Consider the following 72,089-nt stretch of genomic DNA (forward strand, 5'->3'; position numbering starts at 1 on the left):
TGGTCTCCTGACCAGTGACGACGGTGCTGGCGGTGGCGTCCCGACCGCTGGAAAGGATGCCGCCCTTCTACGCCGTGCTGCTCACACAGGGCTGTGCAGACTTCCTCTGGCCCTTCCCCACCTTTGGAGGAGTCACAGCTGACTCTGCCATCCACCTGGAACCCCTGTGAGTTGTTTTGCCACCAGGAGTCTTCACAGGGTCCCGTCGGCCACTTTCCAATTTCAGAGCCTTTACAGGGGCGGGCTGCCTGTGCCTTGGCTCCGGGTCACACTGCCAGTCCTGGTGGCCGGTGCACTCCACACACCTTGAACAGGCACCACTGGTATTGGAGGCTTTTTGGCTGAGGCGCTACAACGGGACTGATGAAGTGGAGGGGGGGGACAAAAAGGTCAACTTTACACAGGGACAGTTTCTGACGAACACTGGGTTGGGTAGTTGGAGGGGGTCTGGGAGTGGAGGAAGAGGAGGTGGTTGTAGGAGGTGTCACTTTAGGTGTTTTGGGTGCAGGTGCAGGTACTGGAGGCTGTCGTGAGGTGGGTGTATGTTGGGTGTGTGGGTGCCCGCGTTTGTGTTCTTTGGGAGGGGGCGTCACAGACACACTGGGAGAGGACACAGGGGACGTGTAAATGGGAGTGGAGGTGGTGAGTGCAGGTGAGCGGGGTGTGGTGCTGGGTGTTCTGGTGCAAGTCCTGGTGCCTGTAGATGTAGTGCATGTATGTGTGAGTGTAGACGAGACTGGGAGCGAGGAGGGAGACGACGAGGATGGGGACACAGTGGAGGCAGTGGATGTTGCTGTGTCTGCACGTGGGTGATGCTTGCATGTGTGCCTGTGGGTTGTGTGGTGCCTATGTTTGCCTGAGCTACTTATGGGTGTAGAGGTGTGTGCATGCTGGACTGATGGTGTGTTTGGGATAGGCTGGGGTACAGGGGATTGGGTCTGGGTGGAGGAGGTTGGAGGGGGCAGGCTAGACACAGGGACAATGGCTGCCATCAGTGCTGAGGCCAGAGATTGCAGGGTTCGCTGAAGGGCAGCCTGACCAGAATGAATGCCCTCCAGGAATGCATTACCATGTTGCAACTCCCTTTCTACACCCTGGATGGCATTCACAATGGTAGACTACCCAACAGTGAGTGACTTGAGGAGGTCAATGGCCTCCTCACTGAGGGCAGCAGGGGTGACTGGGGCAGGGCCTGAGGTGCCTGGGGCGAAGGTGATGCCCACCCTCATGGGTGAGCGGGCACAGGGCGAACGCTGAGGGGCTGCTGGGAGGGCGGTGCTGGTAGGGGAGGTGGCGGCTGTACCTGTAGAAGTGGGGCGACAGATGGTGCCGCCACCACAAGGGAGCTCCCATCGTTGGACGAGTCCGTGTCGCTGGTTGGTGATCCGGTGCCCGAAGTGAAGCTCCCCTCGCCCTCCGTCCCACTGGTGCATTCAGAGTCCATGGTGTGGCCCTCCAAGGCCATGTGGGATGCAGCTCCCTCGTGCTCCGGTGCCACTGTACCTCCACCTGATGATGCTGATGCACATAAGAACATGGAGAGCACAAAAAGGGGGGGGGAAGACAGAAGAAAGACAGGTTGAGTGCATGGCATACCGCGACCGTTGGCAGACAATACAGACACAGCAGCCCCCTGCACCACGCCATGCTCCTGGCCTCTACAGATGCAATTCCTGGGATCTGGCCTACATGGTTATGATGGACCTCTGCACACATGGATGCCACAGGGGCATCTATACCTGTACTTGGCACTCTACTGCGGCGGGGTAGGGAGCCACATGGCCTGCATTACGGAGGGGCCTAGTCTACCTATGTCTGCCTGGCCTAGGTACACCCACAGGACTCCTCCCCAACCCAGACCCCTCCACTGCGCGCAAAGTCCCCAGAATGATGTTGTACTCACGCCCTTGTGTCTGCTGTGATGCCCTCAAGCGCCCATCCAACTCAGGGTAGGCCACCGCCAGGATCCGGAACATCAGGGGGGTCATGGGGCGACGGGCACCCCTCCCACGTTGGGAGGCCATCCCCAGCTGAGCCTCCGCCGTCTTCTTGCTCCAGCGGCGAATGTCCTCCCATCGTTTACGGCAGTGGGTGCCCCGTCTCTGGTGGACCCCAAGGGTCCCGACGTCCTTGGCGATGGCACGCCAGATGTCATTTTTCTGGTGGGCGCTGACCTACATGACATGAATAGGAGAAGAAGAGAAGTCATTAACAACCGCAACGTCAATGTGCGTGGCCCCCCTCCCTACCCTAGCCATGTGGCACATTTATTCACATGCATTAATGTTCCCTGAACTCTGCCCCCTTCCCTCTTCCAACCAGCCCTCTCCACCGAGGCCTAGCCCATACAACGTGCTCCCAGTGTACTTACCTGTTGGTCTGAGGACCGTAGAGTAGCGTGTACTGGGGGAGGACCCCGTCTACCAGTTTCTCCAACTCCTGAGCAGTGAAGGCAGGGGCCCTTTCCCCAGACGCAGTAGCCATTGTCGCTTCCAGATCGAGGTCACAGCAGCACTTGCAGTGTAGGTCCTCTCCTGTCGAAGATCAGGTATCTAGTGATAGAACAGATAGGAAATGGCTGTGACGTCCGCGGTGGTGACGTCCGCGGCGGTGCGTATCATCACCGCTGGCGCACTTCCTCATTGGCTCCTGGGACCCATAGGGTCCGATGTAAACCAATGCAGCATTGCGCTGCGGTCTACGACCGCCTACCGCGACGGTGTGAAACGCCAATGCAGTTACCCCACAATCCCATTGTCCCAGTTTATAGGTCAGGCATCCGCCATTTCAGGGGCCCACATGGCTCCATTTACTTCTGCGTCACACATAGCTAGGCCTACACTCAACACACATACAGGAAGGGTTTTGTGTTTGGTGTCGTGTTCTGTGTAACTGTGGGTACATACCTGGAAAAAAAAGAGTTATCATTCGATGAATGTACAGAAGGTCTGTTTGGCAGACCAGTACATCTCGCAGGTAAATGCAATGTTCCCTGGCTCAGTGCATGACGCATACATCCTGCGGAATAGCAGCATCCCTGATGTGATGGGTCAACTCCAGAGGCACCGTGTGTGGCTATTAGGGGACTCTGGTTACCCCAACCTTTCCTGGCTATTGACCCCAGTGAGGAATCCCAGGACCAGGGCAGAGGAACGCTACAATGAGGCCCATGGGCAGGCTAGGAGGGTGATCGAACGCACCTTCGGCCTCCTGAAGGCCAGGTTCAGGTGCCTCCATATGACAGGTGGTTCCCTATTCTACTCACCGAAGAAGGTGTGCCAGATCATCATCGCCTGCTGGATGCTTCACAATCTTGCTTTGCGACGCCAGGTGCCTTTTCTGCAGGAGGATGGTCCAGATGACGGTGTTGTGCCAGCTGTGGAGCCTGTGGACAGTGATGAGGAGGAAGCTGAGGAAGAAGACAACGACAACAGGGAGTCAGTCATACAGCAATATTTCCAGTGACACACAGGTGAGAACATTTTCTTTTTTAACATGACATTCACTGTCACACGTCTTACTCTATCCAGTGTGTAATTGAATGGGATTATTTGGTAACTGAGTTGTTCCTTTCCATTACGGTTTCACAGGTGTGGTTACCAACGTGTGTCATCTGAATGCATCCTTCAAGGACTTGTGATGTGTGACATTGGTATGTTGCCTTAACAATAGAAAAAGCATTTTGACACTGTCATTGATCATACATTTTACAAAATCATAGACTGACTCCAGAATGTTTTGTGGTTCAAGGGTGTTTATTTAAGTGCTCAAAAATGGAGGGGGGTTGTAAAATGGTGATGGGTGATGGTGGAGGAATGTCCATGGCAGAGTCCAGTCTATTAGTCTCACAGGCGCACTGCCCATTTGGGAATAGGAAGTGGAGCTGGGGCAGTTAAAGTATGGACAGGCTAACAAAGTGGGACGGTGGGGGGACAATCAGGGTGGTGTCATTTCCTGGCGGGGTCTTGCCATCTTGCTCTGTCCTGTTCCTGGATCTCGGGACCGCTTGCGTGGTGGATGTCCGTCTGCAGGGGGTGGGGTGCTGGTGTGGTGGTCCTGTGGCGGTGCCTCCTGTCCACTAGCGCTGGCGGAGGTGTTGGGCAGTTCATCGTCCATGCTAGTGTCAGGGGCCCCTTGGAGTGCCACGGTGTCCCTCAAGGTCTGCTGTATGTCCTTCAGCACCCCTACGATGGTGCCCAAGGCGGAGCCGATGGTCCTGCGCTCCTCCCTGAAGCCCAAATACTGTTCCTCCTACAGGCGCTGGGTCTCCTGAAACTTGACCAGGACCGTCGCCATCGTCTCCTGGGAGTGGTGGTATGCTCCCATGATGGAGGATAGGGCCTCGTGGAGAGTGGGTTCCCTTGGCCTGTCCGCCCCCTGTCGCACAGCAGCCCTCCCAGTTCCCCTGTGTTCCTGAGCCTCCGTCCCCTGGACCGTGTGCCCAATACCACTGCCCCTAGGTCCCTGTTGTTTTTGGGGTGGTAGGTTATCCTGGGTTCCCTGTAGTGGTGGACACACAGCTGATTGACCTGTCCTGGTTACGGAGGTTTGGGCCCGCTGGGTGGGTGCTGTGCTGGTGTTACCAGAGGGTGGAAGGTCAGTGTTGGGCTGTGCCTGTGCAAGGGGAACCGACTGTCCCGAGGCCCACGATGGTCCGGGCTGGTCACCAGGCTCCAGTAGGGCAGAGCTGCTATCATCACTGTGGGCCTCTTCTGTGGGTGGAGTGGAGATGTCTGGACCCTCCGGTGTGGTGACGGTCCTTCGTGATCCTGCAGGGGCATAAGAGCATGATTATTGCATGTGTGTGTGTCATGGTGTGCAATGGGTGGGTGGGCGTGTACCCCAGTGCTAGCATTCCTGTGTGGGGGCTTGTGTGATGATGGTTAGGGGGTTGTTCTGGGTATGTGCAGTGAGCATGCTTTGGTGAGGGGTGACCATGCTTAGTTGTGTCATGCAGGGCTTGTTGTTGGGATGTGTGGTTTGTGTTCTTAGTACATTAGTGTGTAGTTGGAGTGATAGGGGAGGGTGTGAGGGTGGGGGGGGTGTGATAGCATGCAGGTAGGGTGGGGGATCTGATAGTTAAGATTTGACTTACCAGTGTCCATTCCTCCACCAACTCCTCCGAGGCCCTCTGGATGCATGATGGTCAAGACTTGCTCCTCCCATGTTGTTAGTTGTGGGGGAGGAGGTGGGGGTCCGCCACCAGTCCGCTGTACTGCGATGTTGTGCCTGGAGACCGCTGAACACACCTTCCCCTGTAGGTCGTTCCACCTCTTCCTGATATCCTCCCGATTTCTTGGGTGTTGTCCCACTGCATTGACCCTGTCGACTATTCTTCGCCATAGCTCCATCTTCCTGGCTATGGAGGTGTGCTGCACCTGTGATCCAAATAGCTGTGGCTCTACCCGTAGGATTTCCTCCACCATGACCCTGAGCTCCTCCTCGGAAAATCGGGGGTGTCTTTGGCGTGCCATGGGGTGGTGTGTGTGATGTGTGAGGTGGTGTATGTGGTGATGAGTGTAGTGATGTGTAGTGGTGTGTAGTGTTTTGTGCATGGATGTTGTGTGGGTGATGGTGTTGTGTGCCTCTGTGTGGTGGTATTGTCTATTCTGTGCTCTCTCTCTGGCCTTCTTCCTGCATTTTTGGTCGTAGGGGTTTGTGGGTGATGTGGGTGTGTGTTTTATATTGTATTGGGTGTGTGGGAGGGATGTGTGTACGTGTATCAGGTGTGTGTATTTCGAAATGTCCAATGTGGCGGTGTATTGGAGATGTGTGTGTATTTTGAGCGCGGCGGTGTGTACCGCCAATGGAATACCGCGGTTGAAAGCCCGCCGCGTGGATTCGCGTGTTGCAATAGCATGGGCGTGTTTCTGTTGGCGTGGAGGTGGAGGTTTTGTTTTCGCCAGTTTAACACTGACCTTTGGTGTGGCGGACTTGTGTGGGTGTCTGAGTTTCGGCGGATTCCGAGATGTGGGTCATAATCTCTTTGGCGGAATTCCGCGGCCGCGGCGGTCTATTGGCAGGCTTCTGCACGGCGGTAAGCGGCTTTTGCCGCCAATGTTGTAATGACCACCTAAATGTATATTGCACAGAAAACTCAGTTAAGGGGGGATGGTAAACAAATTAATTGCCCCACCTTCTTCATCTGAGGCACTTACTTATGACCAGAAATGTCTGGGACGAACAAAATCTATCTGTAATCCAGTCACTTCACTCTCCGCTGGTATCTCCTCTAATCATGTCATGACTGATACGCTTTGATGTGTTACAATGCACTGCAAATATTTCCATACCACTCACTCTACTTCCTGTATCACCAGCCGGAAGTCACGGGGCTTCATACCGTGTGCTAGTCTGCTTTGTTCTAGAAGCCATTCGACCGCTGCCATCTTCTGTTGTATATTCTAAATGGGGCATTAGTTTCCAAATGGCTTATCTATGGGCAGTCCCTGTACACCAGTAGATCAGCTCATTGTCTAGATTAGAAATGGGTACAGAGCTACATCTGAGACGTAGTCCATATATGCATTTTGCATCATTGTCAACGTGTGTTTTTGACTCATGACAGGTCCCGTATTCACACAGCTGTTTTCACCTTCACTTAAGTCATATTTGTCCTGTACAGGCTCATTGCACTAACAACAGTCCCACAGTGCAGACTGTTTGTTGATTCCTGGGAGGCCCTGATATGTGAGTCAGTAGCTTGGTCGTATAGCAACAATTGTACAATGCATACCTTTGTGGGTTGGATGCCTTCGTTATAGGCTAGACACATATGATCAAAGGAGTGTTCTGTGGTACAGGTACCACCCCCTGAAGTAGCATGAGTTTGCATTTGTTAGGGCACATGTCCACACATGCACAAGGAGTACACTTTCTGCAACCACCATGACAGCCACTTCACTGTCACTCAAGTGTAATGGCGAAGTCTGTATCAAATCAAATCATTAACATTTATAAAGCGCGCTACTCATCCGTGCGGGTCTCAAGGCGCTAGGGGAAAGGGTGGGGTTACTGCTGCTCGAAAAGTACTATGGAAGTTGCCTGTAGGGACTCTATGCAATGAGTCAATCTTGCAGAGTGTGATTCTGTCAGTCCATTTAGGCATAAGGAGTTTACCCTTTAGAAGCAAAATTGGTATGAAGTGTTTCATTATGATCACATCAAAGTACATGTTGTTGGAGCATGGGCTACTTGATGTGAGTAGGCTTGCTTAGTCATTGTAGGCCCCGAGCAGGGTAATGGGTAGTCTGCAGGTGGATACAAATGCCTGTAGTCATGTCACTGTACTTACTGGCTTGTGTGCTTTACAGTTGTGGTGAGTTGACAAACTGAAAATTTCTAGCATGGTGTTTCTGACAAGTGTGTGACTCAACCATTTGTGCCAAAACTTGTAATTGTAATCTTTTGATTTGTCTCTTGCATCCATGCAGTGAAACACCCATCAGAAGAACGAGATATGGAGAGCCATTGCTCTGAAGTTGTGGAGCCTGAGGGTTGAGAGCCGGCGGAGCACCCACTGTTGCAAGAGGTGGGAGGACATGAGACACTGGGCTCGGAAGATCGCAGAGGTCCAGCTGGGGCTCTCCTCGCAAACGTGGGCGAGGCACACGTCCGACCATGACCACCCTTATGTCCTGCATCCTGGCGGTGGCATACCCAGACCTTGACTGGCGTTGGAGGGGAGCACAGCAGCCACAGGGGGGTGAGTACAGAGTATTTTCCTGCATATCACATTGTCAAGTTAATGTGTTATGTTCTGACATCTCCCCTTGACGATTAGTTATGAGCCATGTGTGACACAGGAGAGGAATGACTGCTTGTGTAGATATGTCATGCAGTGCATACTGATGTGCCTTGCCTATTGGCCCAGGGACTTAGGAAACAACTGGGTATAGTCCACAAACAATTTGCCCTCGAAGGACAACACATGGCTGTGTGCATTGATCAATCAAGTAATGTTTGTTGTTGAAATGGGTGTAAATTCTATGCAAAAGACCCCTACTCCTCAGTGTTACAGGCCAAGGGAAAAGAAGGGATGAATCACTGTCCTCAGCCATGTGTCTGGTCAAATGAGTATATTGGTATCTGCCACCCAAGGCTACTTGTCTTCAGTGTGTGATGGGTGCTGTTGCATCACTACTGTATGTAATGTGAAAATGGCCATCATGCATGTGTCAGAGCATACATTGTTCTTAGGGTGCAGATACAGATCAATACTTTTCCTTGGAAAGTAGGGAATGTCCATTGACATGATTTGTGTACCATCACTGTTGCCAACATTTCTTGTGCCTAGATGTTAGCATGTGTCTCTTTCATTTTTGACAAACTGTGTACACTCCTATTTCTTACATTCCTGTATTCTCTCACGTGTATATGCATTTCAGCCTGCGTGTGGAATAAGGCATTTGGAATGGGAGTACATTTCATGTGGTGTCACAGACAGGAGTGTGTCATCATTGATTACTGGCTGACGCATACCCTCAAACAGCATTGCATGTCATTTGGCATGTACAACTTCAATAGCAATTAGGGACAAGACATGCATGACTAGATTTTTTTAGCCACAATGTGCATTTCTATGCCATTGATGTGGCATCATGTAGCAAGGTGCACTGCACATGTTTAATGTGAAAGGTTTTTAACCTGAATGTTGGCATGCATCATGGAGTGACTTGCAGTTATGTTGGAATTCACATGTGGTTGGGTACAACCATTCATCCACAACCATCTGTGTTTGCAGGAACAAAATGGAGACAGTGATGTAGCTTCCCATTGGGCAACATGTTGAGGTCCTTCTACAAGTACTTGTAAATCTCTGGGCCTCTCCAACATACAAAGGACTAATGGTGTCTACTGGTGCAATCAGAATATATCATAGTAAGGGGTGCCAGACCTTAGTGACAAATTCTCTGGGACTTGCTGATTCATTGTATTGTGGATTTTTGGGACATATCTCCCTGTCAATTTACACATTATGGGGGGTCATTCTGACCCTGGCGGTCAGTGACCGCCAGGGCCAACGACCACGGAAGCACCGCCAACAGGCTGGCGGTGCTTCCTGGCCAATTCTGACCACGGCGGTAAAGCTGCGGTCAGAAAAGGGAAACCGGCGGTTTCCCGCCGGTTTTCCCCTGGCCAAAGGAATCCTCCATGGCGGCGCTGCAAGCAGCGCCGCCATGGGGATTCCAACCCCCTTCCCACCAGCCTGTTCCTGACGGTTTACACCGCCAGGAAGAGGCTGGCGGGAACGGGTGTCGTGGGGCCCCTGCACTGCCCATGCCACTGGCATCTGCCACTGCACCCGTCGCACCCCAGCAACTCCGCCGGGTCCATTCGGAGCCGGCTTCATCGTTGCTGGGTCTTTCCCGCTGGGCCGGCGGGCGGCCTTTTGGCGGTCGCCCGCCGGGCCAGCGGGATAATCAGAATGACCGCCGCGGTCATTTGACCGCGGTGTGGTCTTCTGGCGCCCGCCGCCCGCCGGGGTCGGAATGACCCCCTATGTCTACAGTGTACATTTCCATGACAAATATGTGGCATCTCTGAGCAACAATAGTACTACCTCCATGATTTCATTTTGACAAATTGAACTTGAAGTGTATATTGTTGATATGTTTCCAGTGTGACATGAGTAATTCCATGTCACCTTCTCCAGGCTACCTTACTGTTGTCAGCAACATGGCGTGTTCTGGGAGCATCATTTCTTATTGTTGTTTTATTGTGTATGTGCCAAATAAATGCCTGCATGACCTTGTGTGGGATCTGTGCGAATGAAGTTGCCATTGGCCTACTATTGTATGACAACAGGTATATGAGGATTGCATCATGAGGCAAAGCATTGAAGGTGATGTGGTCTCCTACTGGTTCAAAAGTTACTGTGATTGCACAACTTCAGGCAAGTTGTCTGAGATCTTGACTTCAATGTGGGCAAATGTTCACAGTTCAGATGGCATGCATGCATTTGATATTGTACAATTAGTTTGTTGCTGGGGTCTACTCATCATCATGGTAATGTTTCCTAATCAGAGCTGTTGTACAAGTGTGATCAGTAACATGTGGTAATCCTTTTCCTCTTTATATTTGCAACATCAGCCCAGGCAAGCAAAAGAGAAAGGGCACAACCAAGTGAAAAAGGAGCTGGCCATGGTACCTCCGGTCAAGACACTACAGATGCAGAGGGACCCAGGGGCCCGAAGGTGAGGAGAGTGACAGGGAGGAGACTGGATCTACATCCTCATCATCAGACTCAACCTCTAGTGGCCACTCTCTAGTGGTGGCAGACTACTCCTGTACCATATTTGTCCACCACCCCCAGTTCCATTGCCACCCTTCCCGCTGCTCCCCACCCAGTTGGCCGTGCCCACTCACCCAAGAGGGTGGGCATCTCCTTTGCCACAGACAACTCCTCCACAGCCCCTGTTATTCCTGCTGACCTCAGTGAGGAGGCTATTGCCCACTCACCCAAGAGGGTGGGCATCTCCTTTGCCACAGACAACTCCTCCACAGCCCCCTGTTATTCCTGCTGACCTCAGTGAGGAGGCTATTGACCTCTTGAGGAACATCTCTGTGGGTCAAATTGTCATTATGAATGCCATCCAAGGATTGGTCGGCGAACTTCGGCAGACCAGTGCTTTCCCGGAAAGCATTCATAGTGCCATGTCTGGACTACAGAGATCTTTTCAGGTGCTGGCCTCCTCACTGACGGCAGCCAGTCACTGCCCCATTCCAACCCCCTCTACTTCCCTCTTCCCAATTCAAATCCCCCATTCCCTTACTTATCCCAAGTACACAAACACATCTTTAGGCACCCACCTCAACATACACAAGCAGCAGACATAAACACAAACACCGCAAGACAAACCGGCATGCAGGCACTCAACATACACCCTCAAACACAACATCAGCCACCACTTCCCCAGACACCTCCACTGACTTACACACCACATCCAGCACACCTACAGGCACCATCACAACTGCCAGACACACCCACCACACCCACCATACCTCCGATACCACTAGAACAAACACAAATATCCATCACATCCACCATACCCACGGATACTACCCCAACAGACACACAAACTTGCACCACTCCCACATCACCCAGCACCTCCACCTCTCAGCCTCCTAAGCCACGCAAATCCCACACTCACACACGCACCAGACTCCACCTAAACAGAAGCATTCTTCACACATGTACACACCCAAGACATCTATACCCACACACTAGACAACTACTCTCTCAACATCCAAATCCCCAGCCCCTTCTGATAACCAACCCATGTTCCTAAGAAGAGTTTCATTTTCAACCTTGCCCATTGTCCTGTTACCTCCAAACCCCCTCCCAAACCCAAGAGGCCCCCACCGACATCCCAATCTGTCCCTTCCACATTTAAGTCCTCCCCATCACACCTGCCTCCCCTGCAAGCAACCATACCTTTCCACCCTAGAAAAGAAGCCCACCCCTCCAAAGAAACAGTCTACTCCTCCCAAACCCAAACTGACCTATCCCAAATTCGACCAATCCTCATAGGATGTTCCCTGAGGTGCCTGTCTGCCCACTTTATGCCCCTTCCTGTGGAGGTTCCCTTGCAGTGATTGGAGTGTGAGCACAACCAGGTGCATGGACATTACTTGGACTGTCCAAGGGCCTTTGTTCATCTGCATTTTGTATCAAATAAACCCAAGTAGTTGTTTTTTGGGGTACACATTTGTCCTGCAATTCATTTTCTACCTTTGTGTCATTCCTGGGTAATTTGTGTTGTCTGCCTTCAGTTGTGTGTGTTTCAGTCTGCTTGCTGATCCATTTGCTGATGTTTGCAACATCTGACTTTGTAGGCAGTGCTAGTGTCACCCAGTACAAGGGTAGATGTTAGCTATATGGATATGCATTTTTGGTGTCACTGGATTGTGTCATGTTTGGTCTGGTACATATTTCATCTTGTTTGGTCCAATGTTAGCATGCATGGTGCTAGACTTGGCCCCTATGTGGATTATAGATTCATCTCATGTGCAGCAACTTGAGTTTCCTTTGTGCAGACATGGAAGGTGTTCAATTGTGCTAGCTTCCTTTGCATTTGACTGTGTATGTGTCAATTTTACTGCCTGTACCTTGCAGCTACTTCATCAAGGTGTATGTCCCATGCTGTTGCAGTTGTATTTGCTTTCTTGACTTGCACTTCCACATTCTGCAGATATGCATGTCACTTGGCTCTAGTATTGTTTGTCCCTGAGATACATGTAGGGCCAGTTCCTGTGCAAATGTTGTTTGACGGGTGTGTGCAAAGCGTACTGTGTCCCAGGACAGCATCCTTCCGTGAGTGCTCCTGATGCCCCCATCCCTATTGTGCAGGTATTGTTTGCATTGTGAGTTTTGGATGTTTGTCTCTCTGTCTACTGTGTATCCTGTTGTCCTTCCCTGGTGTTGCAATGTGGGTGATGTGTGGATCCATTACAGGGAATTTTAACGGGAAGGGTGTTTGTGTTCCATAACACAACCATGCATAAGTGAGTTGAAAATGATGACAGTCCATGGCATGTGTGCAATGTGAGGGTGTTAGTTGTATTGTAGATATTATGTTGCTGTGGTGTTGCTGTTGTGTGACACAATGGTGTGTACACTTCACTGTACCTGTGCCTAAGATGTGCAGACATGTGGTTTTGTGTAGTGTGGCAGTGCAGTGTGTGTGACCAGCGCAAAGGGGGCGTTTAACGGCTGTGAATGTGTCCTTCTTTGTGAATGACTCCAACTGTATACATAATGACATGTGTGCTTGGTGTCCGTACCGTGTCCTCATCTCATGTGGATGACGGTGTGCCGATCTGTTGTTGAGTATAATGACACAAGATGGTGTGTGTACTTACCATAGGTTGTGCCCTTGGCAGCGTTGATTTTGGGTTTGATCAATGAGCAGCAGCAGGACGTGTGTGATGGGCTCTATGGGGGCACAGGACTTGTAACATTGTCTGCAGGTGGGTTGCTCAGTTTATACTCTCCATTTCCGTCTGCTGGGACGTGGTGATTGGACCACCACGGAAACACCGGCTCCATCAGCCTATCCTACCTCATCACTACGGAGGTCTGCGCTGCCTGGCATTGCACGCAGAACCGCAGCGGTCTTTGCTCCATATGCCAGCAAGGCTCGTAGTACAGTGGTCTGACTGCCACGCCGATGGCGATTGGACCGACACTGCCACCATGCCGGAGTGTGGACCACCAAACTCTTAATAAGGTCCATAGTCAATAATTGAGACAGATTGGTGAAGCAAACAACTGCCCACATCCTCCTTGGGAAACAAAATGGCTGATGGACTAATCTTAACCACAAAGGTGTTGTTGATAGGGTTAAGTGGAGAAGCATATAAAATCATTTTCTTAAAGAAAAACTTTCTGTGCATTGCATCTTCAATTTCCTTTCCAATACTGATAGCCTCTACTCATTTGAAAGCGATGCCCAAAAGAAGCATTTTGGGCCTGATTTGGAGTTTGTCGGATGGGGTTACGGTTAACCCATCTGCTGTGTTACGATTACAATATTTCCTATAGAAATCTTAATACGGCAGATGGGGTATCCATCCGCCAAACTATAAATCAGTCCCTCAGTCTTTTGAGTTAGAACGAAATATCTGGGCTCCAGATCTCCTCGGAAAAATGCATAAATTGTTTTAACATTTTTCATTTGTTTTCTTATTGACATATATTCTTCATTACCAATTTCAAGACGTTTGGTCTTATGAGGTTTTGCAGCTCTTCAGAAGAGTAAAGCTCACCTTATTTTAATCAGTGATTTACAGGTAAGCCTTTACTCATAAAAAATGCAATAAATAAATCCAAAATATTTTACCTCCTGTTTGCAGCTCTATGAAGTTCTTATGACATCACTCAAAGTTCCAGGAAAACCATCAAAGTAAAGGTTTTCTCACAGCGTTGTACTGAACACGTATCCCATTGGAATTAAGAAAATTAAATTTATTTGGTGCAGTCTTCCACGTTGGAGCACCCCATCCAGTTTCAGGAGACAATGTTAACTTTGAATTTCCAAAAGCTGCCACTAATTAATCACCACCATGGCCTAGTGTGTTGCTGCTAAGGGGGACAGGCATTATAGTAACTTTGATTAGTATGATTTTAACACTTAGGGGGATAGTTACAAGCCACTAGCGCCACTGGAGTGTCACTTTTTGTGACGCTCCCGTTGCACTGTGCACTTTACCACATTTACAAGGTGGCGTTAAGCCACTTTTTGTGGCTTAGTGCCACCTTGTAAATATGGGACCTTCTGACCCAGTTTTCTTTGGCAGTGGGGCGTGCAATGGGTGTTGCTGTGGGCGTTACACCACAACACCCATTGCTTTAGACACTGCCCCAGATTTACAAGGGAACCTAAATCTGAGGCAGCGCCAAAAACCAACGTCACCCCAGGGGTGGCGTTAGCATGGCGCAACAAGGAGAAATACTTAAACTTCTAATTTTTGCTTTGCATTGCTTGTGCAGCTTCTGCAGCACACATAGAAAGAGCAAAATTCCATGAATAATTGTTTATGTGTAGGAAGGTGTCCCTTCCTGCACATAAACAATCATTGAATAATGACGATTTGCTACTTCTATGTGTGCAGCATTCTTCAACACACATAGAAATAATGAATAGCCATTATTGATCATTCCCACCAACACAGACACCCTTGCACTATGGTGCAAGGGTGCCTGTGTTGGCGCTAGGCAGCTGACTTTAGCACCAGCGCTAGAGAAAACACAGGGATGCGCCATATTTTTGTAAATATGGCGCATCCCTGCATTTCAGAAGTGACACAGCGTGGCGCTGTCAATTTTAGCGCAGTGTAGTGCTGCCCCACTTCCTTCTAAATATGCCCCTTACTATGAATTTAGTCCTATTCTGACAATATCCCAATGCATTTTTGTACTTATCCCCTTATTTTCTGATGTTAGAAATATTTGAAATCCTGGAAATACAGTCATATTTCTTGTAGCAAATGACACAATTTTTAAGTAGATCCCAATGACTCCATCTGTTCTACGACCAGCCACATCCCACGAAAGAAGCCTCATTTGCACAATTCAATGCATATTTAGGGTACTGAAAGGATATCATTCCATAATTTGATCAAGTTTAATGCATGCATAAAATGTACTTGCTACAGTACGTAAAGTGTTCTCCATCGCTCCAAGAAGGTCAGAACTTAGGGCCTCATTACAAGTCTGATAGTCTTGAGACCGCCAGCCTCACAGTGGCTGTCAGGGCCGAAGCTGATTTGGTGGTCTGACCGCAAAATGAAGACTGTGGCAGTCAGACCGCCAGGGTTCCGCTGTCTCCGCCAGGATCGGTCATCCTGACAGGTTGATTGCGGGTGGAGGTTGCACGCAGTGCCACCCTTCTAACTAGCCCCTCGTTCTCCACCAGCCTTTTCATGGTGGTTTTACCACCATGAAAAGGCTGGTAGAGAACAGGTGCAGGGAGCCACAGGAGGGACCCTGCACTGCCCATGCACTTGGCATGGACAGTGCAGGGGTTCCCCTGCCCAGCACCATTGCAATAATTACTGTCTGCTGGGAAGACAGTGAACATTGCGAAGGTGCTGGTGCACCCTGCAGGTGACAGCCTTGCTGCCTGCTCAATTTCGAGCCAAAGACAATACTGCTGTCAGTTTCCCGCTAGGCTGATAGACGAAAACCTTGGTTTCCACCCCTCAGCCTAGCATGGAAACTCATAATAGGTCCGGCAGAGTGCCCACCTCTATGGCAGCAGGCCACCTTTCGGAAGTTTGAAGGACGGGTGTTCCCATCCGCCAAACTCATAATTAGGCCCTAATGTTACTACTTCTCTCGTAGTCAGATCCATTAATAAGCCATGGTCTGAGGATTGATTTTCTCAAGGTTAGGGAAGATTTTGAGAATATGCTTCTCTGCCTCTTTTGCAAAGAACAATTTTGAACATTTTAAAATGAGATTCTGCTTCCAAGTCACACAATCCTTCATGTAGTGACACAGCTTAAACTCATTCTCTTCAAAGAATTCCAGAAGTTGCTCTAAAATAAAGCTCTCCTACCCAGAGGTCAAGCAGGCAAGTTATGATTTTATGACTATACTGACTACAGAAAGATCTAAAAAGGTGAGCATGATCTAAGCCACTAATAGAGATATCTTCAGTCTCTTGTTCTGATAACTCTACAAATGTGCCTTTTATAATTAATTTACCATGAACCAAGCCTTTAAGAGAAAGAAGTGTCTTTTCTTTTGTAACCTCTAGTCATTAAGGGTCTATTCACTTTGATTCAGTTTTGGCCTTGATATCAAATCATTTACTCTTGCCATAAGCAAAAGGACTCTGGGGGTTATTACAACTTTGGAGAAGGTGTTAATCCGTCCCAAATGTGACGGAGATACCACCAGCCGTATTACGAGTTCCATAGGATATAATGGACTCGTAATACGGCTGGTGGTATATCCGTCACTTTACCGTCACTTTTGGGACGGATTAACACCTCCTCCAAAGTTGTAATAACCCCCTCTGTCTTCTTTGAAATTCAGGACAGTAGCTTGACATTTTTATTGTTGCCTGAAAATTGCTGAAGGTGAGGAACCCTGCAGTAGGGAGTTTTAAAACTATTATATACTTGCAAACACGGTGCTCCCTCCCAAAGTAAGCAATGGTTGCGGTGGCACCGGTTGCACTACCCTGGAGCCGACCCTGATCAGGGTTCACAGAGACCCACACAGACATGGATGTGCTGCACCATTCATAGCTGCGCCTGTGGTTTTTACCAAATTCAAAACAATTTCTAAACATTTTCAGTCAATTCCATAGTGCTACCACTTATTTGCAATAAATGACAATTATTTCAGTATTTCCTGCTTATGATCAGAACTAAGACAGATGCCACTATTACCACTTTCCTGACTATTAATGTGCATTATTTTCAGGCTGAGATTAAGTCAACCCGTCATTCGTTCTGTGAGCAATCATCCCAGTCAGTAACATGGCAGTCTAGGTTAGTTTAGATTACCATCACCTTTTCATGCTTCTGACATAACAAGCCATGTCAGGGGGTCATATGTCTAATATATCTGCACTATGGCTTTTTGCACTTTTGGTACTATTAGGCACCGCCTATACTGACAAAGATTCATTTGTAAAGTTCAATGTGGTTTACAAATTAAGATGAACTTTCCCGGTTGGGTTGTGTGTCAAAATACTGAGGTCAATAATAGCTATCTGCACATGTACTGACTCCACAATATTGATGACTGACGTATCATCGTCATAAACTTATAAAAGGAAATATAAGTGTACTATTCTTAATTACTCATCTTTTCACTTTGATGATATGTTGCTAGTCGATATTGCGGAGTCGATGTGCCAGGCCATTTTAAAACGATACACAGGGCCTGATTTAGGGATTCATTATGAGGATGATGGGCCAACCGTCGGCCCGCCAGCTCTGTGGAGGGGAGACCGCCATGAGCTGCAGCATATGCCATTGCACAGAGGGTGCTCCCCACACCCTTGACATACACACTGTCTGCCGTAGCAGGCAGTGTGCATTCCAAGAGTGCCCAGCAGGGAGGCCCCTGCACTGCCCACGGCACCAGACTTTTCATGGCAGGGTCCACATCATGAAAAGACTGGTGGAAAATAGACTTGTGATCAGCATGGTGGTACTGACCTCAGCTCTAACCTCAGCCACCCCATCGGGAACCTTGTTCCTGGTGGTGACAGCGGTCTCCTGGCGGTCCAACCACCAGAGTCGTAATGTGGTGGCCAGACAGCATGAAGTGAGGCGGTCTGACAGCCACCTTGAGGCTGGCGGTCTCAAGACCGCCAGCCTTGTAATGAGGCCCTTAGTCCTTGGTGGAGGGACTACCCCATCACAAATGTGACGGACAACCCATCCGCCTTATTACAATCTCCATAGGATATCATGGGATCATAATAAGGCAGACAGAACATACACCACATTTGTGATGGAGTATTCCTTCGCCAGGCCCATAGTTCTTATAATACATAGTTTAATACACTATTTCTTGGGAACCAGATGGCTCCGGCTCCAAAAATTCTTTAGGTTTCTTTAGCAGCTCATCTTCTCCCATTAAGTAGGTAGGGTGGAGAACTGTGTTGGTGTTGCTGGGGAACATTTTTATTTTTGGTTTTAGCACCACTCCTGGAATGTAGATAAACATGCTGTCTTTTTTAATATACTCTGAGCATGACAGCTCTGCTGCAAGGCATACAAACATTGCGGTGCCTACTGGGTGGTTTTATGATTGTTCTCATTGTACCTAGCAAATGTTGAGTCGATTTCCAGAATGGAAGTTTATAGAAGGTTTTTTGTTGACTATAGATTCCAAAGAATTAAACTACACTAGACTGAAACAATGTTTTTTTTGTTCCAAAACCCTACTCACAAGTCCTTTACCGATTATGCTGGTTGGGTCCCCCCTCGGTTATCTTAAAGTGGTGCTAATACGCTTTTGATTAATTTGTCTGTGATGCGCACTGCTGATATTGCCAGAGTTTACTCCTCGGTAGAGTATCCACATTTCCAATAGGGATGTATGAAGTTGTGAAGACCTTTAATTCACAAATTTGTGGAGTTTAAACTGTACAATATTTTAGTGCTTTGCCAAAGTTACTGGCCCTCATTATGGTGTTGGAGGTCAGTGGGCTGCTGTGGTGGGGATGGCAGTCACACCGCCGTGGGCCCGGTGGCGAAGACTACCATATTACGAGTACTGGGAAGGCACCTGCAGAACACAGCCAAGTTTCAGTTCTATCCACCACAGTTGACGGACAGCTGCGGAAGGCATCTCCAGGCCGGCAGCCAGGCTGTTTCCTACGACTGTATTACGAGGATGCACACTGCCAGGATTTCTGGGGAGGTCTCACAGCCACGAAAAGCCTGGCAGAAATGAACAGCATAAAAGGGAAAACTCACCTTCAGGAACACAGGCACGTCCGTAGGCGCCATGGCACGCAAATTGCAATTCATCCCAACGCTCCTACTGGCCATTAACCTCCAGGACTAACGACGCCGACCAAGACACCAATCGTAAGTACACCAGCATAGCACACACTGGAGGGAAGGATATTAGTGCACAAACAACACACACACAAAATCGCACATCCACCACACATATATGTAGAAGGAAAGCCAGGAGATGGTTGTCATAATTGCCACCAATTTTGCCGTGGTGTAGATGTAATTGCAGAACAAGTATAAAAAACCAAACTATGTACAATATGCCAAAGGGTCAGTCCAAATGTCCCACAGTGCCACGAGAACACCAGGCACAGAATGATGGCCCAACTTGACTCCTGACTGCAATGTGCTGACCTCCACAGGGCTGGGGCATTAATGGGGCATGGAGGCTCCTCAGGGATGAAAGAGGGTGGGGGGCGGTTTGGGCTTGGAGGGGGGTTCCTTTGCCCTGGACTCAGAATGGGGGTCCTTGATGGTGGATTTGGTGGGGGCCTCCTTTGACTTGCCGTTGGAAGGCACAGGTTTAGCCGGGAGGGAGGTGGGCCTTCGTATAGCCTTTGAGGTGGAGGAAGTGTGTTTTGGCTTGAGTTTGGGAGGGGCAACTGCAGACAGGTAGTGGAGGGGCCCTTGTGAGAACCGGAGGAGGACTTTGAGGTGGAAGGCAGGGGTCTGGGAAGGGTAGCAGGGGCTGAGCCAGTGGGGGGGAACAGGGAAAACTCTTGAAGGAAATGTTTCTTAGGGGCACAAGGTAGGCCATAGGAAAGGCGTTTGGGAGTGGAGGAAGAAGGAATGGTTGAGAGGTGTGTACATGGAGCTGCCTTGGGTGCAGGTGCCTGGGAGGATGACGTGTGTGCTGGGTGACTGTTGGGTGTGTGAGTGTGGGCATTGTGGTGTACTGGGAGGAGGTGCAGGTAGATGCAGGGGGGATGTGTGAGTGAATGTTGGGGAGGTGTCTGCAGATAGGGTGGATGTGGCTGTGTTGACAGTTATGGTGTGTGCGTATGTGGTGTATAGGGTGCATGTGTGGTGGAGTGATATTGTGGTGACAGTGGCAGTGAGAGCACATGTGGCAGGATCTGGGACTGATGAGGTGGTGACTGCAGGTGAGAGTGGTGATGTGACTGTGAGGGGGGAGGTGGTGGGGGAGTCCATGTAGGGAGTGGATGTTGTTGTGTCTGCATGTGTCTGTAGGATGTGTGCATGGCGGTGATGACTCCTATGGTGCTTGTGTTTGTCCTTGCGGTCTGGGTCTGTTGATGTGGATGCATGGTGGTATGTAGGTGTGCCTTGGATGAGTGATGGGAGAGGGATATGGGAGTGGGTGGGGGAACGGAAGGAGAAGGAACACTGGCGGAGTCCAGAGCCTGAAACAATCTCTGAAGGGCAGACAGGGCAGTGTGAATGCCTTCCAGGAAGGCATTTGACTGCTTCATTTGGGATGCCAGTCCTTTGATGGCATTCACGATGGTTGTCTGCCCCACAGAGATGGATCTCAGTAGGTCAATAGCATCCTTATTGAGGGCAGCAGGGCTGACTGGGGCAGGGGCAGAGGTGCCTGCGGTGAAGGAGATGCCCACCCTCCAGGGTGAGAGGGTACGGGCAACTGAGTGGGGAGCAACAGGGAAGGTGGTGCTGGTAAGGGGGGGTGGTGGACATGGATGATGCAGGCATGGGCCCAGATGGGTCCGCCACCGCCAGGGGGCCACCATCAGAGGAGAAATCCAAAGATGTTGTGTTCAATCCCATCTACCCAGTGGCACTCCCCTCACCCTCCATCCCACTGGTCTACTCAGCTCCATTGGATTCAGCCTCCTGGGTCCCGCGAGCTGCCGCTTCCTCACTCGCCGGTGCCCCTTCTGCTTCATCAGATGATGCTGATGCACACAAAGACAGAGGAGGAGAGGAGGAGAGAGAGGGAGGGAGGGTGGTAGAGAGAGAGAGAGACAGGGTGCAAGTGGTCAATGCCAGCACAACTGTCACACACTGTAACTACAGCATCCTCTAATGCCATGCCATGACATGCCATGCCCTCATTTACACATGCTACAACAATGGAACACCATGGGGCCAACCACTGCACTGCTGATGGTGACACAGATGCAATCGTGTACAGGATAGTAGGCATACCCGCCACAACTGCACAGTACCTGGCCACTTCCCATACCCTCTGAGACACACAATTCCTGGATGACCGAACCAACTGAATCCTGCATGAGTAGTTGGTATGCCAACTAAGCCATACACAAATTACACTGTGACATGTTGGACAACCTCACTACACATACACTACCTGCTTGCACATTGAGGACTCTGCATTCACCCCTGGCACAGCGGTTGGCAAGAACAAATTACACTGGCCTGACATCCCATATGCAATGACTCTGTTACCTTGAGCTGACAAGCTCAGCTAGGTAGTGGGTGACAACACAGATACCACATTGAGGATAAGTGACCCTCAACTCACTGACTGCATGGCATGGTCACACATCTATGATAAATACCATTCCCGCTGTCTGACATCCATAGTGGACATGTACCTAGCACACAGGTTACAGCCTTCCAATAGGGCACATCCTGAGCCACTAAAGCAACACATAAGGCTAGTGAGAGTGTGTACTCAACTCCTTGTGTGTGCTGTGCTGCCCTCAAGTGCCCATCCACCTCAGGGTATGGCACCACCAAAATGCGGGACATAAGGGGGTTCAGGGTCTGACGGGCCCCCGTCCCTCATTGGGAGGACGTCCTCAGCTGGGCCTCTGTGGTCTTCTGGGCCTAGCGTCTCAAGTCCTCCCACTGCATTTTGAAGTGGGAGCTCCACCGGGCATTGACCCCCAGGGTCTGCACTTGCTTGGTGATGGCTTGCCATATCCCATTCTTCTGATGGGCACTGACCTACATGGGTGAATAAGACAGGAGGACAAAATCATGTAGCATCGCAACACAGGGACAGCAGTGGACAGCACTCATCTCACTTCCTACACGCAAGTTACATCAATCCACGTATCCTCTGACACCTCACCCATGTCCATTCTCCAGTCACACTGCCTTGTCCCAGGGCCCCGTCCCCAAACGCACCACTCACAGACAGGACAATGACATTGCACTCACCTGTTGCTCTGGTGACCCATACAACTATCCATACAGGGGTAGGACCCCATCCACGAGCTTCTCCAATTCCTCCTGGGTGAAGGCTGGGGCAAGCTGAGTCAGGACACAGCTCACACCGTGCATGTTTTCTGTGCTCGAATGTCAGGAGTCAAGTGAGTCTGCGCACATGAAATGACGGTCGTGTCCGCAGCGGACATCACCATCACCACCGGCCAAGATCAGCATTCTCTCCTGTCTCCTATAGGCAACACTGTTAACCAATGAGGAGTTGCACGGCGGTTGAGACCGCCTACTGCCATGACGTGGTATGCCAGTGGGATGGGCTAACTTCCGTCTGTCCTGTGCATGCAGGACAGGCAGCTGCCATTTTACATGTGCAATGTGAATTGAGAGTGCATTCTAGGTGTGTCATTGGTTAAAATTTGTGAGCTGTGCACAGCACAGCTATGTCCACACAGTCAATAGTGCACATCATGATTTCTACTCCCTCCTATTCCCAGGTACGGTGGAAGGGTGAGGATAAGAAATCCTCTGGTGTACAGGCCCCGAGTCGACCTTGCCACCCTGGAAGAGCGACCCTTCATTCAGACCTTTCGTCTGAACCGTCAGACCATCATGGAGCTGGTGCGCCAGTTGGAACAGGGTATGTTGGCTACCAATCATCATCCCAATGCCATCACTCCCACAGTACAGGTGTTGTTAGTCCTCCACTTCCTTGCCTCAGGGTCGTTCCAGATTACAGTGGCCTTGGCAGCAGGGATGTTACAGCCCATGTTCAGCAACATCCTGAGAGACGTCCTATGTGTCCTGCTAAGACATCTACCCAGCTACATCAGGTTCCCCCAACTTGCTGATTTGCCCAATGTCACAGCTGCATTTTACGAATTGCATATGTACCTCATGTGATAGGGCCATTGATGACACTCACATTGCATTGGTGCCACCCAGGAGGAGTGAACAAGTGTATAGGAACCGTAAGAACTTCCATTCCACCAATGTACAGGTGGTGTGTCTCGATTACCAATATATCACACAAGTGACTGCAAAGTTCCCTGGTTCTGTCCATGACTGATACATTTTCTGGAACAGCACCGTCCTACATATGATGACATCATAACAGAGAGAGTGGCCCTGCCTCATCAGCATGTTCCCTTTCAAATGTGTGCCTCTCTGCTCGCAAAACCCTTCACGACCTGCCCTATCACCCTCCCAGAATTGACAGGGCTCTTACCTTATTGCAGACAGGTGACTCTGGTTATCCCAGCCTTCCCTGGCTACTGACATCTGTGAGGCATCCGACTACAGCTGCTGAAAATAGTTTCAGTGAGGTCCATGGTAGGACAAAACGGGTCATTGAAAGGACTTTTGGCCTGCTAAAGACCAGATTTCGGTGTCTGCACATCTCAGGAGATGCCCTACTCCACAGACCACAGAAGGTGTGCTAGATCATTGTTGCCTGCTGCATGCTACACAATCTGGCCGTCAGACGTCACATCACATTGCTGGATGCAGAGTATGTGGCACCTGTACTAGTGGCTGATGAAGGGGACATGGGAAGTGATGAGGAGCAAGATAATGAGGATGCATCTAACTCCAGAGCAGAGCTGATACAACAATACTTGAACTGAGATACAGGTGTGTGTCAATTGTCTTGGATGTTGTGAGAAAGTAGCCTCTTTCTAGCATGGTTACCCCCATTTTTGGCCTGTTTGTCAGTGTGTTTTTATTGTGTCAAGGGGAATCCTGCTAGTGAGGACCCCAGTGCTCATAGGTTGTGGCCTACTTGTCAGTCTGTTTCACTGTTTTTGTCAATATGCTAAACTGTGTCACTGAAGTTCTGCTAACCAGAACTCCAGTGCTTATGCTCTCTCTGATTCCAAATTTGTACTTACAGACTGGTAACCCAGTATTCCACTCCAAATTGGTATACTGGACCCCCCTCATAAGTCCCTAGTATATGGTACATAGGTTCCCAGAGCATTGGGGTTCCAGGGGATCCATATGGATTGAAACATTTCTTTTGCCACACATAGAGAGCCCATACAAACACTTCTTCAGGACTGCCAGTGCAGCCTGAGTGAAATAGTGTAGGCACTATTTCACAGCCATTTTCACTGCACCAGGTCACTTATAAGTCACCTATATGTCTGACCTTCAGACCCTGAAGGCTAGGTGCATAGTGCCTGTGTGTGAGGGCACTCCTGCACTCGCAGAGGTGCCCCCACGTAGTCCAGGCCCATTTTCCCAGACTTTGTGAGTGGGGGATGCCATTATAAGTGTTCACTACATATAGGTCAATACATATATGTAGATTCACAATGATAACCCCTGAATATGGCCATGTGAGGTGTCTAACTGGGAATTGTTCCCCAATACTGATTCCAGTATTGGTTGCACAATTCCATGCATTCTGGGTGCTCCACAGAGGAACCCCAGAACTGCCATCCCAGCCTTCTGGGGGTTTCACTGCAGCCCCTGCTGCTGCCACCTCACAGACAGGCTTCTGGCCCCCTGGGTCTTGAGCAGCTCAATCCCAGGAAAGCAGAACAATGCATTTCCTTTAGGAGAGGGGTGTTACAGGCATGGGAGGGGTATCCTCCGTGATCCTCTGAAAATGTTTTGAAGGGCACAGATGGTGCCCTCCGTGCATAATCCAGTCTACACTGGTTCAAGGACCCCCAGTCCCTGCTCTGGAGCGAAACTGGACAAAGGAAAGGGGAGAGACCACTCCCTTGTTCAACACCACCCCAGGGGCAGTGCCCAGAGCTCCTCCAGAGTGTCCATGGGTTCTGCCATCTCGTTTTCAGGATGGTCAGAGAACTCTGGGAGCATCTGAGTGGCCAGTGCCAGCAGGTGACATCAGATACCCCTCCTGATAGTTGCTTACCTGGTTAGGTGACCAATCCCCCTCTCATGGCTATTTAGGGTCTGTCCCCTGGTTGTTTCTTCAGATTTGTATTGCAAGACTCCAGTAGGATTCCTCTGCATCCTTTACTTCATCTTCTACCGACAGATCAATCGCTGAATGCTCCAGGAACTCTACAAAACTTCAACAAAGAAGCAAAGGCAACTTCTGCAACCTTGTAACTTCAGCTCCTGCCAGCAACTGCAACAGTTTCCAGGTCGTGCATCCTCTGAGGATTGCCTGTCTTCAGACTGCACCAGAAGAACCAAAAGAATCTCCAGTGGAGTGACGGACTCACTTCCATGCTTCAGCAGGCACCTCTCTGCAGTGACGACTGGTGGCTTGGACCCCCTCTCCAGATGACAGGCGTGGATCCAGCAACACAGGTGATGGACTAAAGTGACTCGGCTGTCCCACTGCCCAGCTTCCCAACCTTGGTGGAGGTAAGAGCTTGCCTCCCCAAGCAAGACAGTACCCCTGTGCACTGCGTGACTTGCAGTTGCTAAGGCTTGTGTGCGACCTTCCAAGAAGTTCTTCATGTACGGCACAGCTTAGGACCCTAGCACTCCATCCTGCGACGCTCAGCTTCCTGAGTGGTTCTCCGGAGGCGTGAGAATTCTCTGTGTGTGTTGTTGCGTGGGCCCCCATTTGCACCTCCTTTGTTGCTGTGCTGTGGGACTCCTGTGCATGCTGCCTGGTCTTCTGAGGGCTCCCCCTCCCTGGTAGAGAACACCAGCCCCCCCCTGGTCCCAGGCAATGCCATTTTCTGCTAACCGTAAGCTTTGCGTTTACCAAAGCTTGTTGGCAGAATCCAGCGATGAAAACCAGACTGCATTAATCCATCCAGCGTGGGACATCTTCTGCACCCACCAGGAACCCACATCTGTCTTATTTTGTGCAATACTGACTTTGTCTTCTCACCAGTGGTTCCACTTTTGCACCTTCATCCGGGTTAGCAGGGGCTCCTGTTCTCCCTGGACTCTTCAGTGCCTCTTGGACTTGGTCCCCTTCTTCCACAGGTCTTCAGGTCCAGGAATCCATTGTTGGTGTCTTGCAGTCTCTTCTGGTTCTTGCATTATCTTCTATCACGACTTCTAGTGTGTTTTAGGAAACTTGCTGTGTTTTAATCCTGCTTTCCTGGGCTCTGGGGTGGGGACATTACTTACCTTTGGTGTTTTCTTACACTCCCAGTGCCTCTCTACACACTACACTTGCCTAGGTGAGAAACCAACTTTTGGATTCCACTATTTTAGTATACGGTTTATGTTCCCCCTAGGCCCATTGCAACCTATGGTGATTTTCACTATTTGCACTGTTTTCCTACTGTGTACTTACCTGTTTCTAGTTACTAGTGTATATGTTGTGTGATTTACTTACCTCCGAAGGGAGTATAGCCTACAGAGTATTTTTGGCATTGTGTGACAAAAATAAAAGACCTTTATTTTTGTAACACTGAGTATTGTCTTTCATGTGTGTAAGTACTGTGTGATTACAGTGATATTGCAAGAGATTTGCATGTCTCCTAGTTCAGCCTTGGCTGCTCTGCCTGCAGCTGCCTCTTGACAGACTGACTACATTTCACTAATAAGGGATAACTGGACCTGGTATAATGTGTAAGTACCTTTGGTACCCACTACAAACCTGGCCAGCTTCCTACAGATGTGACCTGTGCAACTGTGTGCCTTGTGCCATGCTGCCACCTGGTGTCTGTAATCACTGTATGTATTGGGTACAGCTCTGACTCTGGGTGGCTTGGGGGTGGGTTACATGTGTCCTTGAGTTGGTTCCATTGTTGCATGGACTAGCAGATCCAGTGCTCCATGTTTGCTGACTAGGTGGATTCCTCTGTATAACATCTTCTCCTGGGAATCTGTGGAACATCACTGTGCATGCCAGTGGGAACTGCCTTACGTTTGGATCTGTTTGGTGTGGGGGAGGGACCATTGGGGAGGTATGTTTTTGGTATGTGGATTTGTGATGAGCATATGTTTGGGGACTTGTGTTGCCCACTCAGCCTTGGCTTTCTGTAGTTACAGTGCATGTATGACGACTAGACATATGTGATGACTAGACTTATGTGACTCCTTTAGTGAGTGGTGTCCCTGTCTTCTTCCAGTTACAGGGCATTGTTGTGGTGCACTCCCTTGACATAGGTCTCCAGCCACTGGCCGGCCCTCTGTCTTCGTTGCTGCATGTTGTTCCCCCTTCTGTCACTCTCACATATGTTGGCATCACAATGGGTTGCCAGTTGCACATGTAATGCTGTATAGTTCATACTCATTACAAATACAGATGAAGACAGTAACTGTGTTCAATGATGTTTATTTGGGAGATACAAGTGCAAGATGGGAAGAGTGGGGTCATGGCGGGTGGGTTCATCAGAGTATATAGGCCAGGAGTGGGTAGTTGCAGTCCAGTATGGTGGCCTTGGGAGAACTGAGATATGACAGTGGACAGTCAACAGGGTGTCTCAATGACACACAGGGGAGAATGTTCAGGAGAGGGTCACTTCCTGGTGGTGGTTTTGTTCTTGGCATCAGTTCCGATTGGATATCTGGTTGGACGTCCTCCCTTGCGTGTGGGCTCCTCAGCTACAGGGGAAGGGGTGCTAATGTTCTGCGGGTCCTGGGGCAGGGCCTCCAAGCCACTAACTCTCACTGATGTGGAGGGCTCAGATGGGTTGTGGCTATAGGAAGGGGCCTACTGGTGGGAGGTGGACTGACGTTGGATGGTGGTGAGTTCCTTCAGCACCCCTGCTATGGAGGCCATGGTGGCATTGTGGGTCTGCCACTGCTGCATTGCCTCCTGATGGTGTGCAGTCTGCAGCCTCTGTGTTTTTCCTGTACGGTAGTGAGGATCTGGGCCATGGTGTTCTGGGTTTGGTGGTATGCACCCAGGACTTGGGTGAAGGTGTCCTAGACAGTCTGGTGTTGTGGCTGGCCTGTCCCTTGGGTCACTGTACCCCTCCGACTACCCTTAGCCCCCTGTGCCCCTATCACAGTGTGCCCACTCCCAGTGGCCCCAGGCCCTTCATTGTCTGGGTTGTGTGCCCTAGACACTGGCCCCTCTACTGTGGTGCACCCTCCCGACTGGGAGGTCCCTGGGGCACAGGTTTGTGGAGGAGGGGATGACTGAGGTCTTGTAGGCACATGGGAGGGGCTGTCCGGTATGTCCATGGTTGGGCTGCTTGGAGTGGTCTGACCAGTCCCCCCAGATGGTCCAGGGAAGTCGACCCCATCCAGACATCCCCTTGGGCCTTCATCCTGGTGAGGGCTGTCTGACCCTGGCCTCACCTGTGGATGGAAAGGTGGAGAGCTTGTATGTAGATGTGTAGTAGTCATTTCCATGGTGTGGTGCATGCAGCGGCCTGACTTGCTTCACAGTGATGGCATTGACAGCAGCAGCACTGTAGGCATTGATTTGGGTATGGGGATTGTGCCATGGTTACCTGTGCCATGGTGGGTTGTGGATGCTGGGTGGCACTGCTGTCATTGCCATATGTTGGGACACTGCTGTGGCAACTAGTAGGAGTGGGCTGTGGTATGGTTGCCCATGCAGCTATTCCACTATGAAGTAGGACTGTGATATTTTTTGCTGTGTGAGGATTTATGCATTGTGGGAGTTGTGCTTCTACACTTTGTGATTGTCATCCATGCATGGGGGTGTATTGTGTAGGGATGGTTGGAGAGGGGTGGTTTAGCATGCATGTGAGAGGCGTGGGGTGATTGGGAGGGGTGCAGTGGTGTGTGATGGGTTGGATTGGGCAGGGGTGGGGAGGCATGCTGTACAGGATTGTTTTGGGTCTTGGGGAGGAATTGAATGACTTACCAGAGTCGAGACCGTTGATGATACCAGTCCGGCCCTCCAGATGCATGATGCCCAAGACCTTCTCCTCCCAGGATGTTAACTCAAGGGGAAGAGGTGGGGGCCCACCGCCAGTCTTGTTCAGGGCGATCTGGTGCCTGGCTGCCATGGAACGGACCTTCACCCTAAAGTCGTTCCACCTCTTCCTGATATCCTCCCTTGTGCGTGGATAGGTGCAGAATGAGTTGACCCTGTAGATAATCCTCTGCACACACAGGAGGAGTCCCATAGCCAGGTGGAGTCCCATAGCCAGAGTGCATCTGATAGCCTAAACCCTGTAGACGTATTAGTAGTTAAAACTACCCCGCCACCTTTACCTGGGCACCCAAACCCCTGTGTAGGTCAAGATACGCAGGCATTGAACACAATAGAAAAAATACCTGAGTTAGGGCCTGATTAGGAGTTGGGCGATTGAACCACCATAACTCGAATACGGCAGTGGTGAGGCAGCCACCAAGCCGGCGGCCTCACCATCATGGTATTATGATATTTCTACCAGGCTGACCGGCGGAAACCATTGTATTATGTATTGCATAGCAGACAGTGTGCATTCTAAGGGTGCTGACCAACGGGCCCTGCGCTGCCTTTCTGCCAACCTTTTCATGGCGAGGACCTCAACATGAAAATGCTGACAGAAAGGGAAGTCATCATCAGCATGGTAGAGGTGAATTCTGCACCGCCATGGGTGACTACGACTTCAACCTGTTGGGATCCCTGATCCTGGGGGAGGCAGCCGCCTCCTGGCAGTCTGATCGCCAGGATCATAATCTGGCAGTTGGACTGCCATAAGTGTGGCAGTCTGGCCACTACTGTTAATTTGGCAGTCTCAAGAACGCCAAACTCGTAATTAGGCCCTTGGATAGCCCTCCCGCTAAAAGGAGTAGACATGAGGGGGAAATGCAAGTTCTTCCAATTTGGTCCACCTGAAATCTGACTACTATTCTAACCCTAAACCTGTACAGAAATGAGGAACTGGTGGGCAAGAGACAAACTAAAAAGGCCCTTGCTTTTGAGTCTGACGTCAACAATTGTGTATACAACTGCTTAGCAAGATTGGACCAACTGGGCATTTATTTTAAGCATATAGCCCAAACCTGCTCTTTAGTTGTGTCAATGTTAGCTCTAATAAAGGGTAAGCTTGATACTATTCAATCAGACCAGGAGAGCCTGGTAAACAAAATGTTTTCTTGGGAGAAACAGAAAGCTACAGATTCCTTAAATATGGACTTGCCTACCCTTATTGAACCAAACCACCTAGAAGAACAAGGAAAGCAACTTATGAGTCCCCCTGGGCTTGGCCTGAGAAAGTAGCATCCCCCAATCGGCAACCCCAAAGAAAATGGATATCTCCAGACCCACAGGAGGCCCATGACAAGGGCTTTAGGTCCCCAAATAAGGGATTGCAGAATGAGATAAACAATGTTTAACCTTATATCCCCCCTTACATTATTGTCCTGGAAAATTCCCCTAAATGGAGCTCCAACATCATGAGTCCCACACCTACCTGTGGAACAAATTTCTACATTGGCTGCTGAAGTATTCTGGCTGGTCTAGTGACCTATCAATAGAAATCATGTCCACAAGAAGGGTCTCCTGGGTAGGTCCAGTGCCCAAGAGTTGATAAGGAGACTGTGTTATTGCCAATTTCAGAAGACCAAGCTTAGTTCAGGCACTGTTATACTCCCTTTGTCAAGTTGACTTTCCCCCAAAGGGCATTAGAGCCCGTCCACTGGGTTGCTTCTATTAAGCAAATATCCCTCAGTCATTCAGACCTGACAATAAGAACCTGCAGTCACCCCACCTCCCACCCCCACCCCGACTCCCTCCCCTACACCCCCCGACCCCCAACATCACATAACTCACACACACCCGACACGCATGCAGGCACCACCAACACACACACGCACACACCCCGACATACATGCCAACATCCACACACACACTCAGACACGCACACCCACATTCAAACATACACGCACACATCCATACAGACATACCCACTGACATACACGCACTCATTCCCAAACATGCATCACCCCCACAAGCATACACGCACTCACACACCCCCTCTACACACTCAGACGCACACCCCCATACACGCACACAACACACAACACCCCCCCACTCCCCTCCCCTAACGGACGATCGACTTACCTGTTCCGTCGATCCTCCGGGAGGGGACGGGAGCCATGGGGGCAGCTCCGCCGACACCACACCGCCAACAGAACACCGCCACGGCGAATCACAGGATGTGATTCGCTGGGCGGTGTTCTGTTGGCGTGGCGGAGGAGGTGGAGCAACCTCCACTTCCCCGCCTCCCGCCAGTATGGCTGTTGGCGGCTCTCCGTCCGACAAAGGACGGAGAGCTGCCAACGGTCATAATAGGCCGAGCGGCAAACCGCCTGCACTGACGGTCTTCCGCACGGCGGTCCCTCAGCGGTCTTTAAAAAAGACCGCTGAGGTCAAAATGACCCCCTATGTCCCTTAGGGCCTTGCACCAGTCCCCATTTACGTGGTCTCTGGCTCAAATTCCATCAATGACCATATATTAATCTCTAATGAATTGTTAACAGTATTTATTGGCAGCAAAGTTTTGGTTAGCTGCATACGCAACCACAATCTCTTATTACTGGAGCTTAATTTAGATTTGACGGGGAAAATCCGTAAAACCCCACAACATAGTTTGGAAATTAGCAAATATAAGGGTATCAGTGTGAAGTGGGAGAAAATCAACTAGGAAACCTTCTCTAGAGATCTCTTTGTGCATAACCACATTAAAATTTAAAAGGTCCTGCAAGATGACCCAAATCCAGCAGATGGAATCCAGGCCTTGTCCTGTGCCAAGACCGGGTGAAGCATTTTTCTAAAATCTTTGGCCCTAATACACAAAAGGGCCTAATTAAGAGAATGGCAGACGGGCAAACTCCCAACAGGGTGGCCGCCGCGTTCGTGGCGACCACCCTGCTGGTGTAATTAAGCGTTTCCCGCTAGGTTGGTGGGCAGAAACCTCAGTTTCCCGCGGCCGGTGTAGTGGGAAACAGGCTACAGCATTTGCTCCGGCTTTCAATCGAGCTGGTGGCAATGCTGCAGCTCGCTAGGTGCACCAGCACCCTCTAAATATTCACTGCCTGCTTTACAGTGAACATTGCGATGGTGCAGGTTCCCCTGTGGCCCCCTGCACCTGTTCTCGCCATCATTTTCATGGCGGTGTTATTGTCATGAAAAAGCTGACAGAGAACAAGGTTGTAATCCACAGGGCAGGGCTGCATGCAACGCTGCCCTGGCGGATTGTGATCTCTACCACTGCCAGGCTGCCGGGATCATGGAGCTGGCGGTTCCCTGGAGGTCTAAATGCCAGGGTTTTAATATGGCGGTTGGACATCCACAACAGCAGGCGTCCTGACCACCACTGTGAGTGTGGCGGTCTGAAGACCGTCACACTTGTAAGGAGGCCCAGAATGTAGAAGTGTCCCTGGATACTGTATTCCTCTGTGATCTGATAGCTTCCATGGAGTTCAGTAGGTCAATTAAGGTATCTGATGTTATCTTAGCCATAGAGAGTAGTTTAGTCCATCAAAGAAAGCTCAAGGTCTGGACAGAATTCATTTATGAACCTCTTCCACAATTTCGGGACCTGTTAATAACAAACATTATAAAGTATGCAATTGTAGGTCCCTTGGTTAAGATGTGGCAGGAAGCTATTATCGTCCTTTTCTTTGAAAAGGGCAATAAGCCAGCCCCATTGTTATTATCCAATTTCACTCCTACGTAGCACAGTTAAGATACTAGGTAGGGTATTATTGGCCAAACTAGAAGTCTGGGCAAGTGAGACTCAAGGAATCCGAGAGTTTCAGTTTGGATTCTGTCCAGGTTAAGGAATGGTTGAAAAGTTCCTAAATCTGTCCTTAATAGTCCAAATATATACTCAAGCAAAAAAGGCTGTATTCATCTAGCTGTCATGGACTTAACTTGCGCTTTTGACAGAGTGGAGCGCCACATAATATTATCAATAACGTCACAGCTAGGTATCGATAACACAATTATTTCCTTGCTTTGCAGGCTGTTTACTCCTCTCAGAGCTAACAATAAAAAGATGTTAAACAGGCAAGCATGTATTTAAATGTTTATTTGTGTTAAAGAAAGGAAGAAAAAAAGGGAGTCTTGCACTGTTCAACTTTAGGAACATCTTCACTTTTAAAGACATCTTGTAGCAAAAGTGTAAAAATATGATAGTCTCTTCAAACATCAAAAGGTGCATTTCATTAACACGTAGAAACACTTTCACCTTAGTACATCAGATTATATCAGTGCATTGAGAAGTATTATTTTAAAAGTCGTAGTTTTTACACATGAATTTAGAAACGTTAATTCTTACCCCCCCCAACAATGATGCTAATGATGAATTAAAGAGGCAAGTCAGTTGCTATGTTCACTCTTTGGGTGACCTGAGTTCCTATTATACATTAACAGCATCATACTCTATTAAATCAAACACAGTAGAAGGTTTTGTACAGCACACATCCTTAAGTTATTTATTTTGAAGTCCTCTTATTTGTGATAATGAAGAAAAATGAAGGAAAGTGAAATAAAACAATTGTCTAGGATCAAACAATTTGATAAAGCTAGGAAGCTAGGATTAATCCCAGGTTTTCTGGTTTCACATTGTGCAGTTCAGCCACCGGAAGTATAAGCCTTGCTGCCCCTACACCCACCTTACCACCACATGCCCCTGCCCCACTGCCACCCCGCTGGCATCAATGTGGCCCTCAGTCACATCACAGACCAAATTTATTGACCCTTGCGAAAATGTTTGCGTGTACCCAGGATTTACGCAAATGATGCTGTCCTTATTGCAAGGCCTACACTACCTGTTAGATGCTTTTAATAATTTTATGGCCAGTCTAGGACTTCAGACAAATCTTACTAAGTCATTTGTAATGAAATGTGGTCCCAAAATATCTAAGATTAGGAAATGTATACTTAGTGGTAAAGGAATCAGGTAAACCCCTCCTTTCACATACTTAGGAGTTCTGATAGATATTGATTTTAAGTGGATGGTTTTACTAAATATAGGAGTCCTGCAAATTTAAAGGGCAATAGATGCAGTCTTCAGATTCTCTAAAAGGTTGGGGCATGAACCAGTTAACAAATTACTTTCTATTTTTAAAAGTAAATGTGTGTCTGTTACCTCATTCGGTGCAGGTATCGGGGTGTATGCCAATTGTAAACCTCTTCAAATTGTGGAAAGTAATTTCATTAGAAAGCTGCTTGCAGTTCGACACTCTACTGCAATGGCTTTCTGCCATGATAAGATCGGGCTCGGCCGCCTTGAAGACTATATTGAATTGCATCCTTTGTTACTCTGGCTCAGAATTTGGAAAAACCCAGAAACCCAATTCTGTAGAACAATCCTTCTGGATTGTATGCATCTGGATAATGATTTGGATATTCCATAGCTTAAACATATTAAAAAGAACTTTGTTGGGTTAGGCTCTTCGGAATACTTTTCTAACCTGGCCAGTTTACTTAATATCTCTCCGGGTAGGATAAAAGAGCTATATCATCAGTACACTCACTCAGTTGGCACGAATGGGGGACAGCTGTGATGTATAAACCCAAGACAATCACCTGCACGCCCGCACTTTATTTGCAGATAATCACAAATGAGAGGCTGAAGTTCTTGTTAACCAGTTCCGCTGCAAAACCATACACATTTTGTTTGCTTTTCTGACAAGAAGCATCTGGTACTCATCTCTTCCCCTGTCAATGTGGAGTCCCAACAGAGCAAAGCACTATGCACTTTACTTTATTTTGCACATTTTATTCCCCACAAAGAAGACAGTTTCTCCACCCAGTACTACGAGTGTTAAACATCAGATCCCATGTAACTGCCTTTGCCTATTTTCATTATTTGGGAAGCAAGGCTTTTAGTTATGCTGGACTGAACTATGTCTTATGTGCTTATGGGTCCGCTCTAAATATTGAAATGTTAAATTATGTACTATTTTCGCTGCCATCCCTATTTTGACATCTTTTATTTTTTAAAGTTTTTTATTATTTCAAATATAGTAGCATATGCTCTTTTATTGTGCAACGTTTATGGCTTGTCTGAGTCGAATAAAGCATTTTAAAATGAGTTAAATTGAATTGAATTGAGTATCTACATCTTCCTTTAGGTATCAATTGCCATCATGCCTTATCCACTCATCGTTATGTGGTCTTGTTACAAGGCATGCCTGTTGATGCCTCACAGTGCACTTTCTCTTTAATTGTTGATCGTTTATATTGTTCTTTTGCTTGCAATAAGACGCTCTGTTTTTGCCACATTTTCGCATAGTCTGGCAATACCACTCCATTGGACACTACTTATGATGTAACCCTTAGTTACGCCCCCCAAACTTCCTATTTCTAGTTAGCCCAACTGCAATGATGGAAGTCAAGGCTCCAAGCACGCTGCCACTCTATATTCCCACCAGATCTTAAAAGAAAATATGCCTCACAGTTCTTTAACTAAAACCAAACATTTAGGGCCAGATGTAGGATGCCATTTGCATGGTGCAAACTGCGAAAATCGCAGTTTGCGCCATGCAAACAGCCTAACGCGATGCTCATTCACAAATTGCGAGTCAGTACCGACTCGTAATTTATGAATGCGACTCACAAATAGGAAGGGGTGTTCTCTTCCTATTTGCGACTCGCATCGCAATTCAGAATTGCTTTGTGACCGCAAATGCGGTCGCAAAGCAACTCGCAGTTACCACCAGTGTCACACTGGTGGTAACTCATTCGCAAAAGCGAAGGGGTTCCCATGGGACCCCCTTCCCCTTTGTGAATGTGGGCATAAAGGTTTTTTCAGAGCAGGCAGTGGTCCAATGGACCACAGCCTACACTGAAAAAACGAAACCAAATGGTTTCATAATTTTTTTCATTTTGCAACTCGTTTTCCTTTAAGGAAAACGGGCTGCAAAATGAAAAAAAAAAAAAAATGCTTTATTGAAAAAGCAGTCACAGACATGGAGGTCTGCTGACTTCAGCAGGCCACCATCCCTGTGAGTGCAGGGACTCGCTATGGGGTCACAAAATGCGACCCACCTCATTAATATTGATGAGGTGGGTCTTTGCGACCCCATAGCGAGTCGCAGACGGTGTCTGAGACACCGTTCTGCATCCGATTTTGCGAATCGGAAATTGCGAGTCGGACAGACTCGCAATTTCCGATTCACAAAATCGGTATTTGCTACATCTGGCCCATAGTCCCTACACCGTAGATGCTCAGATGTCCTCATCCCACCATGATAATAGGGGAGATACAGGCCTAACTATCCATCTACAAGGCCAAGCACTGTAAGGCTACTATGCGTAAACAACAATTGTGTTCAATGGTGCGTTCATATTCTCTTAATATATGTTTTTTTTAATCATATCAGTTTACCTGGAGGATTGGGTAGTGACTCAGTTGAGTTGAGTCAGGCCAGCTTGTGCCCCATAGAGTCCCATTTAGATTAGGGGGCAGGGGAATGCATCTTAGGAGCATTTCAAGAGTGGGTGTGGGAAGGGTTTTTTTGTTTCAGTTTGTTTGATTCTCTTGCTAGTCTGGCTCTTCTTCCCTCCTCTCCCTTCTTTCTCTCTTCTATCTTCCCTCCTCGCTGACTCCTCCTTTCCTCTATTCAGCTACCTAGGTGGTCCTTGCACTTATACAAAACCGATACACACAATACGCATCATCAGGATACCACATACAACTCAAGAGCATATCCACTTTATTACATCAAATAACACACTCAGAAGTCAGTAGTTTTGCTCACAATTTCATTAATTGCAGAGGTCGACCTCTCTGCTTCCCCACAAAAAAAGAACGGTGTGGTCACATTGAAATCAAAAAAATCTGACACCTTGTACTATTGCAACCTCATGATCAATATGGCAGATGGCTCATTTCTAAAGTGAAGAAAAGGGAACTAGACATAATCGTTGTTAACAGTTATGCATTAAACGACAATGAAGTCGCTTTCTGGGAGGACCTAGATAAACACCTTTAGGACCTTCCAGACAACCTGGGTGAAATTCTGGGTGCAGACTTCAACCTTCCAATAGATGGTAACCTAGACCAAATATCAGCACATAAATTTATAGGTAATAACTTGCCCAAACAAATGAAATTCTATTGTAACAATAAAAATTGAATAGACGTATGGCATCTGTATAACCCTACAGGGAGCCACTACACTTTTTTCCCATCACCTCATCACTCTTGATGATAGATTACATTATGGTGAGCAATGCTTTGCTTCATCTGTCTCAATCCTTGAAAATTGAACCGATAGTTGTCTCTGATCACACGTGTGTCGCTTCAATAAATTACCTCTAGATGACCATACTCCCCACCACGACAGTGGCACTTAAGTTATGACCTATTAGATGACCCTAACACTGGAGTAAATATTGCAAATTAGATTGTCTTCTTCCTCATGGAAATCCTCCCAGATGACACATCCCAAACCATAAGATGGAACGCCCTCAAAGCCACTCTGAGAGGAGGTACTTTGATCCACCTCATGTCCATAAAAAACAAAGCTATCTCTAACCATCTCACAAAACTAGAAGTGGAGATTCAGATATTAAATTCACAACTCAGACAAAGGCTTATCTGTCCTCTCTAAACCCCGCTCTTCATAGTACGAACAAAACAAAACATTTAGTCCGAGGGCACGAAAAGAGATTGATGTAACAAAGGCTGGGAAGCTTTGCAATAAAAACAGAGCTGGAAAAATCCTACTTAAAATATACGAAAAATAAAAACCCCATATCAGCCATAAGGAATGCCAATGGGGTCGTTACATCATCACAGCAAGGTATCCTCGACTCTTTTCAATCATTTTATGCAAAACTCCACAACTTCAATGAACTCACCTCTCTATCAACAAGTAGCGAATATCTTCACTCCTGTAGCCTCCAAAAAATCTCACAAGATGCCCTTATCATAAATAAACCCATGACACAAGATGAATTTAAGGCAGGTATTCATACATTTTAATTTGGGATAGCCCCTTGGCCAGACTGCGACCTCCATATGGTCTTTCACCAATCTGCCTCCTCAGGCTGGATTGCTTGCTTCGCCACTGAAGCTACAATCGTAGTGATCTCAAAAGAAGGGAATGACCATCTAAACATAAAAATTTACAGACTGATCTCTCTAATTAACATTGATTGTAAAATGTACACTAAGAATATAGCCCATGGACTTGAATCTGTCATTCAAAACCTAATAGCAAACTCTCAAACAGGATTCCTCAAAGGAAGGCTCACATCTAATAACATTAGAACATTCTACCATTTCCTAGAGAAAGACAATCATAGTGATCCCAAAAGAAGGGAAGGACCATCTAAACCTTAAACATTACAGACCGGTCTCTCTCATTAACACTGATTGTAAAATTTACACTAAGATTATAGACCTTAGACAGGAATCGGTTATTCAAAACCTGATAGCAAACTCTCAAACAGGATTCAAACTGGGGGGCGGGCCCCCCAGGGTGGCCTGAAGTGATCCCAGGGGGGGCGCCAGGCTCCAGCCAAAAGAAGCATTACTGAGATAACATTGTGTTTTTTAAAGCAAAAACACGCTATTGCACTTTTAAAAAGGTAACAGTACTTAATTGCAATGTTTAAATACGTCTGGGCATATTTAAACATTGCCATCTTTATAAAATAAGTGTGAAAAATTCTGAGGTGGGGCCCAATGATTTTTATTTTTCAGCTGGGGGGGCGCGGCATTGAAAAGTTTGGAGACCACTGCCTTAAAGGAAGGGTCGCATCTGACAACATTAGAACCTTCTGGGTGTCCTAGAGACAACAAAACTAGCCTTTGCCCTTTCCCAGGTATTGAAACAGGAGAATACTCCATCCCCTTGTTATTACTAATCTTTTTGTTTCTTTTGCCTCTGTATGAAAATAAATAAACTCTGGAAAAACCCATTTGTATATTGTTTATATTGCAATCAGATTAATGCAGTGAACATTTGGTGTAAATAATATATTTAAAGCATGACCTTTCTGCCATACCTCTCGTATGAATATTTCTAGGAGATTATGTGGTACGTTTCAAACTGCTCCAATTCAACCCGTGGAAAACAGTCGAAAGATGTCCATATATTGATGAGAAAATATTGCATGATATGAATATTTTTATTAACAATGTCAAAAATGTCCCTTTCACTGATTATATAATTTCATTAATAAAGGTGAATACAAAGACCTGAAGGTGCATTGTGAGATAACCTTCACACATACGTAAGATTGTGTTAACCTAAAATTGCGTAAGTTTAGTTTTTAAATACACTTTATAGTGTTGTGAGACCTCCATTTTTGGGACCATATCCCTAAATTTCCTTAGCCCCTAAAGGAAACTGTGACAACTGTTTTCCACCCACTTTTCTGAGTTATGCTTACACCTGTCAGAGGATTCCCAGCCGTTATAGTGAAAAGATAAGGGAGTGTCACATCGAGCTCTCAGAAACAGTTCACCAGAACCCTTGGCATCTTACGGCAAATGGTATTTATCACATGCCATTTCTCTGCAAATAATGTGAAATAGAATTGCCATCATAAAAAGGAGCACTTCAGCAATTACACGCCATCAGAGAGATTATAAGAAGCACCCCAAACATAGACGTCACACACCTTAATTAATAAATGTAAAATTCCCTATTTCACTTATAGCATGGTATTCATATTATTCTGTTTGTTTCAGAATAATTAAATAGCCCGGTATACAGGTGGACAGATGGTCTCCAATCCACACAACCGGATCCCTATGAGCAATTGCTTTCTCTCTCTGCCCTTCAATATATTATTTGTATACAACAGGTAGGGACTCCCCTACTTGGATCCCTCCGGGTTTGAAAACTATTTAATTGGAGCACAGCAGAAATAATATTTATTGTTACTGTTCCCCCCATTATGCACTAAAGTCAAAATTTGTTTAAAGGTCACACTGCAGAGCTCATAGCTCAAACCACTGCCAATATTCAGCTAGTAAATGGAGAGTTGAAGTCCGATGAAGTAAAAGTGAAAAGGACATGTGGCAATTTTGTACAAAAGAAAGACAGTCCTACACAATCAAGGAAATAATTAATAATGTAAAAGTTACTTAGTAAAAATATAGCACACGGCTTAATATGTGCGACTAAAATGTGAACATTAGTTTAGATAAATGGCAATTTTATGGAAGCTTATTCATAAATGCCATGTTATCACCACTATTATATTCAACCCTGGGGATAATGGAAAAGATTTTTAACTTTTTCAATTCATTAATTCATTATGTTGCAGTGTTCCACTGAAATCAGTTCTGTATTGAATATCATAAAACTGTTCAATTGGCAGCAGTTCGGTGTGCAGCTTTCAACCCATGTCCAATGTTTTGGTGACAATGTGCGTCTTAGATATTAACGCTTGTTGCACAAAATCAGGTTTCTGAAGCAATGTAAGGTTTTTGAGTTCTTGTTAAATGAGGGTATTTAGTGTGACAACGTAAGAAATGGCAACAGAGTTTTGCACATTTACCAGTACTAAGCTTTATTTACTATTGTTCTAGTAAATTCATTTCATTCAATTTGGAGGCTAGGTAGATAGATTGATCGATAGACTGCTCCATGGATAGATAAATAGATAGATAGAGAGATAGATGGTGAAGCAAAATATAGATAACGTACTCACGTTTAATAATTTTGCATAAGCATGTTGGTTAAACCCATCGCATCGCAACATTTCCAGGTGGGCTGTACAAGCATCACGCAGGTCGCCAGGTGATCATGTGGGCTGGAAAGGGTTAACAGAGAGGATGCCAGTGCAGAGACTTAAGGAGCTGATTGAATCGGCCAGAGAGACCTTGAAGAGCAACAGCTGTGCCTTGTCTTTGAGGAGAGGATCAAGAAGCGAATATGAGATAGGCAAACGTTGGCTTAAACTTCTTCCCTTTGATTGCCCTTGGACATCTGCCTCGTCCCCTGTCAAGAATGTTTGGCAGCTGTGAGCTCGGAAACAGAGCACTGCTCAGACAGCCCAATATCAGGACCGGCTAATACTTTAAGCTAACTCGCCAGTGATGTATGTCTGCAGAGATGCACGGCTATGCTAATGCTTTGAGCTAAATGCTCCACAGAGCAGCCAGGAAGTACACAGAGGTTGAAGCCGGGGCCTATTCCCCTCCTTCACTAACTGGCTTTAATCGTTGGGAGGCAATTGGATTTCAGGTTTAACACAGAGTGCACAAAAGAAAAGTGCTAGCCTGAGATCGTGGGAGAGCCTGGGAGAACTGTGAGATCATGCGGATGTGCATTTTCCTGCGACAGTGTCAGAAAATAGGTTAAACACTGGCTTCCGTGCACTCATCCCTCTGTGAATTTCCATTCGAGCCGTGTCGAAAGAGCTGGTCCGTTACAGCTATTCAATGTGTGTCCCCTATCAAGCACCTAATGTTCTTAACAACTTACGGAGAAGCAATGTGGCCCATTGAGAAACTCCTCTTACACGACTATGCTGAACTCACTCACCCCGCCATTATACAGCTACACTGGCTCTCACAGTTAGGCATGTTCTTCTGGTCTTCTGAGTCCCAAGTGGGCAGATATTTAATCATATGTTGACTCTGGGGGTAGTGATACATGTGACCGTTTCCAAAGATTTTAAAAGTGTTTTTTTTAATTAGTCCACTTTAATTCCTCGTGTATGGTTACAAAACATATTTTGACATTAACTTAGAAGGTTTTCTACTATAAAAGAAGCAGACACCGCAGACCTAGTTGTGCTATTGTGGCAAGGAGCAGTTTTGAGGATTATAGGCACGCTGAGTAAAATATGAGAACAGGGTCACAGAATGAAGGTGTTTAACAGGGCTGTGTTATTAGAGCCTCGGTTTGCCAGACAAAGCAAAATATGGGTGCTGTTTAAAATAAAATATATGGTTTTATTGAATACATTAATAATTTGAACTTTGTATAACCGTGGCCCTCAATATACCTGTGCATCTAAATGTGTAAAATGATGCTCTAGGATTGACTGATGGATTAAGGCCACCCTACGTGCATATCTGCTAGAACCATATGATACGACACAGATTACTGCTGTTCCCTTTTAAATACTAAACTATTGTTTGAATGATTCCTGGCAAAGTGACACCAACAAAGTAAAACTAAGTTAGTACCTCTCTGCTGCTGAACCCCATCTCCATTTCAATTACTCTAGGTGTGATGTTTCTCTTTTTTCTCGAGGATCATGAGGCCTGGGAGGATACGTGAGTTAGATCAAACCTAAAGCATGGTTCAGGCTTCAGATGAACCTCAGCTGGGGAAAGTACCTAATGTCATAAGGGCAGCCCAAGCCTTGAAGTGAGAACAGTGGACTGAATAAGGACAAATGCAGAGCAAGTGCACAGGGACAATAGAGAGGATTAGCAGAATGTTAGTACTGTGTAGCACCATGGAAGGGAATGAATGGGTTGAAGTACAAATGTACCATATCAAGAGTTGGTGAGTTGTGTGATGAAGTATACATTCACTCTTAGGGCAAAGCCAAGCTGGCAAGCAGAGCAGCCACATAATCAGCGGTTCCACCGACAGGGTCCAGGCCTTTACATAACTTCCCCATATCCTTTAATGTGGTATTATGAGTAGATACACCTTTGTTATCTTCGCCACACTGTAAGGAGAATCCCTTTGTTTAGCATTGTGTCTCCGTTGGTGCATGGGTGCATGAGAGCATGGCATGGTCCTTGGCAGTCTGGGAGGGTATTGCGAGGATCAGAAGAGTGATCTGACTGCCTGATGACAATGACAAATTTGCTTCCCTCATTTGTGCCTGATGCTGATATGTGCTACACCCCTGTTCTTCATTGGCAGCAGTGACCACTGCAGGGGCACACTGCTTGTGCACCGGGGTACTATGCTGAGTATCTGTGCACAGTATGTCTAAATTGATCATTATTCTCAATCAGATTTAATTGTTGGTGTTCCTCCTGGCCTCTTGGCTTTCGCGCTGGGACACTGTGCTGAGTAGCTGTGTGTAGTACAAGTCTATATTCATTATTATTCATCATCACTGTGCACAGTGTCCTGGCTCCCGGACATGTCTACTGGGCCAGATTGCAGCCATAATTGAAGTGCTGTTAATGGTAAGTGCCGGATTCCCAGAGGATGGCTAACCCATTGGTGGTGCTGCCCACCTCCTCCCACTCGTTCACTCTGCTGCCTCACTGCTAGAGGAGAATTACAGAGCATGTTCCTCAGACCTTCCTTGGGGCCCCAGGCTTTCTCTCCTGCCTTCACACACTGCTGTGCCAGTGAGATGCCATTGGAGAATTGAGCACATTCCACATTTGATCACTAAATGAATGTGGGATGTGCATTTGGCTGATTGCGCAATGTATATTGTGGGCTGCAGGCTTGCACCAGGATGCCATGTCCACTTTTTGCCTGCTTTCCTTATCTCTAGGAGGTACCGCCGTCCCCCACCACCACCATCACTCAAGGATGTGGAGCATGGCAGCTAAATTCCCTTCCCCCTCCCCAGTCACCATCCATATGGACTTCCAACAACATACACTATCCAACAAACCTAGGTCCTGTGGATTTACTTTTGGCCCTTTGAAGCCATCAGTTGTAATGTTGTTGCTTGGCAGTGCTGAACTGGGCTTTGTGAATTACAATTATATACCACTGTTTTACTCTTCTACGCCCCCCACACATGGCACTGATCTAGCTGCTGGTGCCCCTGGGCTGCACAGCCTCTGGTCTCTCCAGCTATTCTGCTGCACTCTTATGTCATCACTCTCACCACTTTACTACCAATGGCAATCGCCGGTCATTGCCTTCATCTGTTCCTTGCAACAACCGTTCTCACATTATAGTGAGGGGTAGACCTACCTCACAGCACATTATGGATCTACACTCCAGCTTCCAGTCGAACAACCCAGTCCTTGCCTCTGACAGCCCGCTGGACAAATTGAACATCCTTTTTTTCAGCCATCAACAGCACCGACGACTCCTTTAACCCCTAGGGTGCTCCGAGCTGGTCTCACCCTCGGCACCGGTTGCCTGGTGCAGAGGACGAGACCAGCTCGTCCTTCTATGGGCCTCCTGGGGGAGCACTAGCGCTCCCCCAGATGGCCGAGCACCCCCCTCCCCTGGGCAGAGATGGAAGGTGAATCGCTTCCCCTTCCACCCCCACCCCTGACCCCCGTGGGGCTGACCTCATCAGAGGCCTTCCTTCCGGTGCTGGAAGCTCCAGCACCCGATCGAAGGAGAAATGCAAAAGCATTTCTCCTCCGATAACGTGGAGGGGGCAGAGAGGCATACAAGTAGAGGAAAGGCCTCTCCTCTCCTTTCATGTCTCTCTGAGCATTTGCGATCGGCCAGCAGAAATGCAACTAGACACCAGGGATTTTTTTTTTTGCTATTTGAAATAAGGGGAGCGGCCCCTTGGGAAAGGGCCGCTCGTCGGGGGGGGAAATTATTTCTAGGCAATTTCTGCCCCCCCTGGGGGCGCATCAGCCTAATAACATTAGACCGATCCACTAGACACCAGGGATAATTTTATTTATTGTTTTTTTTTATTTTTTATGTTTGAGCATGGGCAAGGGTCACTCCCGGGGGGAGGGCAAATTATTATTAGGCCACTTCGGCCTTGCAATCTGCCCCCGGGGGGGCAGAAACCACTAGACACCAGGGATTTTTTTTTTTCCGTACTTGCGCATAAGGGGAGCGGCCCCTTGGGCAAGGGCCGCTCCCCAGGGGGGCACATGATCTTTAGGCCATTTCTGCCCACCCCGGGGGCAGATCGGCCTAAAATTATTCAGCTGATCTGTCCCCGGGGGGGGGCAGAAAACCACTAGACACCGGGGATAAAAAAATGTTTTTTAATGTTTGGGGAGCGACCCCTTAGGCAAGGGTCGCTCCCAGGGGGAAAATTATTACTAGGCCATTTTGGCCTTGTGATCTGCCCCCCGGGGGGCAGAAACCACTAAACACCAGGCATTATTGATTTTTTTCATACTTGCGCATAAGGGGAGCGGCCCCTCGGGCAAGGCCCGCTCCCCAGGGGGGCAAATGATTTTTAGGCTATTTCTGCCCCAGGGGCAGATCGGTAGGAGGATCTGCCCCCGGGGGGGCAGAAAACCACTAGACACCAGGGATAATTTTTGTTTGTTTATTTTTATTTTTTATGTTTGGGGAGCGACCCTTTAGGCAACGGTTGGTTCCGGGGGGCCAAATTATTTTTTGCCCATTTCTGCCCTCCCCCAGGCGCTGATCATCCTAATATAATTTTTTTTTTTAACTTACGCATAAGGGGAGCGGCCCCTTTGGCAAGGGCCACTCCCCGAGGGGGCAAAATATTTTTAGGCTTTTCTGTCCCCCATGGAGGCAGATCGGCCTTATATAATTAGGCATATCTGCCCCCAGGGGGGGCAGAAACCTCTAGATACCAGGGATATATATATTTGTTTATTTACTTTATGTTTTTATGTATGGGACGCAACCCCTTAGACAAGGGTTGCTCCCCTGGGTGGAAAATTGTATTTAGGCCATTTCTGCGCCCCTTCGGCCTATTTTTGTTAGGCCAATCTGCCCCCAAAGAGGGCAGAAACCTCTAGACACCATGGATTGGTGTGTGTATATGTGTGTGTTTTGTTTGGGGGGCAGCCCCTTGGGCAAGGGTCGTTCCTCATGGGGGCACATTACTGTTGGCCATAACTGCCCCCCTTGGGGGCAGATTGGCCTGTTTGTGGAAGGCCCATCTGCCCCAAGGAGGGCAGAAAACCCACCAGAGACCAGGGAAGATTTTATTTTCAAAATAAGAGGTTGGGGGTATGGCCATACACCCACCCCAAATAAATGGGGCCAAAGTTGTTCTGCCCACCATTGGCCAGATTGGGCAATTACCCCCGATCTACACCCTGGGGAGACAGAAAGTCCACTAGATGCCATGGAATAAAAAAAAGAAAAGAAAGTGGGGTGGTGGTTACCAACCAGTATGGGCCTGGTTATGCCCCCACCGGAAATGAAGGGGCTAACAGTCTTTCAGCTCTCCCCTGCACAATAAAACATCTTATCCCATGGCAAGAAAGAGGACATTTGATTATTTTTGTTTTTTGTTTTACATTTGGGCCATGAGAGCTTGGTAACTCTCAAAATCGTCCCAGTTGGATTGGTGGCAGCTGCACTTTTTTTAAACTTTGGGATGCTGCCATGTAGGAAAATCCACAAGACCTAGACATATCTGAAAACTAAGGGGCATATTTATACTCTGTTTGCGCCGAATGTGCGTCAAAAGTATTGACGCACAATCAGCGCAAACCCTGCCCCATATTTATACTTTGACGTCCGACCCCGCGGGCGTCAAAATTCCACGATGTGCGTCATTTTTTGGAAGGGGGAACAAGCCTTGCGTTAATTATATGCAAGGTGGGCGTTCCCTTCCAAAAAATGACTTTAAGGCCTGTGCCCCTTATTTATACTCTGGCGTCATATTGACGCACAGAAGGGGGTGGGCCTTAAAAAACAGCGCACAGCCTGGGTCAGGGCAGGCGTTAAGGGACCTGTGGGCTCGGAAGGAGCCCAGAGGTGCCCTCCCCTGCCCCCAGGGACACCCCCTGCCACCCTTGCCCACCCCAGGAGGACACCCAAGGATGGAGGGACCCATCCCAGGGAAGGAAAGGTAAGGTCGGGTAAGTATTATTTTTCGATTTTTTTTGTGGCATAGGGGGGCCTGATTTGGGCCCCCCTACATGCCACTATGCCCAATGGCCATGCCCAGGGGACATAAGTCCCCTGGGCATGGCCATTGGGCAAGGGGGCATGACTCCTGTCTTTGCTAAGACAGGAGTCATGTCAATGGAGGCTGGGCGTCAAAAACAAATGGCGCAAATCCGGTTTGAGGCCTGAATTTTGCCTCAGACCTGACTTGCACCGTTGTTTGACGCACAACCCCCATTTTCCCATACGCCGGCGCTGCCTGGTGTGAGTCATTTTTTTTTACGCACACCAGTCCGCAGCACCGGCTAACGTCATTCCATTAATAAGGCGCCCGAATGGCGCGTTGGAATGGCGTTAGCCGGCAGTAACATTTTTGACGCACAACTGCGTTGGCGCAGTTGTGCGTCAAAAAGTATAAATATAGGCCTTAGAATCTAGCTGATTCCAGGTTGGTGTGCTTCACATGCACCTGCACCATTTCCTTACCCACAATGCCCTGCAAACCTCCAACTTTGCTGGAAAGCACACATTTTCCCCACATTTTTGTGATGGAACCTTCCGGAATCTGCAGGAATCCACAAAATTCCTACCACCCAGCATTGTCTCATCTATACCGGTAAAATTTCTGCTGCTCTTGTCAGCCTAAAAATGATTTTTTTTCAAACTGCCCTTTTGGACCCACTTTGGTTCCCCCCTCAATTTCAACGTGTTTTTGGCTCTTCCCTGTCACAAACACTTGGCCCACCTACACAAGTGAGGTATCATTTTTACCAGGAGACTGAGGGGAACGTTGGGTGGTATGAAATTTGTCACGGTGTGGTGATCCCACACAGAAATGTGGGAAAAATATGATTTTTTAGCTAAATTTGAGGTTTGCTGAGGATTCTGGGTAATAAAGCATTGGGGGATCCACGCAAGCCACACCTCCCTTGACTCCCTCGGGTGTCTAGTTTTCAGAAATGTCTGGGTTTAGTAGGTTTCCCTAGATGGCTGCTGAGCCCAGGGCCAAAAACGCTGGCACCCCGCAAAAACAGGTAGTTTTCTATTTGATAATTTTGATGTGTCCAGAAAGTGTTTTGGGGCATTTCCTGTTGCGAGCACAAGGCCTACCCACACAAGTGAGATACCATTTTTATCGGGAGACTTGTGGAAATGCTGGGTGGAAGGAACTTTGTGGCTCCTTTCAGATTCCAGAACTTTCTGTCACCGAAATGTAAGGGAAAAGTTTTTTTTTAGCCCAAGTTTGAGGTTTGCAAAGGATTCTGGGTAACAGAACCTGGTAAGAGCCCCAGAAGTCACCCCATCTTGGATTCCCCTAGGTGTCTAGTTTTCAAAAATGCACAGGTTTAGTAGGTTTCCCTAGGTGCATGCTGAGCTAGAGGCCAAAATCCACAGGTAGGAACTTTGCAAAAAACACCTCTGTTTTCTTTGAGAAAATGTGATCCGTCCACTTTGTGTTTTGGGGCATTTCCTGTTGCGGGCACTAGGCCTACCCACACAAGTGAGGTACCATTTTTATCAAGAGACTTGGGGGAACACTGGGTAGAAGGAAATTTGTGGCTCCTCTCAGATTCCAGAACTTTCTGTCACCGAAATGTGAGGAAAAAGTGTTTTTTTTAGCCAAATTTTGAAGTTTGCAAAGGATTAAGGGTAACAGAACCCGGTGAGAGACCCACAAGTCACCCCGTCTTGGATTCCTCTAGGTCTCTAGTTTTCATAAATGCACAGGTTTGGTAGGTTTCCCTAGGTGCTGTATGAGCTGAAGCCAAAATCCACAGGTAGGCACTTTGCAAAAAACACCTCTGTTTTCTTTGAGAAAATGTGATGTGTCCACTTTGTGTTTTGGGGCATTTCCTGTCGCGGGCACTATGCCTACCCACACAAGTGAGGTACCATTTTTATCGGGAGACTTGGGGGAATGCTGGATAGAAGGAAATTTGTGGCTCCTCTCAGATTCCAGAACTTTCTGTCACCGAAATGTGAGGAAAACGTGTTTTTTTAGCCAAATTTTGAGGTTTGCAAAGGATTCTGGGTAACAGAACCTGGTGAGAGCCCCACAAGTCACCCCATCTTGGATTCCCATAGGTCTCTAGTTTTCACAAATGCACATGTTTGGTAGGTTTACCTAGGTGCCGGCTGAGCTATAGGCCAAAATCACAGGTAGGCACTTTGCAAAAAACACCTGTTTTCTTTGAGAAAATGTGATGTGTCCACTTTGTGTTTTGGGGCATTTCCTGTCGCGGGCACTAGGCCTACCCATACAAGTGAGGCATCATTTTTATCGGTAGACTTAGGGGAACGCTGGGTGGAAGGACATTTGTGGCTTTTCTCAGATTCCAGAACTTTCTGTCACAGAAATATGAGGAAAAAGTGTTTTTTTAGCCAAATTTTGAGGTTTGCAAAGGACTCTGGGTAATAGAACCTGGTGCGAGCCCTACAAGTCACCCCGTCTTGGATTCCCCTAGGTCTCTAGTTGTAAAAAATGCATAGGTTTGGTAGGTTTCCCTAGGTGCCGGCTGAGTTAGAGGCCAAAATTCACAGGTAGGTACTTTGCAAAAAACACCTCTGTTTTCTTTGGGAAAATGTGATGTGTCCATGTTGTGTTTTGGGGCAATTCCTGTCGCGGGCGCTAGGCCTACCCACACAAGTGAGGTACCATTTTGATCGGGAGACTTGAAGGAACATAGAATAGCAAACAAGTGTTATTGCCCCTTGACTTTCTCTACATTTTTTCCTTCCAAATATAAAACAGTGTGTAAAAAAGACGTCTATTTGAGAAATGCCCTGTAATTCACATGCTAGTATGCGCACCCCAGAATTCAGAGATGTGCAAATAACCACTGCTCCTCAACACCTTATCTTGTGCCCATTTTGGAAATACAAAGGTTTTCTTGATACCTATTTTTCACTCTTTATATTTCAGCAAATGAATTGCTGTATACCCGGTATAGAATGAAAACCCAATGCAAGGTGCAGCTCATTTATTGGCTCTTGGTACCTTGGGTTCTTGATGAACCTATAAGTCCTATATATCCCCTCAACCAGAAGAGTCCAGCAGACATAGCGGTATATTGCTTTAAAAAATCTGACATTGCAGGTAAAAGTTACAGAGTAAAATGTAGAGAAAAATGGCTGTTTTTTTTACCTCAATTTCAATATTGTTTTATTTCACTTGTTATTTTCTGTAGGAAACCCTTGTAGGATCTTCACAAATTACCCATTGCTGAATTCAGAATTGTGTCTACTTTTCAGAAATGTTTTGGTTTCAGGGCTCCAGCATTGATTTCACACCCATTTCTGCCACTGACTGGAAGGAGGCTGAAAGCACAAAAAATCGTAAAAATGGGGTATGTCCCAGTAAAATGCCAAAATTGTGTTGAAATATTGGGTTTTCTGATTCAAGTCTGCCTGTTGCTGATAGCTGGGAAGCTGGTGATTCTAGCACTGCAAACCCTTTGTTGATGCCAATTTCAGGGAAAAAACCACAAGCCTTCTTCTGCAGCCCTTTTTTCCCATTTAAAAAAAAACAATGAAATTTTCACTGTATTTTGGCTAATTTCTTGATCTCCTTCAGGGGAACCCACAAAGTCTGGGTACCTCTAGAATCCATAGGATGTTGGTAAAAAAAGACGCAAACTTGGCATGGGTAGCTTATGTGGACAAAAAGTTATGAGGTCCTAAGCGCACCTTGCCCCAAATAGCCAAAAAAAGGCCTGGCACCTGAGGGGGAAAAGGCCTGGAAGCGAAGGGGTTAAATTCCAGAGAGATGCTGTGGCCATTGATCTGAATCTACTTTGCCAGGACCATTGGATCTTGGTGGAGCAAGTCATGTAGCCTGAGTCGATGCTGCAAGCCCTCCAACACCTCCAAACCCAGAGCCAGGCCTTTCATTTGCAGTTGCAAGAGTTTACCAATAGAGTTTAAGCACTGTAAAGTAGACCAGAAGATTTGGAGGGATAATCCTGGTGAAGCCATATCCATGTAGTGGGTTGATGGAGGGCATCAAAGTTCAAGACATAGGGCCAGATGTACAAAGCATTTTTCCTGTTGCAAATGGCCTGATTTGCAGAATTTGGCTGTTTGCGACTGGTAAAATGCTTTTTCACATGTGCAAAATGTGATTCTGTAACTTGTTACTGAATCTCAATTTCCATTTGCGATACAGTATTTGGAAGGGGCAAGTTTAGGGAGTCCCTTCCAAATACTGAATCGGTATGGTACGTATTACTGATTTGCGACCAAATTCTGGTTGCAAAACAGTAGTACTTTACCACCTATTTTGAAGTGGTGGTAACTCATTCACAAATGGAAAGTGGTCCCTTTGGGACCACTTCCCCTTGAAATTGTAAAAAAAATATTTTTAAGAGTTGACAGTGGTCAAGGGACCAATGCCTACTCTCAAAATGTGAAAGTTAAATTTTTCATTTTTCATTTACAAACACATCCCATTTTCCTTTAAGGAAGATGGGTGGCTTTTAAATAAAAAATAGACAGAAATGGTGGTCTGCTGAACTTGGCAGGCCACCAACCCAGTAACAGTTGTCATTCCTAACAGGTCGCAAATTGCACCATTTCCCACTAATATTAACGAGGCAGGTCAATTTGCGACCGACTTGGAATAGCTAAATAGGAAATAAAATGTTCATACAATACGAAAGTCAATTACCAAATAGACACTGCCACAGCTGGCAGCCTGGCGGTCCCAGTGGTTGTAATCCACTAGGACAGTGCTGCAAGCAGTGCTGCCCTCCGGCGTACGAGTCCCCTTTCCACCAGCCTTTGAATGGCTGGGCTACCACCATGGGGGTGCCGGGAGCCCCATGGGGGCCCCTGGAATGCCCATGCACTTGGCATGGGCTGTGGCATGGGGTGTGCAGGGGCCCCCATGCGCAGCCCCGTTGTGCATTCCACTGCCCAAATTACAGGCAGTGGAATGCGCAATGGGTGCTGCAGTGAACTCCAAATAGGGCCAGCAGTGTTTGGACCACAAAGGCGGTCTCTCGGCAGCTTGAGTTTGCCGCCCGCCAAACTCATAATGAGGGCCACAGTATGTCCTAGAAATTTGGGCATGAGGAAGTCTCAAACTTTGCCCTGGAGGAAGAGTAATTGTTTGTATTGCTTTGTTGCAGTTGCTATTCTATGTTTTTTGTTTTCTTCATTTCTTATCATGCTGTGAGTACACTTGCTGTCAATAAACATGAGAGACGTATGTGTCACCAAGTTGAGAGGACTCCTGGTCACTGAATGGTGTCATTTTCCTCCTGACCCATTATCTTTCAGGTCTGTTTTGATCCTTGTGCATTGGGTTCTGGCTCGTACCCCACCAACATTATCAAATGGCTAGCTTTAAATTACTCACATGGAATATCTGAGGACTAGGCTATCTCACTAAAAAACATTAGGTGTTCTTGTTTCTGAGGAGAGAGTGAGTTTGTTTTGCTGTACTACAGGATACCCACCTTTATGAATAGGAGTCTCTGAGGCTCAGCCACAGACGGCAGGTTCAGTTTGCAGTTTCCTACTAGACCTACTCTAGAGAGGTATTGTTATGAATAAGAACAGGCACGCCTTTTGACCCTGTGAGGCAGAGAATTGATCCTGAAGGCCTTTACATATTTATTTCAGCAAAACCTGATGGAAAGGATCTACACATAGTTGCATCATATGAGCCTAACCAGGCACAGCCTGCTTTCTTGGACCCTTTGTCTAATATACTATCTTCTGTAACTCCTGATCTGCTGCCAATAGCAGGGAACATTAATATGCTCCCAGACATTGATCTTGATTGCTTGCAACCACCACTCCTGGGGGCTCAGGCCTCGAGGACAACTGCAGCACAATCTGCCTGAGGTTTGAACTGGGGATTGGTGGATTACTGGAGACAGTTGTATTCTCCTTTGGAGAGAATACTCCTATTGCTCCCTATTGCATGATTATCACACATCCATAGACCTGTTCTATACCACCCAACCCCTACCCAATATGTTGCATGGTATTGAATATCTGCTAAGAATCTATTGGACTAAAACCCATTACATTTTATGATGCAATTAGTCTTCTTTGAGGAAAGCATGGGTTCAACTAATAGTACATCTAAAGAATATGAGGCCTTTAAGGTCTGTATAAGGGGCACCTGTATGAGCACTTCCACCGGGGGCCATAAGACACTTCTTACTCAGTGGAGTTCCCTCCAAACTGATTTGAAATAATTGGAGGACAATTTTGCTAATTAATGTTGATAAGGCTGATCTCTTACATAAATGCTGCCAGCATTTTGAGATGCACTCCACACTTAGCTTATATGACTAAATTAATACGTTGCTTTACAGCATTTGGAGGGAGAAAAATCTGGGTGACTTCTAATACGATTGATCCATTTTGAATCCCACGTACAACCATCATGGCTATCAGACAAACCCAAGGTTCACATAGTGGACTCACAGGCATCTGTCAATGTACAATTTGCTCACTTTATGAGCCACTTTATGCTGCTGATCCGTAACTGGATTTTGAACATGAAAATGCTTTTATATAACAAGCGATTCTTCCCAGAGTGGACCCAGTGGCCTCTATTGACCCCGATACCCCACTGACCATCTCTGAAATTAAACTGGTCATAACCCATCTGGCAAGATAATATGCAGTAATGGTCTGCCTTTATAAATCTATGAGGCCTATCGTTCTTTTACGGCACCTTGGTTGATGCAGCTCTTTGTTGCTGTATAGAGCTGAATTACTAAGGCGCCTCTTTTTGATTGCTACTGAAACTGAATAAAGACACTCTAGATCTGTCCTCTTTCTGGCATCTATTCGTACTGAATTTGGATAGCAAAATATTGGGCCAAATTCTCACTAATTGATTGCAACTTGCTCTTGCCATGTTCGATACACACTGATCAGAATGGTTTTGGCTCCACACAAAATACTGGCACTAATCTAAGCAGGGTTTTCCATGTCTTGGACTCCATATCAGGGCATTAAACATATGCAGCTGTAATATTCTTGGCCACAGAAAGAGCCTTTGATTCTCAGGCATCGTTAATTTCTTGGGTTAATGTCTTGAAAAAGTCCTCTATGGCATCTATCAGGAAACGTGGTTTGAGATCTCTTCAGATCATGATAGGGCACAGAACCAGGCAGAGGTGTCCCTTGCAACCTTTATTATTCTTCCCAGCGCTGGAGCACTTCACCAGCTATATGAGACAGACGTAGGATCAAGTCAGTTTGAACTATGTATATTATCTATATGCGTATGTATGTATGATAATTACGTATATATTACTCTAAACATGTTCATAGCTTATTGCAAAGTTTCTATATAATTCATTTGATTAGATGTTTATGAGTCTCTGCTTTTATTTTATCTATCACAATAGGTTAATATTATATTAACTATTTATCTACAAGGGTTTCACTATTGAAATATTGAGGAATGTTATAATAATGTATCGAAGTACACAAATAAATTAACTTCAAATACTGCAAAAGTCTTAAAAGTCCATGTTTATGTGGTACAACTTTAAATCACAATATATTACATTCCTTACAGATATATTCCTTACTATGTAATTTTGTATTTATTACTTTAGTCCTACTGTACAAGGACAAAAAAAATACTCTCTCAAAGGTTTTACTCTGTCTCACCATCACCCTATACCTCTATCAATTTATCCTATATCTCCACTCCCTGACTCATCCCAAACCCATTCTACTGATATGATCGCCAAAATAACCCTTCCTTGACTCTTCCCTCCTCTACCCACTAAGGGAGCTATAGCTATCAACTAGACATCATAATAGGCACCTGCAATTTTCAGGTGGAGACTGGATTTTCATTAATGGTCACAGGCTGAGTACACTTTATTTCAGATCCTACGCTTCTGCCAGCATAGACCAATGGTACTGACCAACTGGGATTCCATCATGCTGCAAATTGATCCCAAATCAGATGAAAGACTGCCATGAACCACCTGACTCTTGGTGTGTAACCAGAATGGCAAGCTTATATTCACCTATGTTTTATGATGATTGTTCCTTCTTCTGTATTTTGACTTTGTCACCTAATATCCCACTGCCACTGATGTTTGTAATAAGAAGCTATTATATTTACTCACGTATATTCATGACTGATTAACATTTAGATTCACTTGACTCATTAACTTTGATGTATCATGTTCTGTGTATCAAAAATCAAGATAAACTTGCTTTGTTCTGTAGTTTAAAATAATAAAAACAATTAAAAAGTATACATTCATTCTTACTTGCTGACTCACATGCCATGTTTCTTCCATGGCAGTTTCCTTTATTTCCCTGCATGAAAGATAATGGCTTCTACTACAACTGAACAGAATCAGGATTCGTTGTATTGGTGCAAAGTTAACTGAGTTTCCTGAAGTAATGCTAATTAGAGGTGAATGAATGAAGACTAAACAATAGTGATGAACCAATCTTCTGGCTGCAAGCCCCTTTCTCCTATTAAATATTTACCACTTTCCTAACAAGCAGTACCAGCATCCCCAATCAACACAGCACTGCACATCAAACCTTCTTCTGAAACTGACCTGCAATTAGAAAGGAAATCAGTGGACACACAAAACCTCAGTGTTCATTTGAGTGCTGAGGCATAATTGGATACATTTAGAAAATTGGAAAGTGAGAGCTGCTTCTCTGGGTTCCAGACTGTAGTGAAGGAACTGGGATCACTACAAGCTTGAATGGTGATAGGGGAGTAGGTCCCAAGTTACAACCACAGCTTCCATAGTCACTATTAGCTCTGCAATGCTGACTAGCTGACCACACATCACCGGCATACAGGATAACTTGGCTTGAGGGATGTGCTTATTTCTGTTGGGCACTGATTTATCGACTCCTTCATTGCTGTTCACCCAGAAAGCTAACGACAACCCTTTTTAAGGTGCATGTTTGGTTTGTGTGGTATACACACCTCAACCCCTTTAATGCCATGCACCTGGAAAGGATATCAAGCACAGTTCCTTGTATTTGTCCTGAGGAGGCATTAATAAATTACTAGACAAAACACATTGTCTATTTTCTGGTGAAGATGTACAATGAATGAGGATACAAAACGTTTTGAAATGATAAAGACTGAGGCTTTCTTGAGTAATGTGTAGCCACTCCCAGTGGCTACACCTAGGGCCTGTATTATGATAAAGGTGCACTTTCCCTATCTGCACCCCGGCGTACCTTCAAACAGGTGCGCAGTGAGCAGACAGGGAAAGTGTGCCCTATTATGTTGAATGTGCTGCCCTCACGTCAGCCGCAAATTGGTGCTGTCCTGGGAGAACCGCATTCAAGTGAAATATGGAGCAGCTTCTTCAAAGCCACAGGTGTAGCTTCAGGGAGGGTGTATGGGGTGTTACTCCCCTCTAATAAATATATTTTCTAGTAGATAGTTGGGTACAGGTGCTTTCAGTCGGATATGATGAGGTGTCTGTTGGATTTCATCAGAAATGTTTGCATACAAAGAGACACACACACACACACTATCCCTCTCTGTTTCGAAAGTATTCAAAAATTAAGTTTACAAAATATTTTTCTTTCCCTCACATAGTACCCCTAACAATCTGCAATCCTCTCCCTTTCCACTGCCCCTTAAGTCCCTCTCATGCACCCTGCTGGTAATATAATGTACTTTTAACATCATATGCCAGTGTGACTGTTGGAAAATCTGAAGTTTACTTCCCATTGATCTTACTGACCAACCTACATCCTTGTTCAAAGCCTCTCCATATTTTACTGTGCAAACGGAAACCCATCTGCACTTTCAAGTGGGATTAGAGATCCCATTGAAGGTGGGTGAAGTGAGTGATCACCTTTTTGTGGCACACTTTCAGTGCACAACATAACAGTGTCCTTGCTTTTGCACCTGCAAACTTAATACAGTGCAGACCCTGAGGCAAAGAGATTCCATCATTTGCATGTGGTCACATCCCCATGCAAATGAAGGAACACCCTCTTGAGAGAAACCTGGTGCTACATGTGCACCAATGCTAGCTGCATTACAGAGGAGGCTGCACAAGAGTCTGCAGCTCCTACTATAACACCGAAGTTCCCCAAGGGTGCACAAAACGGGCATGCATGCACTCCCCGTCCCCGGGCACCTTCTGTATTTGGACCGTGGTGTTAATTTAGACACTAAACACCATTTTTAGCACCTTTGAATTATTTATACGGCGACAGAACGACGTCTGCTTAATGTTAAATCTATTCAATTGCTGTTTGAAATGGAAATTTTAAGCATACTTTTATATAAAGTATTATGGTGAATTTTGTAAAAAAATAAAAAAATAAATCTACATTCAAAATATTTTTTACATGTTTTGAACATTATGAAGAGTGATGTGGATGAATTTTACCACACAGGGGTAATGAAATAATTAGTAGGGGGAAATGCATTTTGAAAGAAGTAATTTTGATGAATAATAATGACAATAGCATTATTGTGGGTTAGAATGTGCATAGATACATCTTTCCCTTAAGGAATTGTTGATTAGTGTAATAGATAATATCGGAGGTCCAACATCCTCAAAGCTGGGACCCTGTTGAAGGCATGCCGTGATCAAGCACAGTGCATCACTCACCTACATGTTAGAGTCCACCCACACCTGCTTGTATGCAGTCCAGATCACTTTTGGATGTCAATGCAGATTACGTTAACCTATTGGGGCACATACTGGAGATATTCATGTCTTCTGCTTTGAGCCATGGCATTGAGGAGCTACCCTTCCTCTGCATTGACCCAATTGCCCAGATGTAGAGCTTGACGTGATGCCAGACTCTTGTACCACAGGAGTTTTGTAAAGGAGATGTCAATAGGTAAGTATAAATTCTACGGAAAAAATGACGAAAGACAAGCAGCACCAAGGTTTATGTGACTTTCGTAGTGAAAACTGAACACATCCTGATGAAATGTGGCACAATTCAATAGAGTAAAAAAATAACATTTTAGAAAACCCGAAGCCTAAACTTGCAAAGTCAAGTATGAATTTAAAGAGCAAAAGTATAAAAATAGATACTGAGCTTAATGAAGAGAGTAGGAATGAAAGCAAGATGTTTTCGTTTATAGCATGCAGATTAATCTGAAAAGATGACACTTAGCTTAGTACTGAGACATTGACTAACATCTCAACTCATGGGCTGCATGGCACAAATCCAAGTTTAGAATCTTTAACAATAAGTTTATTTTCAAAATCATCCCATAGAAATATCTATCAATGTTGTGAATACTATACATACAAGGAAGTGCTAGATATTGAGTGGGCCCGATTAAAAACACACATACATTGGCTGCTATTTGTTTTGGTTAGTCTTCTGCTCAACTGAAGAGTGACAGCGATGGGGACTACAGAAGTAATGAACAAACGGTGCACACGTTATGGAGTTTCCTGAAAAAAATAAGCAAATATTGATAAATAGGTTAATCGCAATTAATTAATATGGAATTCTGTAATCAGACTACAGAGCACGTTTGATCAACTCGTGGAATGTTTCCTCTTATAACTGAAGGGAAATGACTCCCATAATTATATCTCTGACCCAAGCAGAGTTCGGGCCACAGAAACATGCATCCCGTTTAATGCCCTTGATGTAGCAGAAATCTCCACCTTTGTTAAGAGCAGGCACAGACGTGTTGTAGGCACTAAGGGACAAACCGGTTTTTGCTTATAACCCCAACTGTTGGGTGTAATTCAACCATGGAAGGGGCAGGAACACTAAACATGAGGCTCTCTGGAACTCTGGGAAATAGGAGTCCACTTGTGATCATGTTCACAGATGGTGGAATCCATCCGGTGTATTTTAAAGTTACAAGTTTTTTGTTGTATGCGGTGCCCCTCTGGATTATGCTAATCTTGCTTGATGGGCTGCCAAAACTTGTCAACCCACTCAGATTATTTTGTGTTTTTCGCAAATAAACCCAGATTGTAGGATATTCTTCCCGTAGGATATGGAGATTTTGTATTGTCTTTCCGTGACTACCATTGTTTACTTAGTTACTTGGGGGCCACGGACAGGAAAAAAGAGCATCAGAACTCCTGTTCTTACAGGGGAGGCCTTCCGATGCTTCTTGTGGTCACCTTGTTCTGGGGCGACTCAGTCTTGAAACAGTACTTAACACTTTGGTGCTACAAATGGTCCTGCTGTCAAGGCCTTACTCAAATGGAGGCCACGATTGATAGACAAGAGCAAGTAATTTATTTTAGAGTGTGCTGCATGCAAAGGGCAGAAGGGAATTTTGCCCAACCTTAAAAACTGAAATATATGAAGGGGCTAATACACTACACAATCAGCCATAAAAAAGGTTTTGTTGCAGATTCCTGTAGATGGAAGGAGTTTCTCGCATCCTAAATCATTAAGACAAGGAAATCACTAACCCACTGTTGAGTTATCAAAAACGTCTGTCATTTAAACGCTGTTCTTTTTTTAAATAGCCATATATGACTGAAACTATCACAATTATAAAAAGGCAATTGATGAAACAGTGTTTTTGTCTGACTACATACGTTATTTTATTATTTCAGAACAAAACGTTTCACAGAGACCCAGAACTTCGAACTAGGCTGTTTTTTTCCAACATAGCAAAATCCTTAAAACCAATATTATCTGTGAAAGCCCCCAGACAGAAAATCATAAGTACTTGGGGGAGCTTCTCTAAATTCCAAAGTGAAGCAAAGTTAACTCTGCTGTGCTTCATCTGCCATTGGTATCAAGCTGTCCAGCGACATGGCTGCTTGGGAGAGATATACAAGCCAAGCAGGAATGTGGATGTTTAGCAGAGGAAGGCTGATTCCTTTAACTTTATATCAGAATGCGTTGCTGTGCTCGTTATCTGGCCACTGAACGTAAACGAACTTAACTCAACAGTTTTGTCAAGTTGACACTTTTCCCAAGCCGTAAGCGAATCATTTTACAGGGCTTCCGACATCATCTTGTATTTATTTCCCCCTCGCATCCTAAATGAGCGAAAATCTTTTGAAGTGGTCAATAATCTGGCTACCAACTCTCGAATAACCTTAAAACAACTGAAGATGGGTTCAAGGATTTGTACATGGTCGACCAATAGATACAATTCTTAAGAACCTCCTACACTAAGAGTGCTATTTAATATTTTGCAGTGACAAAATCTAATATCAACCCAGACAAGTATAGCATGAACAACGAGTAATCAATGACTACTAAGGATCTCATTACAAGATTGGTAGTCCGTGGACTTCCCTGGTCTTCCCTGGTGGCGTTAGCGATCCAACTGCCATTGCGGTGTTGGCGGTTGAACCGCCGTTGGGTTGGCTGTCACTAGACAGCACAAACAGGCTGATGGAGACAGTGTTTCCTCTGGACACATTATGAGGTTGCACACCGCCAATGTGACTGTGGCGGTCCCAACACCACATCTCAGCAGGCAGAAATGTGGAGTATAAAGGCAAATACTCACCTACAGGCAGCCTTACACATCCAGTGCCGCCATGTAGTCCATCACACACGTCCTGCTGCTGCTGATGATCATCAAAGGTGCACACAATCCACACTGCTGTGGACACAACCAACTGTAAGTACACACACCTACCTGTGCCATTACGCTCCACAACAGACCAATGCATTATCAGCCATGTTATATGGTGGTCACGCTACAGGTACCAGGTAAACTTGTCATTGTGTCCCAGGTCATACACAAAGAAGGACACATTCACAGTCACCAAACACCCCCTTTGGGCAGGTCACTCATACACAAAAACACATGTCTGCTCATCTCAGGCACAGGAATAGTGAAGTGTACACAACTTTGTATCACACAATATCAACAACACAACAACATTACATCTACAAATACAACTCACACACCAACATTGCACTCATGCCATGGACTGCTTTCACATTCAACACACATATCTACGGATGTATCATGGAACACAAACACCACTCCCATCAAAAAGCCCTGCAATGGACACACACATCACCCACATTGCAACACAATGGAAGGACAATGTGATGCACAATAGACAGAGAGAAATATACAAAGCTCATTAAGGCAAACAATGCCTGCACAATAGGGATGGGGGCATCAGGAGCACTCAGGGAAGGAGGCTGCACTTGGACACATATCACTTTGTACATGCCCCATAAACAACATTTACACAGGACCTGGCCCTTCAGGTATCTCTGGAACAAACAATACTATACTCGAATGATCTGCACAATGTGGAAATGCAAGTGAACAAAGCAAATGTTATTCCAACTGCATGGGACATACATCTACATGAAGTAGCTGCAAGGTACACACAGTTAAATGGATACATTCACAATCAAATGCAAACAAAGCTAGCACAAATTAACACCCTCCATGTCTTCACATAGAAAACTTAAGCAACCACACATGAGATGAATCCACAATCCTTATCAGGGGAGAGAGTCTAACACCATGCATGCTCACATTGGACAACACAAGATGAAATACTTAGCATACCAAACAGAAAACAGTGCAATTACACCACAATTGTATTAACAAACATACAGTTAACATCCACCTTTCTCTTGGGGGAAACCATCACTGCCCACTAGTCAGATACTGCAAACAAAAGCAAATGGATCACCAACAGGCTGAAACACAGACAAATGTAGGCATACAACACAAGTTACTCAGGAACAACATACAGATATGAAAGGAATTGCAGGAAAAATGTGTACCCAAAAAACAACTATTCAGGTTTATTTTAAACCAGATTTGAAAAGTCCAAGACCCCTGGACAGTCCATGTGAAATTGCCCATGCACATCACTGTGCTGTCACTTGACTCCTAACTGCCGGGGAACCTCCACTGGAAGGGGCATCAAGTGGGTGGGGGTCAGATTTGGTATGGGTGAGTTTGGGTTTGGGCTTGGGATGGGTGGATTGCTTCTTAGGAGGGGTGGTCTTCTTCTTGGCGGAGGTATATGGGTGCTTGCAGGGGGTACAGGTGTGATAGGGGAGGACTTAGAGGTGAGGGGATGGGTTGGGAGGTGGGTGGCAGCCTCTTGGGTTTGGGACGGGAGTGAAAGGAACAGGGGAAAGGGCAAGGTCAAACAAAAAAACGTTCTTAGGAACACAGGGGTGAGAGAATGGTTGTCTGCTGTGTCAGTGTGGATATCTTGGGTGTGTGTAAGTATGAGGTATTCTTATGTGTGTGTGTTTTTGTTGTGTGTGTGGGCATTTGCGTGTCTTGGGGGCTGGGAGGTGGAGGTGCTGGGGATGTGGGAGTAGTGGATGTGTGTGTGTGTCTGTTGGGGTGGTGTCTGTAGGAACGTTTGCAGAGGTGGATGTCTGTGTGTCTGTTGGGGTGGTGTCTGCAGGTGTGGTGGATGTCTGTGAGTCTGTTGGGGTATTGTTTGTGGGTATGGTGGGTGTGTCACTGACTGTGGGTATGCTTGATGTGGTGTGTGGGTCGATGGGGGTAGTGGGGGGGCCTGGGTAAGTTGTGAGTGTGGGTCTCTGTTGAGTGCTTGCATGGCAGTGTGTTTTGTGGTGTTAGTGTTTATGTGTGCTGCTCTTGAGTGTTGAAGTGGATGCATGCAGAATGATCTGTGTGCTTGTGATATGTAGGGGAATGGGTGTTTTGGATTGGGAAGAGGGAGGAGGGTGGGACACAGTTGGTGGGGAGTGACTGGCTGCCATCAGTGTGGAAGCCAGTGCCTGAAAAGATCTTTGTAGGCCAGACATTGCACTATGAATGCCTTCCAGGAATGCATTTGTCCGCTGCAGTTGGGTAGAGAACCTCTGGATGGCATTCACAATGGATGTCTGACCCAGTGAAATACTCCTCAGAAGGTCAATAGCCTCCTCACTGAGGGTCGCAGAGGTGACAGGGGTTGCAGCGGAGGTGACTGAGGCAAAGGAGACCCCCAACCACTTGGGTGAGCAGGTAGGCCAACTTGGTATGTCCCGATGGGTCCACCACCACTAAGGAGAGACTACTGGAGGAAGAATTTGATGATGATGAGGATGTTGATCCGATCTCCCCCTTGGCTGTCTCCTCACCCTCTGGGTCACTCAGTCCCGCTGTGTCGGCTGTGTCTTGACTCAAGGTCCCATGGCCAGATCCTTTCCCACTCAGCTGTGTCCTTTTTCCTTTGCCTCCCTGGGCTGATGCTGTGAAGACAAACAGAAATAAGGTAATGTCCATGGGCACACTGGAACAACAGTTGTGATTAGCAAATATTACCATGAAATCAAGTAGGCCACAGAAAAAAATTCCACCTAAGTGCCCCTACATATACCATACCATATGTATGCATGCCATCTGAACTTTCAACAGTTTGCCGCAGGAAACCTGGATCTCACACACCTACAATTGCATGGCTGAAGTTGTGCAACCACAGTAACCAATCAACAAGAGGGAGACCTCATCACCTTCAATGTTTTGCCTCAAGGATCATACATCACTTACCTGTTGTCATACAATAGTAGGCCATTGCCAACTCCATTCCCACAGATCCCACACAAGGTCATACACACAACTATTTGTAGCATTCACAATGACACAAGGTCTGGGTAGGCCACTGTCAGAATACAGGACATTAGGGGGGGCAATGTCTGACGGGCACCCCGACCATGTTGGGAGGACATCCCCAGCTGGACCTCAGCAATCTTCCAGGCCCAGCGTCTCAGGTCCTCCCACCTCTTGCAACAGTGGGTTTTCTGCCGCAGTGAACCCCCAGCGTCCGCTCCTTCTTGGAGATATCTCTCCATAGTTCCTTTTTCTGATGGGCATTGACCAGCATGGATGCAAAAGACAAATCAAAAGATTACAATCACACATTTTGGCACAAATGGTTGTGTCACATACATGTCAGAAACACCAAGCTAGAACTTTTCAATTTGTTAACACTCCACACACAAGCCCATAGGAACAGGGACATGACTACAGAGATATGTATTTGCATCTACAGACTAACCCACTACCCTGCTCATGGCCTACAATGACTAAGTCAGCTTACTGACATAAGGTAGCCCGTGCTCTAGCAACCTCTACTGTGATGTGAGCCACAATGGAACACTACACACTTATGTGGCTTCTGAAGGGTAAACTCCTTAGGCCTGACTGGACCAACACATTCACACTCTCTGAGACTGACTCACTGCATACAGTCCCTACAGGCAACTGTCATAGTACAAACTTCACCATTACATTTGAATAACAACCATGGGGCTGGCATGGTGGGTACAAAAAGTGTCTTCCTTGTCCTTGTGTGGACACTTAGAATAACAAATGCAGACTCATGACACTTCAGCGGGTGGGGTACCACATAATAGTCCTTTGGACATACGTGTCTATCCTACAGAGATGGTATTTAACATACAAAGGCATGCATTGTACAGTTTCTGCTATGTGACCAAGCTACTGAGTCACTTATCATGGCCTCCCAGGAATCAACACACTGTCTGCACTGAGGGGCAGTTATTTATGGAATAAGCTTGTACAGGACAAATATGACCTCTGTGAAGGTGACAACAGAGCTGAGGAAGTAAGGGACCTGTCATGAGTCTAAGGCACACACTGACAATGATGCAAAATGTGCCAATGGACTAGATGAATATTTTACCTATGTACCCATTCCTAATATAGGAATGAGGCATTCAGGGCAGGTGTTGCCACTAAAGCATCACATTGGCCACATGCCAAGATCTGCTGGGATACAGGAAGTGGGCAGGGTGCCACAGTTGCATAGCCAATGGTGACATTTCTACAGTCTGGACTATGTCCCATACTGGGAGATACATTTGACAGGCCCTGGCCTTTGCAGGCTAAGCTTACAGAACCTACGTGACACTCCATTCCCATCACTTCCATGTGTGACAGTATATCATGTGGCCATCGGCAATTTGGCCTGTGGTGTGTGTGGCAACATGAAGGACACAGTGAGACATTCTATGCCTTCCACAAAACAGTTTAGCAAGGCCAGATAGGTTTGAAAAATCTGTGGCACTATACACATTGCTTACATGATTCTCAAATGACTCACACAACATGCGTACACAGCTCATGCTGTCATGCACATACATGCTGTCCAACATTTACAAGAATCATGAGGAAAGAGATGTCATTGGATGGCAGTAATGCCTCCTTGCCTAGTTATGTGCATCCAACACCAGGATGATTTAGGGCCCCAAAAACCTCACAAAACACAATGGGCCTCATTATGACCCTGGCGGGCGGCGGAGGCCGCCCGCCAGGATGCCGCCCTCCAAAATACCGCGCCGCGGTCAAAAGACCGCGGCGGGTATTACGAGTTTTCCCCTGGGCTGGCGGGCGGTTGCTGAAAAACCGCCCGCCAGCCCAGGGGAAAACGACCTTCCCACGAGGATGCCGGCTCGTAATCGAGCCGGCGGAGTGGGAAGGTGCGACGGGTGCAGTGGCACCCGTCGCGTATTTCAGTGTCTGCCCCGCGACCCCCCCTACCGCCATCCTGTTCATGGTGGCTTTCCCGCCATGAACAGGATGGCGGTAGGGGGGGTCAGAATCCTCATGGCTGCGGAGCGCGCTCCGCAGCCATGGAGGATTCAAACGAGCAGCGGAAAGTCAGCGGGAGACCGCTGACTTTCCGCTTCTGACCGCGGCTGAACCGCCGCGGTCAGAATGCTCGTTGGAGCACCGCCAGCCTGTTGGCGGTGCTCCCGTGGTCGGTGGCCCTGGCGGCCACCGGCCGCCAGGGTCAGAATGACCCTCAATGTGACTGAACTTAACATATGGTACTGGCCACCAATACCTCCACATTTTGCATCCCATTGATGCCACACAGACTGAAACACGAGAAGTCTACCTGTCACACAGGGGCACATTGTAGCATGTGAGGAGGAAAAGGAGGGTGAAGTAGAGACAATTTTGCACATGAGGTACTTACCTGCTCCTCTAGTGAGCCATAGAAGTATCAATACAGGAGCAAAACCTCATTAAATAACCTCTTCAGCTCCTCTGGAGAGAAGGGGGGGGCCCTATCACCTGCTGGATATGGCATGATTGAGAGGTGGAAAACAGCAGCTCAGGCCTTAGGGGTGTTGCTGGCAGCAGTGTCAGGAGTCAAGTGAGTGAATCTGTAGACCAATGGCAGTCACGCCTGCCATGTACACAGTCGTCACCGTCAGCGGACACAGCCATTGGCCCACGACCACCACTGGCAACAATGTTAGCCTATGGATGTATATGCCGCAGTTGCAACTGCCTACCACCATTGATGACTCCTGCCGCCGGCTACGACCGGTTCCTAATGTCTAGTGGAGTAGGTCAGGTAGCTTCCATTTTACTGGCCTGAAATGCTGTATTGTGCTTTATGAACTGCATCATATCTACAAAACATGTTTTTTACCTCACAAACATCCTTATCCTGTCTTGTCATGTAGGTCCTACTATTCAACCACCATTGTAGTATGTTTTAGGGCACAGATGGCATTTAACAGCGGGCAGAGTCCACATCTGCCGACAGTCATTTTGGCAGTCAGGATATACAGTCTCATATTGAGGGGTAATTGTGTTGCACATCTTTGAGTTTCATCCAACATCCATGTTGGGGACACATGTATTGAAAACCATGGAGGGTCGTATGTGACTCTTATGTAGTTGGCAGCTGTGATGTGTACTGTGTCATGTCTATATAGTCAGAAATGCTTGGTCACATTGGCCCTCATTACAACATTGGCGGTATTGACCGCCTACCACCACGGCGATAGCCACCAACATACTGCCACCGTGGCTACCAGACGACAATCCGTATTATGACCACCAACGGTATTCTGCCAGAAATCTGGCAGAATGCCGCTGCCAGTCATGGCGGTGGACGGCGGTAAGGCGGCGCTGCTGACAGTAGCACCGTCACACCAGCAAAACACCGCCGACTGTATCATGAGCAATGATACGGCCTGGCGGTGTTTTGCTGCCGGACGCTGCTGCTGCAGACCGTCTCCAGCCGGAGGACCCCCTGCAAGCAGGTAAGTCTAGTTCTATGACCAGAGAGGGGGGTGAGGAGGTGGGTGTATGTTTTGGGATGTGTGCCTGCGGGTGTGAGTCGCGTTGGATGCATGCGTGAATGAGTGATTGTGAGTGTTGGGGATGCATGTGTGTGACAATATATGTCGGTATGTGTTGTGAGTGGGTATTTATGTGTGCATGTGGGGGTGGAGGAGAGTATACGTGTGTGCATGTGTGTATATGGGTGCATGTGTGGATGTATATATGTACCGGGGGCAGGAGTGGGTAGGGGACGGTGGGGGAGGACTCTGGGTAGGTGGTAGGGGACAGGGGAGACCCCTATCAGTGCCAGGGAAGGCATTCCCTGGCACTGATAGTGCCTTCCGCCATGGTTTTCGTGGCGGTACAAAAACCATGGAAACCATGGCGGTAGGCCGGGTCGTAATCCTGAGGGTGGGAATGTGATGGCTGCTGGGCTGAAGACCGAAGTCTCCAGCCCAGAGTCTGTAACCACCCTGGTGGCGGGTGTGTTAAAGTGGCGTTGTTGGATAGCGGTAACCGCCATTATATCAGTAACATGCATCATGTTTGTTGCTGTGGACACACTGACTAATGTTAGAGCTTGTGTCTTTTTATTCATGGGTACCATGAGAGAGAGATAACTTGCTGTCTCCCAGCCACTGCCAGCCCTTCAGATCATGGAGCAAAGGCACATCATTATGAACTACCACAAGGATAGGTAAACCATAGTGGAATTATGTGGTCAGATGGAGCCAGATTTGATGCCAGCTATTAGTTATCCAACCAACTTACCACCCATTGTACAAGTCATGTCAGTACTGCACTTCCTAGCCACAGGGTCCTTCCAACATACAGTGGCCTTATCTGCTGATATGTCCTAACCTATGTTCAGTCTGGTCTTGAAGGATGTCCTCTCAGCACTGTTAAAACTCATTGACAGCTATATCTGGTTTCCCTGACATGATGAAGAGTGACTTTTATGGTTTTGCTTGCCTTCCACATTTGTTGGGGGCCATTGATGGCACATGTCTTGGCTTGATGCCACCGCAGACCAATAAACATGTTTATCATAACAGAAAGAAATTCCATTCCATCAATGTGCAAGTGGTCTGTTTGGCGGATCTCTACATTTCACATGTCTTTGCCCGTTATCCGGGTTCTGCCCATGATTCCTTCATAATGCAGAACAGCACTGTACCCCAGCTGATGTCACAACTGTACCCAGAGAGGGCCTGGCTGGTTGGTAAGTCACATCTGCCCTGTATGTGTGTGTGTGCAATGTCAGGTGCTAAAATCATGAAGTCAGTGACTCATTATAGCACATATCTCCCATTCCTTAACAGGAGACTCAGCAAATCCGAACCAACCTTAGTTGTTGACACCACTAAGGAATCCAACTATGCCAGGGGAAGTCCACTTCATTGAGGCCCACGGAAGAACACAGCGGGTGGTTGAGTGGGCTTTTGGGCCTCTGAAGGCCAGATTTAGGTGTCTGGACAGGACTGTGGAAGCCTCCTCTACTCACCCGGAAAAGTGTGTCAGATCACTGTAGCATGCTGCATACTCCACAACATTGCCTTGTGGATGAATATACCATACATACCAGAGGAAGGGGAGCCAGCAGTGCCACCGGGTGAGAATCCTGAAATGCCAAGTGAGGATGACAGTGGTGAAAAGGAAGCAGCTGACTTGCAGGAAGATCTCATCAACAGCTGCATTTCATGAGTGTAAGTATGTCTTGTGATGTCATGGCTGTGACTGTACATTAAAGTGTAGTTGTGAGAATGTGTGGAGTTAAGTGTTTTAGAAATAAGTAGGGAGCTGATACTCTGCAATATTCAGTAAAAGGCTGCTTGAGGAGTTAGCTTTTGATATATCCCCACCTTGATGATTCTGCTTTGTTTGTGTCAGTTTCCTTGTAAATTAATTTCATGTCTAGATGTTTGCTTTGTGCCTTATGTAATAGGTAAGATTTCAAGCCTATACCCCTTGTTTTGTTTTATTACAGGTATTTTCACCATGTCATCCTCATGTGGGCATTTCAGAGTTGTGACATTGGCAGGTATCTGATGCTGTTCTGACATAAAAATTGGACATGGATTTTCCAGGTAATGAAGGTCCCAGATTTGGGGTATATGACGCCTGTGCCAAGACAGCTTGCACAGTGTTTGGGTGAAGGTCAGAAGTGCACAATGGACTTGTTTTGTGTGCTGTTGTGGGCCGATTGCATCATGTATGTCATCCTGTGGGCATGAAATATCTAGTCATGGATTGCGAACAAGTCATTTTCCCTTCACATTTGTTAAGCACTATTCATGTTTGACATGTATGTAGCTGTAGATGTGTTTCATCATTGCAGGACTCAGCACCTGTGCCACAACTCAGACATATGTTTGTGTCATACCACCAGATGCATGGTCATTGGATTAAGACAGGCCTGTGATCAGGGACTGTTGTAGTGCCATCTGTCTGTATCTTGGATTATGTACGATTACTTTGGTATGGTATGCGGTAAGGCTCAAGCTGCTGACATCAACCACATCAATATTTGCCTATTCTATATACAATGTCTGACAAATCTCTTCCTTCCTTGGTCTGTACTTTGGAATAGGTATTTTGACTCAATGTGAGTCACACATTAGTTTTTCAAGAAGTCATATAGGCAGCCAATGTGCTGCGCACTTGAATAAAATGTATGGTGTGGCCAGACACTAGTAGTAATGTAGTTGTGTGTAATGGTTGTGATCCTGAGCAGGACACTGTGTACCTGGAACATATCCCCTCCTTGCACACATAGCTTGTGTCATCATATGGTTTACATGGTGTTACATCTCGTGGAATGTGAAAATTAGGCAAGCAGACAATGAGCTTGTGGTGGATGAATTTATTACGATTCTGTTGCAGAAAATAAAATTTGGACAGAAAGGAAACAAAAGTAAAGTGAATGTGTCAGTTATGGTGAATGAAATCATTGGAGTAAATGTTACATCATTGGGAGTCCAAAGTTTTCTTCTCATTGAAAATGGTTGAAGGTCAGTCAACAGAATATGTGGCACACAAAGGAGGTCATTTAGGAAGACGTCACTTGCTGGCAGTCGTGGGGTCTTGTCATCAGCATCTCCTTGATTCTTTGCTAGAAGTCCCCGCTTGTGTGAAAGGTGATCTGCTACTACAGAGGCAGGGGTGTCTGGGGTGGGTTCTTCCTCTGGCAGGGCCTCCCTTTCAGTGGCGGGCACTGATGATGATGTGCATGGTGTTGATGAGCCAAAGACTGGTTTTGAAGAGCCCTGCTCAGGGTGGTATGAATGTCCCTCATCACCCCTGTTAGGGAGGCCATGTTGGTATTGTGGGCCTCCATCTGTTCTTGCTTGCCTCTGTGCATGTCCCTTTGTAGCTGTTTGATATCACAGATTTTGGTCAAGACCTGGCCCATAATGCCTTGGGACTCCTGATAGACCCCCAAGATGTGGCTGATGGTGTCCTGGCCAGGAGCAGCCCCAGTGGCCTCACCCCACTGGCCCACAGCAGCTCTTCCATGCACAGCCCTGTGCCCTTGCCACAGAGTGCTCTCTCCCACTGGGTCCTGGAACTTCATTGTCTGAAGTGCTGCACTGCACCTCAGGATCCAGGACTGGGGGGCACAATATGGTAGACACTGTGCTTGGTACACAGGTTGGTAGTGAATGGTTGCTTGTCATGTTGAGGCCACCGGGCTGGTAGGTGTTGATGTTGCCACTGTTGGTGTCTGACCAGGTTGCCCAGATGGTCCAGAAATGTCCTCCACATCCTGACGTCCAGGAGTGTTTTCTTCACTGGGGTTTTCATCCAGGGGGTTAGTGGCTGTCTCTTCTGTGGCCTCTGTGTGCCCAGTGCCAGTTCCACCTGTTGTTTTGAAAGATACAATATTACTGGTTGTATTGTGACATCTACCTCCAACAGTTTAGTGTTACATTAAGCAGAGACCTTGTGCACAATTAAGATGCAGTTAATCCTATTGTGGCAAGTACCCATATTGGGTGTATTGATATATTTATGGAACATGCCAGATCTTTTTGGCTGAAGTAGCTGCTGAAATGTGCTGATCATTAGCTGTTGGGAGGAATGCCTGAGAATGCAATCTTGCCACCAGTGCAGGCAAAACAGTTGCTATGCAAGATATGTCTTTGGCTATCTTGAGGCCTAGTTGATTGTGATGCAAGCAGACCCATGTTGCATATGTGACTGGAGTCATCATGTAGTCAGTGCAGTGTGAAAGTGTCTGCTACCATTACCTTTCTGGTTATGCATCTTGAGTAGGGGCGGGTGGAACTCATGGAGTTCTACTCCACGGAATTCTGCGGAGTAAGCTAAAAACTCGGTGAAATTCCATAGAGTTCCGTGTGTGGCGGAATGCCACCTGCCCTACCATGCTGACCTGAATGTGCCCAATCTTGGAAGTGCTGAACCTGCTTCAATCAATCAGCATATGTAAAGCGTGACTTATCACCCTCGGGGCCTCAAGGGGCTAGCTGGGTGTACGCAGGTCAGTCATTGAGCCACATCTTTAGGTCCTTTCTGAACTGAGCCAGCGAGGGGAACTGCCAGAGGTGGAGTGGCATCGTGTTTCAGGTCTGTGCCGTGAAGTAGGAGAAGGTTCTTCCTCCATCCGTGTTCTTCTGGATCCTGGGGATGGTGGCGAGGGACAGTTGAGCACAGCACAGTTGCCTGGAGGGTGTGTAGAAGGAGAGGCGGTGGTTGAGGTAGACAAGTCTGATGTTGTGAAGGGCCTTGTATGTGTGTGCCAGGAGCTAAAAAATGATGAGTTTGTTGACGGGGAGCCAGTGTAGGTCTCTCAGGTGGGCGAAGATGTGGTGGGGGATGTCCAGAATCAGTGTGGTCACGACATTCTGTATTCTCTGGAGTCTAGTTTGGTGTTTCTTGTTGATTCTGGCAAACAGTGCATTGCCATAGTCAAGTTTACCAGTGCCTGGGTGACTGTCCTTCTTGCATCGATGGATATCCACTTAAAGATCTCCCAGAGTAGGCGGAGTGTGTGGAAGCATGAGGATGAGACAGCATTGACTTGGCGGGTCATGGACAGTGACGAGTCCAGGATGATGCTGAGGTTGCGTGAGTGGTCGGTAGGACAACGGGGGAGTTCCGAGGGTGCTTGGCCACCAGAAGTCATCCTATGCAGTAGTGGTGGGGCCCAGGGTGAGTATCTCCGTCTTGTCCGAGCTGAGCTTGAGGCAGCTGTCTCTCATCCAGTAGGTGACTGCCTTCATTCTGTTCTCTTCGGCTGCTGATGGTTCTTCAGTGAGGTAGAGAATGAGCTGTGTATTGGCAGCATATGAGACGATGTTGAGCCCGTGGTGTCTGACGATCTCGGTGAGCAAGGTATGTAAAAGTTGAAGAAGGTGGGGCTCAAGGGGGAGCTCTTGGTTACTCTTCTTCAGTAGGGGGCTTATCTCTGCATGTTTCTAGCCATCTGCAAAGGTGGTGGTCTCAATGTAGT

The sequence above is a fragment of the Pleurodeles waltl genome, chromosome 3_1 (assembly GCF_031143425.1).
Source record: "Pleurodeles waltl isolate 20211129_DDA chromosome 3_1, aPleWal1.hap1.20221129, whole genome shotgun sequence".
Classification (NCBI taxonomy): Eukaryota; Metazoa; Chordata; class Amphibia; order Caudata; family Salamandridae; genus Pleurodeles; species Pleurodeles waltl.